At 43.5% G+C, this 72,089-nt stretch overlaps 1 pseudogene; it reads right to left on the minus strand.

Moving 5' to 3' along the window:
- Positions 1–21,404: 21,404 nt before the first annotated feature.
- Positions 21,405–48,832, minus strand: LOC147726913 (interferon-related developmental regulator 2 pseudogene; annotated as a pseudogene).
- Positions 48,833–72,089: the final 23,257 nt, after the last annotated feature.

Here is a 72,089-nt window from a genome sequence, read left to right on the forward strand (position 1 = left end):
AGCACTTGACCTCTACTGCAACCTTTAGGCCTAGCTAACAGGAGGTGAAAAAGGTTCATCCGAAACCTAGTTAGTAAGAACCTCTCATGTATTGATAAAAACCCCATAAGATAAAGTTCCGTTGTCTCGGTTGTTTTGAGCATTAAAAACATACAAACACTTGGTTTCAACAACTCCTGCTCATCCCTGTCCAATTTCCTTAAAGTTAAGAAGGCTACCCTAATTAATTCCACATCCTTCTTACCAATGGATTTGGGTTTAAAAAATAAATCAGCACGCCCAACCCATTCCAGGCTACTTTTAATGTAATTGAGCCAAGGGATTCGGGATGCGTTATTGAGGGACATACACTCTCTTAAAGAGTTCACTCCTCGATCAGCCAACACTTCATCCAAAACACAAGAGAGCGCAGAGCCAGGACATCACTTAGATAGGGGACCCCCAATTCCTCATGGGCCACTAGATTAGATATTCCGTGCCGGACATACAACAGATGCTTCAAAAAGTAATTCTCAGCCACCTAGAGAGAATCCCCAGCAATGTATCCCCAAATTTCACTTCCATAGCTAGCAATGGCCACGCTTTTGGCTTGATAAACTTTCAACATGGCTCCAATTGTTTTTTTCCCTACTTTAGAGGCGAAATTAAAAATTGTTGCATTCAACCGGGCAAGGTCCCCCTTTTTCTCAAGATTAATGGTCCCCATTTTAGTTGATCATCAAAGAGAACCCCTAGATAGGAAAAAAACATTGGTGCAGGAGATTTTCGCAGGGCCAACACAGAATTGAAAACTTTGCCCCACTTGCATTATATACAATTTAAAATTATTTATTGCTAGGTCCCGATCCATCATAAATTTAGAGAATGCCTTTAATAAGGATTGCAAACCTAATGCAGTCCTAGATAAAAGGACGGCATCGTCCGCATGAAGCAACACAGGGATGCCACGCGCCCTACACACAAGTAATCTACCCCTGTGGCTCTTAATGCAGTATCATTAATATAGAAATTAAACAGAAATGGGGCCAAGATGCAAGCTTGCCGTACTCCCCTCTTTGTCTCCAGGTCCCAAGTGACCCATAAATCCTGAGAACACCTGACATTAGCCCTAGTTGACCTATGCAAATCCTCTAAAAAATTAACAATACTGTCATCCACCCCCATTGCCCTCATGGACTGCCACAATTTAATCCTGTTTACATAGTCAAATGCTAAGGACAAATTCAAGAAGGCAAGGTAGACAGTGCCGGGGTGGGCAACTGTATATTTGCTCAATAACATAGATAAATTAAGAAACTGGACAACGGTTGAATGTCCCGACCAAACTCCAAACTGGACATCCAACAGGATCTTATGCTCCTCCATCCAGGTGGATAATCTCTGCAAAAGAATGCGTCCTACAACGTTAACCACTGAGTCAAGGAGGGAGATTGGCCTGTAGCAGTGAGTGCTATTCCTGTCGCCCTTCTTAAAGACAGGGACTATGGTGGAAGTGGCTCAGGACTGAAAACAACTGTTTTTTACAGCTACGTTAAACAAGCAACAAGTACCGGAGTCCAGAAGGAAGGGTCGGATTTAAACAGGTTAGGAGGAATACCACCTGGACGCGACGCTTTATTAGTGGATAGCCCTGCAATGCCAGCCGTAAACTCACCTTTTTTAAAAATCATTGCAGGGATATTTATATCAAGACCTTCTTGGCGAGTGTGCTCCATAGGGCTGACAAACATTGATTTAAAATGGAGCACCAATTCCTCCTCAGTGATATGCGAATCTAAAGCCCCCTCACTGCCTGACCAAATAGGGGGTGATTCACGATACTCCAGAATCTAGAACTGTTCCTGAGAATACTTGAATCAATCAACTCCTTCCTAGCCTCCTCCTTCAGAGCACCCTTACGACTAACCAAGGCTGATTTATATTCTTTACTGCATACATATACCTCAAATTGATTTCTTGGTTTCCCTGCCAGAGCTTCCCTCAACTTTTTCGCCGCCCGAGAGCAGTGAGAGCTAAACCATCTCGGTCCGGAAATAGCTGTTTTACCAGCCGGGGCACCTAATATTTCACCAACTTTTACACGCTATGGATTCATACGCGCCAATAACTTCACTGGGGAAGAACCTGCAGAGGTGCATAGTGCTAGCTCAGGAGCACAAGATACATTTACTTCACTATAAAATGTATCTGGGGAAATCTGGGACCATTTAAGACTTCGGTTGCCATCAGTTGGTCTAAGTAAACCCCTGCTTACTACCTTGCAAATTTGTGCTGATAAAGGGACCTGCATATATACACAAAGTGGATTATGGTCACTATATTCGCTTGCAACAATATTTAAACCATGAAATAAGGCCTGTAAGAAAGAAGAAATTAAAATAAAATCTATAAACGACCCCCTACCACTCCCTTTAAAAGTTGGCACAGAAAATACAATATGTGGGGCAGTTAAGGACATCAGAGCCATCATATCCAGTTCATTTAATAGGTGATTCAGCGAGTCCCCCTGGGCAAGATGTTCAAAATGAAACCCCTTCATACGGGGATAGCCCAACTCAGATATACAGGGTAACATTGGATTTCCAAATGGATGGATGTTAAAATCACCAAAAACCATAAGGTTATGTAGAATAGAACCAAAAGACTGTCTAATAAATGTGCCCAGTGTGGTGATGTTACAGGCACCATTTGGGCGGGCCACAGAGTTATAGAAATTAATAAGTCCCCATCTGGTGTCTCCCTTTTTGGCTATCAATGCCAGTATACCTGAGTTTGTGGTAGGCACAGCCTGAATCTGACAATTCACATCCAGAGATGTATATGTAACTAGACCTCCCTTTGGTCTTCCACTCGCCGAAGGAGTAGCTAGTACAAGGAAAGCCTTATAACCTTCAAAAACAGATCACAGTCCACCGACCATGTTTCTTGGAAACTATTTACAGGGAATTGCTTCACAAATTGCACCCATAATGGATCTCGAAGCTTATTGGCCACCCTGCAATGTTCCAAGATATAACATTATTCATTATAACATTATTCAGCTACCTCTAATGGGAACTGATTTTGTGCAACAGACTCATTATCAGAGAGCATAGGGATCCTCAGTTAATCGCACTCCTCCAACTCTGTTAAGGCAGAAAATCTGTTGTTTAGTTCCAGTGAAGGGCAGGCACCATGCTGACCATCTAATGCAAATGATGAATAAACCATGGGAATAGGCTGTTACCTAGGTGCTGGTCTGTTTGACCACCCATCTGGAGATGCTGGCAAAAGGACATTGGGATGCATTTCCCTTGGAGGAACGGGTTTATAAAAAAAACCAATGGAAAGGCCCTAATGAAAGATCCAGAGTTAAAAGGAGCATGAAAAGTGTCCCTGGATAACATCCTGCCTGCAGAATGGGGGTTATCAAAGTTTACAATGACACAGTCACCCATGCCCGTTTTACGCGAACTCCCAATCCATCTCACCCTACGGGCCATAAGAATGTTTTTAGCCACGGGGGCACACAGAACGGTGTTATGTGTAAACCAATGGGTTAGTTTATTTTTCAGCTGCCCAAAGTCCTCAATAACCCCTTGGGGAGAGAAGGAACACTCCCCAAAACCACTACATAAGAAGCAGATTCAGGTAGAAGGTCTATTACTGGAAGACTTGTTAGCTGTATCTAAGCATGGGCGAATTTTGCGAATCTCGCGTTCGCGAATTTTGCGGATTTGCGAACTCGCAATCCGCAAAATCCGCGAATTCTCGCGAATTTGCGGATTTTTTTTTTTTGTGTGTTTGCGCGGGTTTCTGCCAGTTCGCGAGGGTTTTGTACAATGTCGCAAATTGCGAACTTACCTGTCGGGTCGCAAGTTTCGCGAACTTGTTGTTTCTACGTGTCCAGCCTGTTTGGGACACTCTTCTTCATCACTGCCACTCTCTGTCACCACTGCCACTCTCTGACTACTCATGCCACCCTCTGGCCCACCCATGCCACCCTCTGTTTCATCACAGCACCCTCTGGTTGTCCAGTCGGTGTACATTATTGTGGCAACGCAAGCACACCTTCCCTGCCTCAAGTGACCTGAATTAATTTGGGGCTGATTAATGTGTCACAGAATATTTTTTTAGCTGGCACCTGCTTCCTTAGTGCTTCCTGATTAGTGAACTTTTGCACTTGCTAAGTGCTTTCATTGTTGCAAAATTAGTTACAACACCTGCCCTGCCCCAACTGACAATAATGAATTAGGGTCTGATTAATGGATTTGAACTGCCAGCCTGGCTCCTGCTTGTCTCCCTTAGCTGTAATTCAGGACCTTTGTGGCATATGTGTAACTATTCTGAGGTTCAGAGCAGGGTCACATAATAGTTGCAACTGGCAACTGAACTCTGGAGGGGCCCCTCAGCAAGCACTACAGGAAATGGCTACTAATGATGAGCCTGAACTTTTGAACCTGGTAAGTAGTTACTTTCAGTTTGCTAAAATCGTATTTCTGCAATTTTGCACTTATTCGCGGGGCGCGAACTCACGCGAACTCACGCGAACAGTGCGAGCAGTGCGAGCAAAATCCGCTGCTCGCGGATTTGCGGATTTTGCGGGAGATTCGCGAATCTCGCGGATTGCGAATTTCCCGAAAATCCGCAAAATCCGCGAGCGAAACGGATTTTCCGCCCATGCCTAGCTGTATCTCACTTTTCTCCAACCTCCCTATAATAGCCCGCAGCACAAACAGCCTCAATTCCCGCAATGAAAGAATCCAGAAAGTGCGAGCCCTCCTATGCCCCCTTGAATGAGTCTTGATTGACCGTTCTTGCCCAATGAAGGTCTCTTTAATTATAATTATAGATGTAGGGGGTCCAGGGTGATGGATTGATTCAGTGGAGGGAAGTGCAGATGACAAGTGGGGAAATAGAGCAGCGATGGATCAGAAGGGCACACAATGCCGAAACACAGCCTGCCTCTGCCTGGGGTCACTCTCACCGCAGCCAGCCATTTTGAAAGCAGCCGCTTGCCTCACTAAAACCCCTTTCCCACTTGAGTGCCTTCAATGGCCCATTCTTCTCCAGGCTCATTGCTGCAGGTCTGTAGATGTACCAAAGGTCGGAGTCAGGACTGTTTGGGACTGCCGGAGCAGCCTCGGGTCAGAGTGCAGTTGCTGTTGCTGAGGGTTTTCAGGGATCCAGGAGGTTTGGTGCAGTACCCCTTCACCTCACCTCACCTCACCTCACCTTATGACTCCCGGCTCTTTCTGCACTTGGCTTCTGACTCATGGCACCCCCTCGTTCTTGTCCTCCGCTTGCTTCATCATTTTCTTTCTCCGTTGCTATCACACCACAGCTGCAGGAAGGTCCTGGAAACAGCGGGAAGCAGCAGAAGGCGTCACTGGAGCTTCACCCTCGGGCAGGGTAACATGGGTAAAACAGGTTGAAAAAAGCAAAGGCGAGCAGTCTTTTACCACCACCTCCTCCTAACGCTGTGTGAAGGCAAAGACAGCTGGTTCATTCAGTCATACAGTCTGGCATTACCACCACTGGCCATATCCTCTTCCCGCAGCCGCCTCCTCCGCCTCCTCCACTTCCCTGCGCAAGCTCAGAGCATACTATCACTTTACCACTCCACTTCTGGAACTCTGAAGGCTAGCAGAGGATTGAAGGCCAGCAGCTGATTCTCAGTCAAGGAGAGGCCATGAGAGTCCCAGGGAGACTTTCAAACCACCATCGACAACCTGTGGACAGTCTGCGCTGCTGTGGCCCCAGATGCGCTTCTGGTCACCACGACCTGGTCACCGAGGTCCCAACACTGGCTGCAGCACCTGACCGAAATGGTTTGGATATAAATCAATTCATGATGATGGTCCTGTGGTATAGTGAAACAATTTGAACCACTTTGCACCTAATGCACATCCACTTTTCAAGAATTTACTATTATCATAGAATAAATTGTGTTTCGTAGCTATAATATTGCACCAGCACTTTAAAAGTGATCAAGTTAACAGGACAGCCCTTAGATTATCAGGAAAAAAGGCAGTACTTACCTAGATCCAAAATGAACTGTAATAGATTGCATGTACATCAATTTGACAATGTGAGCAATGGAGAATGTATTTTAATTCTATTGATGCAAGCATTGTATATTATTGTTTTCTTACTTTTATGGCCTTATAAGCAGAAATAAAAGTATTTAAATTGAGTGAATGACGCATCTCAATTGGACAGCTGACAGGAGCAGAAAGAGCTCCACCCTCAATATCAGCCACTCCCATAACTAGTTGCCATGCTGCCACCTTTCTGAAACCCCCACCACCTTTTGATACCACCAAAAAGCAACATGATGGACTGCTTGGATAAACACATTTGATGATTTCATTGATGCACTTGAATAGACTGGTAACAAAAAGATCATCAAGTATATCAAAAATCTTGCTGGTGATGGTGTTGTTAATGTGGATATCAGTGCGTTTATCAATAAAAATCACCCATCCCAAACTCCACATCAACCTCGAACCTCAAGTATGTAGTCAGGCATGCCCTGTAACCTTGGCCCGGTATTACCGATTGAGGGGTCAAATTTTGGTGGCTGCATGGCTGGGAGGCAAATATGCAGGTAGGAAACTCTTGGTCAAACCCACATAAAGGCACAGCAGCATTAAAATGGTCAGGGGAGATTGCCTCAAATAAAGCACACATGGAAAGACGGGGTATGTGCACTTCTGAAAACACCATAAAGTCAGATGTCACTGTAGTTAGGAACACATAGCCAATCAGGATCTAGCACATATAGTGATCAAATGCTCCCCATGCTAGATGTAGGAAGGTAGGATCTGCTTCTTAAGGTTACCCCCCACTTTTTGCTTGATGTTGCACTGTTTTTGACTAGTCTGTCTGGGATTGTGCTAATCAGGACCCCAGTCTATCTGCTTTCTCCTTTAAATTGATATACATGTTCCTTGGATACACTCCAGATTGGATACTGGGGTACCCTTACAGGTCCCTAGTCAACGGTACCCATGTACCCAGGGCATAGGTACCCCAGAGGCATCCCATGGGCTGAAGCATGTATTTTGCCACCCATGTGAGGCCATGCAAAATGGAACGACAGGTCTGCTACTGCAACCTGTGTAAGCTGGTGCTTTCACCACATACTTTAGATATAGGTTCCCTATATCTATTGGTCACTACACTTAAAACGTATGTCATCCCTATAGCAGGCCTTATCAATCCTGAAGGCAGGGTGCTGGGTTTTAGGTGATAGCGTGCTCCTGCATGAGCAGAGCCTCTCTGCAGCCTTCGGAGACCATTCTCCCAGGTTGTCTCTGACTCAGCCGGACATATAGGTAGAGGTGCATTATAACCTTGCGGTAAATGCTATCTACTAATGGCTGCATAAGATCATATTGTGTTTGGTATCAAACACCTTGGAACCATACCCCCACACCGGTAACCAGTGTTTGAGGTATGATTCCACCCTTCTGAAGAGAGGTTTGTGGGGTCACTGGTCTATCCCCTGCCATCCTTCTCGACACGTACAGCACAAAAAGGATGTTGCCAACCGGAGACACATTTCTGCCCACCTGCTGCTGAGCAAGCTCTAGCAGAGGAAGGCAGCACAATAGGCATCCTGTCACAGGGGAAGTGTGACCACCTCCCAAACAGGATTTAGTGTATTGGGGCTGGGTGGGCGCACTGTGAGTGTGCCTGGAAATCTGTACCTGGAGCACATTTGGTGTCCCTGTGCATAGTCCAGTTCAAACCAGTCCTGCGAGCCATTGGCTCCTGCTCTTGCATGAAACTGGACAAAGGACATGGAAGTAACCTCCCCTCTGTCCTGCCTCTCCCCTAGGAGGGCCCCCTGAATCTGTCCAACCCTCTCCAGTGGTTACAAAAGGGCTTACCTGGCTGTAAGACAATAGATTTTACATGGACAAGACCTTCGACCGTCTGGACACTCTGGACTTTGCTGGACCTAGACTGGGCTCGACTTTGTCCCCCTTTCTATCCGAAGCTTTGTCTGTGTCCTTGCTCCATACAGACTCTGTGCAGGACCTGTGATTCGATTCCTGAGGCGGAATCTTTTTTATCTTTTTTTCAGCATAGCGCTTGGCTTTTTAAACCTGCATGTCACAATTTTTGTGTTCTCTCCTCGCACATCCACTGTCTTAGCTGATTAGGTGCTGACCGGGGAGGGACTCGGCAACTTGGAAGGCCGCCATCTTAGGGGTAACTTGAGCTTGCGGGCCAGTTGTTTTCGCCCTCAGAGCATAAAAAGACTGCATAGCACGCACGCCCCCAATCTAGCGATTCCTGAGGCGGAAACCGGGAATCATTTTAAGTTACTTTCCAGCATAGCGCTTGGCTTTTTAAACCTGCTTGTCACGATTTTTGTGTTCTGTCCTCGCATATCCACTCACCGTCTCAGCCGATTGCGTGCTGACTGGGGATGGACACAGCAACTTGGAAGGCCGCCATCTTGGGGGTAACTTGAGCTTGCGGGCCAGTTGTTTTCGCCCTTCAGTACAAATGACTACACTAGCTCGTCGGCACAGAGGGCGCGCCAAAGGCAAGCCTGTCTGTGCCCCTCTGCGCCCGAACGAGCCCAGAGGCAGGAAATGCTGCCCTAACCAAGACCACTACTCCGACCTCAAATCGCCTGAGGTATTCAGGTAAAGCCTTACGTGATATTAGAACGATAGGATTAACTAACCACTCTCCCAATAAATGTTGTTTATCTAAGTTTCCTATGGTCTTGGAAGGCCCAGTAGATTGTAGAACCTGCGTCTTTCAGAGTAATCTGGGCACTGCTTGCTTACCTGACCTACAAATCAAACTGGACCATGACACTACCAGCCCTAAGTATATTTTATGCAATGTACAATCTTTAGCTAATCATCCCATTGAAATATGGGATCTGATCTCTTCCCACTCCCCAGAGATCTGCTTTATTACAGAAACCTGGCTAACACCCACAAACCATCCATCGAATAATTTGGTCATCCTGGAGGGATTTAAAATTATCCATCTAGATAGAGTAGGAAAAAACAGTGGTCGCATTGCGCAGGCCTTGGCACAAATTATCGTTGGAAGCCTTCAATGAGGTTTTCCATCCTCGCCCACGAGAGTGTGGTTCCGACGACCCTGACATCTCTGAAATGTTGGAAGGTTTCAACTCCGATCTAGAGACAGCCCTGGACCTCGCAATTCCCCAAACAGAAGTCAGTTCAATCCAGCGGCGGCAATCCCTCCCCTGGTACACAGTTGAGTTAAAAACTGACAAATCAAAGTGTTAGACTCTGGAGAGAGGATGGAGATGTAGCAAAGACTTACTCGATAGACAAGCCTATAAACTAGCTCTATCCTGCTACCATCAGAATATAAAATTGGCCAGGCGTACTTACATCATGAACCAAATTGACCAGTCTAGTCATTCTTCCAAAGCCCTTTTCAAGATAGTTAAATACTTTGTTTCACCCCAAGCCTGTAGACAAATCCCGGCCCAATCACAAGAACTCTGTGATGCATTATATAGTCATTTTCAGGAAAAAATCACGTTGATTTATGCGAATTTCCCACTTATCAAATCTCAGAAGTCCACTCTTCTAATCAGAAAGATGAACCTGAAACTCCTTCAGTCAATACTCTGGACCAGGTTGAAATAACCACACTCGGCGAAATTTCTAACTCATTATCGTCGGCTAAATCTGGTTCGCCTGGCGACCTATGTCCTCCCAAAACTATGGCACTTCTGTCGCCCAGTTGTGCCACGAAAATTCTCACATTTTTTAATAGCTCGATTCAATCTGGCAACTATCCCTACCACTTGGAAAGAGACGTATGTATGACCTATCCTGAAGAAACCCACAGCTGACCCACAGGTGCTTAGCACTTACCAACCAATATCTCTCCTACCCCTGCTGGCTAAGCAATTGGAAACCATTATAAACAGGCAGCTAAGCGCATATCTCAAGTCCAAGAAAATCTTAGACTCCTCTCAGTCTGGATTTCGGCCAGGTTTCAGTACTGAGACTGCCATTTTGGCAGTAACTGACTCTGTGAGGCAGGTAATGGATGCCGGGGGATTAGTGGTTCTGATCCTCCTAGATCTCTCTGCGGCATTTGATACCATCTCACATTCCTTGCTAGTGGAGAGATTACATTTACGTGGCATCCGAGGCACAGCCCTAAAATGGCTGAAAAACATATTGTACGAGAAATGGCAAAGGATAATGTTAGGACCATATCTTTCCCAGAAATCCTGTTTGGACAGGGGCGTCCCTCAGGGTTCTTGCCTAAGTCCTACATTATTCAATATTTAAATGGGCCCCCTTGTAAAAATTGTTGAGCCGTTTGGTTCTAGATAATCTCCTACGCTGACGATACGCAGCTAATGTTTCCAATCGGTTCCAATCCGGAAGGTGAGAAAAATACGATTTGCAGCCGGCATGCTCGCAATATCAAACTGGATGACAGAGAACTGCCTCCAGCTCAACCGCTGTAAAACCGAGATTAAGCTTATGGGTAAATATTCAACCATCTGGACACATGAGTGGTGGCCTGGTCAGCTGGGAATGGCCCCCATTCCAACCCAATCCATGAAAAATCTTGGATTAAAATTGGACCTAACACTAACCATGAAGGATCATGTTGCGACCACTATTAGTTCCTGCTATTAAAGCCTATGCTTTTTACGTAAGATACTTCCCTATTTGCCTATCAAATATAGGAGAACCTTGGTCCAGGCCATGGTGATGAGTTGCCTAGACTACGGGAATGTGTTGTTGGCGGAAGTGGGAGAGACATTAGTTGCCAAACTGCAGGTGATCAAAACACAGCAGCAAGGATGATTTTAAACCGTCCTCCAGGCTCCTTCTCAGCCCCCTTGCTGAGAGAGCTTCACTGGTTACCGATCAAGAAGCCATCCTTTTTTAAGATCCGCTGTATCACTTTTAATAAAGTGAATGGTAAGGGTCCCCTTTACCTTCAGAAGAAATTTACGAAGCAGGTTTTGGGCTGCAACCTTAGATCTAACTCTCTGGCTCTTTTAAATGTTCCCCGAATCCGTCTAAGCTGCACAGGGGGAGAGCCTTTTCGAACCTTGACCCGCGATACTGGAATCAGCTCCCCACTGCCCTGCGTAAATGTACTTTGTACATTGCTTTTAGGAAACAACTAAAAACTTTTCTGTTCTAACACACTCATTTAATGCTACAGGCCCCACCCTCACTTCACTAGGTAAGCGCTGAGATGCTCCCCAGTGAGTAGTGCGCTATAGAAAAACAACTAACATAGCATAACACTAAGGACAACTGAAAAATCTCCCTTGGAGGGAAGGTGTCACTCCCCTGCATTTGCAGGCACCTCAACACAACTGACCAGTTTGCTGGTCCAGAGCTCCTGCGGACTCTAAGGATCTCAGTAACACAGGAGGTGGGTTATGAAGGTCACTGAGGGTGACCTGCCCTCTCAGCAAGTTTGAGGCCAGTATCCCTTGTGGGGACTGCATAACCTGAAAACCTGTGCACTGCGTCCATTTGCAGTTGCATATGCTTGTTGGCAATTTCCAAGCTAGTGCATTGGACTCCATGTAGTCCTGACCCTGAGCAGTATTTGCACCAAAGAACTCTAGCCTCCTCACACCGAGTGCTTCGTGTGGCTGGCACTTTCCAATCTTACTCAAGGTCCACTTGCAGCTCATGGTCATTCGGCCGGTGGGTCCTCCTGATGGTCATCTTGATTTCTGTTGGGCTTTCCTGGTTGCTCCAGATGTGCCCTGACTTGCCATTGCATGATGAGTCCCCTTGAACTTGCTGGTCCACACCGTAAGCAGCTTCACCTTCCTTTGTGGGTTGCTTTTGACAAGTCTTGTTGGGGCTCCAGCCGGACATCGACCCCTCAGCACTCGACATCCTTTGTAGGACAGCTCACATTGTCTCCTGGTTGTCGTCGACATCCCCTGGTCCTTGTGGCTGCAGAGTCAAGCATCCCTTCTTCGCACTTGAAGCACCCAACATCAGTGGGAATTTGTCTGCCGAGCCCCTGGTAACCCTGAAGTGACCCAGCCTCTGTCTCATCTGCTTTCCGGTTCCTTCCTTCCAGAATCCAGGCTTGGATTCCTCTGGACCCTTTTCACCTTCAATGCAGCAGTACTTCTTCATAGCCCTCCATTGAGAACAACAGCGGTTTCCAACACCATTCCAGACGTATGCACCCTGCTCCTCTGGGATAGGTAACACAGGTACTACGGTGTCCACGGGTGGGGTGGCTCTCTAACTTCTTAAGTTCCAAAGGGTTTGCTCGAAGTCCACCTAGAAGGGTCCTTAAACTTTAAAATTACAACCACGACTTCCCCATAGAATTGTACGGAGCCCGTTTTCTTGTTAGCACACTGCATCCATCCTCCGTGGGGTCCCTGTCTACTCACCTTGGGTGGTTCCTTGGGGTCCCAGCAATTCTACGTGCTCCAAAACTTGTCTTGACTCCAGTCGTGATTGTTATACCATTATTTTAGTATGGTACAGTCTCCCCCGGGGCCCAGGGTGTATTGTGCTACTTACAACTGTTCTATTGATCTGGTATTGTGTGCTTTGTGTTCTATCCTTGTGTAGAGGATAGCAGCAAGTGTTATATTTAGACTACATATTTTTATATAACTACTGTGTGGTTCTCCTTTCATTTGATTAATTCAGGTAGTGATATTCTGGTAAAACAAGCTGCTTTACATTCCTTCAAAATTAAGCCTGAAGGCTGCTCTCCACAGATACCACTCGGATAGCTTTCTAAAGGTTATCTTTGACCTCACACATCATAAGGGTTGTTTGGACTGGTGCAAAGTGTCCACTTTAATTAGTGGACATCATATACCAGGCCATCTTCTCACACTAGACACCTGGACACTTTCACCACTGGCCACACTGTGTCAATGCAAAGTCAAGACCCACCTGTAATAACCATATGACCATTATTTTTTACTCTAAGGAGGCAACCAACATTCCTCACAATATATTGTATGCAATAAACTTGTATTGCTTGTTGTGAATTTGTATATAAGACAAACACAAACCCAATATAAATTGAGAGAGTCTTCAGACCCTGTGCCTGTGACTGTTCTCCCTGCTGAACTATTCAATTAAGCAAACTGTTCCTGTTTCGCCAAACACCTCCTTGTTTTGTTTTTACTAAGGAATTTGAACCTGAGAAACAATGTGAAAGAGTCATAAAGTAAATGCAGTAAACTGATGCAGAACTCACATACTGTCAGATTAAAGAAATGCTGAATCTCAAGCTCAATCCAGTACCTAACACTGATTACAAAAGATATATATTCAGTCAAGAAAACCAAAAAGCTGGAAAAACCATTGATGAGTTGTGGAGAGACTCGATACACTCATCAAATACTGTAAGTCTAAGTAATGTAATGTGGAGAAAGTTATGCGACTTAGAGTTATTGATAGATGCTTGGCAGATTCATTCAGATGATGAATGCTGAGAGAAACTCAGTATAGAGCAAGTGCTGATGGCTGTCAGAGCTGAAGAGTGTGCTGAAAGACAAGTGGCTGACATTGACGCTAGAGGTGCCAGAATGAATCAGTCATGAGTATAAAAAATAAGACAAAGCAAAAGACTGAAAGACACAAAGTAATGTCTACATGAAAAAGAGGTAATGTTTTGGATGTAGATTTTCATTTTCACACGAAGGGAAATGTCCCACCATTGGACAGATATGTAAAGGTTGTGGAAAAGAGAACCATTTTGTGATGGTTTGTAAAGCTATGAAAAAGCAAGTGCTTCATGGCAAAAAGAAAAAATGTCCACCAGAAAATTACTGAATCAGCGTTCAATGCACACCCACAAGGCCAAACTCAATTGAGGTAAATCAACACTGAACAAAGTCGACTAAATCATAGTTAAACAGTTTTTCCACCTCAATACCAAGTGAATGTGAGGAATTTGGTTTTGCCATGTCGATCTCTACCTCAGAGAAACTGGGGGCATGTTGGAATGGCTGCATGTTAGGAAAAATGTCAGTAAAAGAAAAGTCGACATGCCAAAACACCAAAGTCACACAAACATTGTCCAAAGATCACATTGAAAAAAAATGTTTGCTTGATACCTTACGTCATCAACAGTGTTTCATCAATAAACATAATCCCTGAGGAGAAATACAATGAATTGTCTCCATAGCCCGATTTACGCCATTGAAAGCCAAAGTGTACACATAGGCTGCATCAACACCCATAAAAACTCAAAGTCCTTTTGTAGCGACAATGAAACACAAGAAAACAAAGGTGCAAGCAGCCATCCTCATGCCTCAAGCTACAGTGTCAAGTGCCTTTCTGCTCAGTTTCTGTACCACTGCTGATATGGGATGGAGTTATGTGAATTACAACATAAATTCTCACCACAAAATAGTTAGTCAATTCCCTTTGTTGTTTCATGGTTTAGGAAAGTTGAAAACTATGAAAGTATAGTTGCATATTAATGAAGCTGTCCATCCTGTTGCTCAGAGACATATACAAATTGCTTTTCATTTACAAGAAACTGTTGAAAAAGAACTTGAATCATTACTTAAGCATGACATTATTGAGCGTTCAACTGGTCCAATGGCATGGGTTTCTCCCATAGTGGTAATGCCAAAAAGGATAGTGAAGGAGCTGTACTCATATGTATTGAGGTGCGTCAAGGTAAATGAATGAGGAGGACATCCAGGTCCAAACATTGTTGACATGCTAATACAATTAAATGGTGCAAAGGTTTTCTCTCAACTTGATTTACATGAAGTTTATCATCAATTGGGTGTTTGCAATGCCCATGGATTTTGACACTGCCGCAGATTTACAACATAGCGTGAATCTGAGGCAGCGCAAAAAACATATGCCTCCCAGAGAAGGCGGAACGAGGAGAATGTTTACATTTCTCCTCATTTTTTCCTCTTTCCACATGAGCTGCATTCTGCAGCACATACAGAACTTGGAAAATGCCTCCAGTGATAGTTTTTGTGCAGGAAGGTAACCCTTCCTGCACAAAAACAATCAAGGCACCAGCACAGACACCCTTGCACCATGGTGCACAGGTTCTTGCATCGATGCATGGCTACAATTTTCACGACCGCGCTGGCTGCAATGACAGGAATGCACTGTATCTTATAAATACAGTGTATTTCTGTACTTTCAAATTGTCGTAGTGAAGCACAGCAAAATGACTTCAGGCGTTGCTTTACGTTAATTCTTTGTAAATATGCCCTAAAGTTTTGGTGTGTCATCGGCTGCAAACTTTTCCAAGACCTCAATTGATGTGTCATAGAGCCTGTTGTGAATGTATTCAATTATAGCGATGACATATTGATTTTAGGTGCTACACAGAAGAAGCATGATACAACTCTCACATAAATCTGTTGTTTACTTACTGATGCAGGTTTGACTTTGAATGCAGACAAGTGTGAGTTCCACAAGACAAAGTTAAAGTTCTTTGGCCATATCTTTCCGGATGGGGTATGACACCTGACCCTACAAAAGTAGTACACGACCTGTCAAATGCTGATCCCCCACAAGATGCTTTTCAGATATGCTCCTTTCTTTGTATGGCCAGCTGATGTTCAAGATACATTCAAGACTTTGCTACTATGAATGTTAAAGGCTCCCTTACGAGACTTAACAAAGAGAAATGTTTAAATTAATCTTCACAGATTGAAATACAACTTATGAACAGAGAATATTCCAGTAAGTTGAATTCCTCTTGCCCTCATGTAAAATAATTTCTTCTGAACTGAACCTTGTTGCCACTTGCCTCTCTAACTGTGTATGCTTTATAATATGTCCTAAGAATTTGGTTTTCCTATATTGCAAAATGTATGCGGGCTATAATTATCTGAAACTTGCTAAATTGTGTTAATTCATTTCTATAAGGAACCACCTTGTATATCTGTTCCAAACATATATGCCCATAATATGTTTTTCGGTCACTCTAATGTATGCTTATGGTTATGCTTATATTTCTTTGTGCCCTTGTACCTATTTGAGCGTTATTTGTTTTGTGTCCCAATTCGTCCTGACCTAAACATCTTAGTTTGCATATATTTTTGGTCCTTTCCTTTCAATTATACTTTCCCACACCATGTGCTCTATCGGGTGTCACAATTTCTCAACTTTCTCTCTCTAATCAACTCTTACTACAAACTCTTTCTCTCTTCTCTTTATCTGTATCTGAATTCCCTTTTGACTCCTTTCTCTCCGATCACTACCCTAGGACATGTTGACCTTTGGAATCTTCCTTTCTCCATGTGTACCTTTGGAATCTTCCTTTCTCATCATTCTCATTTCTCACAATAAGCCTTGAGAAAGCCCTGGTCTGCTGGCCCCTGGGCAAAACACGTGTTGGCTGTTTCCTGTTTTGCACATGTCTTCAAATAAAGAAGACAAAACTACCTCAAATGAGTATTTAACTGTTTTTATAGACACGGCGTCCAAAATAAAATTGGAGATGTATTCACTCTATGAATCTATATGAAACGAAAAGAGCACAAACCAATCACACATGTTAATACTTACCTTTGAAAAGGTGGTCTCTGGGTGAAATCACCATTTTGGTTTGTGCCACAGCCAAAATTGGTTCCCGACAAATTGTGTGTGAGCCCTGGTAACACCCACCAGCTACAATGAAAGCCATTGAAACATCTGGTGAAATGGCCTACTTCAATCTAAAGTTTCATCCACAGGTTGCTGTTGATGTTAGCCCAGTCGGTTTAGATACTATTCTTGCACAGCTCAGCAGACATCCAAACGCTTGAATATATATTGTGGCACATGCCAGCAGACATTTGTCCCATAAAGAATGTGCTTACTCACAACCTGAGAAATAAAGTTTAGCCATGTTATGGGCTTGTGAACATTTTCATATGTGTCTATAAGGAAAGCTTTTTATGCTGGTAACTGAGCATCAAGCTCAACTGACTATATTTTGCAATCCAAAAGCCAAGATGCCTCCTCTCATTGATCGGTGGGAACTACGATTACAAGAGTAAAATTATACCATTGTGCATCATCCAGGGAAGGATCAAAACCCGGCTGACTAATTTTCTAGAGTACCAATACAAGACCAGGGTACTCCATCCTTCATTGTAAAATCATATGCGCCAGCTGCTGTATCATTAGCCCAGTTTGTCACTGCCACGAGATATGATAGTGACATGCTGAAGTTGAAAGATATAATTACACATCAGTCATGGAATGGACACACTCAACCTCTCACCAGTGATGGTGAATAACAAAAATAGAAAAACCTAAAAGATGAACTGTAAATAACTCTGAATGAGTTATACTGCGAGGATCAAGAATCCTATTCCGAATATACAACAGGAAATAATTGAAGTGGCTCATGAAGGACATTGTTGTATTGTTGCCACCGAAAGAGCTCTCCGAGACCGAGTTTGGTTTCTATATTTAGATGAGAGGGTTGAAAAGGAACTCCAGACCTGTCATCTACGTAACTGTCTTTCTACAAATATTGCTCAACATACTCTTGACATGTCAGAACTCCATAAGCATGAGTAGGAGAGAAAAGCCATCAATTTGTTTGGTTATCCGACAATTCACATCATCTGATGGTAATTTTGGATATGAGTCCTCATATTTTCCATTATTAGAAGGTCTCTCATCCACAAATCACAAGTGAGTCATTGAGAACCTAGACGGCATATTTGCGACATGGGGTGTTCAGCCATTTTGAAGTCTGATAATGGCCCGCCGTTTAACAGTTGAGTATTCAAGGATTTCCTGGAACATCTGAATATGAAACATCAGAAGAGTACACCTGTGTTGGCACAGGCCAACTGACTCATTGAGCATTTTATGAGAATGCTAAAGAAAGCAATACAGTGTGCAAATTTTGAGAGGCTCAGTTTGTATTGAACTCCACACTACAAGCCTATCGTTCAATGCATCACTTGACCACAGGCAAAAGTCATTTGACTTTGATGTTCAGGAGAGCAAAGACAACCAAATTACCTCAAAGGGCCAACAAAAGAGAAATAAATGAGAATACAGCTTGTACGAAGGACTTGGTTAAGCATTGAGTTTAAGACAGAAGACCTAGTGATTGACCGACAACTGCTAAAGAGGAAATCTGATGCTCTATATTATGCTGAATCTTTCCACCTAGTGTCCACCAAGGGACACAAGGGGACTGCCCGTATCCTGAAAAGTCTGTTACCAGAGACTCTACTCCTTTTGTTCACTTGATTCATTGATCTTCTGATGAAGATGGGGAAGGAAAGATTGCACTTGACAACATCTTCCAAAATCTCTGACACTGGAGATGACAGCTCCCAGCTTCCAGTAACCAGATACGGTCAAATAATTAAAGCGCCAAGAAGGTTGATTGAAGATATATATATATATATATATATATATATATATATATATATATATATATATATATATATATATATATATATATATATATATATTCACTGAAAAAACCAAAGGTTATACACTATATATAGTTAGGAATTAGCCTTTAAAAAACCAATGAAATTCACTAAAAAAAACATAGGTTTTAGGCCTTTTATAGTTAGGAATTAACATATAAAAAACCATTGAAATTCCTCCTATATAGTTAGCTGGACATTCTATTGACATAAAACCCAATGAAATTCCATATATAGTTAGTTGCAACAACTATATATCGCGCACCCGCAATCCACTGCTGATGATGTCACATATTACATCATTCATGACATGGTCAGTGACATCACTGATGACATCACTGATGACATCATCCAGTGACTGTGTCTTTCTGTAAAGTTTAAATATGTTTTACATATTGAAGAATGAGTGGATGTATAAGTGTGTTGATGAAGGATTTAGTAGGTGCGTGACTGACTGAGCGAGTGAATGAATGTGTCTTACTGAATGCATGGGTTAATGACTAAACTGTCTGAAAGTGTGCATTAATATGTCTGTTGTTCTGCAAGCTGCTGCATGTGTTGATCAGTAGCTATATGAGTGGCTATATAGCTTATTGATTGGTTGCCCAAGTATTTGTATGGAAGACTGAGTGTGTGTGTAACTGGCTGGGAGGCGAGTGACTATGTGCAGATCAATGTGTACTTGTATCAGTAATTGTATAAGAGAGAAAGTATGTGTTAGTATATGTTTGGAAAAGTAAGGTGTTCTGTGTTTAACTGTATAGATGAGGAAATCGAAGTGTGATTGATTCTTTACAGGACTGACTAGGTGTGTGAGTAACTCCATGGATGAGTGGCAGTGTGTGAGTGTCTGCATAGGTGTATGAGTGCATATGACAGTGTTGTAAAAATGAGTTACTGTATGTACGAGTGATTGTATGGGTGAATGAGTGAATGTGTGCGTAGACGTAGGAATCAGTGAGTGCATATGTAGTAACTGGTATTGGTGTGTCATGATGTCATCAGTGATGTCATTTGAGATGTCATCAGTTATATCATCAGTGATGTCATTTGAGATGTCATCAGTGATGTCATCAGTGATGTCACTGACCATGTCATGAATGATGTAATATGTGACATCATCAGCAGTGGATTGCGGGTGCGCAATATATAGTTATTGCAACTAACTATATATGGAATTTCATTGGGTTTTATGTCAATAAAATGTCCAGCTAACTATATAGGAGGAATTTCAATGGTTTTTTATATGTTAATTCCTAACTATATAAGGCCTAAAACCTATGTTTTTTTTAGTGAATTTCATTGGTTTTTTAAAGGCTAATTCCTAACTATATATAGTGTATAACCTTTGGTTTTTTCAGTGAATTTCATTGGTTTTTTAAATGCTAATATATATATATATATATATATATATATAGGAGGAATTTCAATGGTTTTTTATATGTTAATTCCTAACTATATAAGGCCTAAAACCTATGGTTTACTGCTCTGATACTAAAATAATCTGTTCATTAGGTTTCCAAACCTTGTACCACCCAGGTACAGGCATTAATTACCCACAGTGCCTCTATGAACTATATACCTCATCTAAAGACATTGGGGCAGATTTACAAGCCCCATGCGCCACTTTTGCGCCATTTCCCCCTGTTATAAATGACGCAAAAGTGGCGCAAGGGGTTTGTAAATCTGCCCCATTATGTTTAGGAGGGCGTTAAAACGTCATACACCTCGGGCAGAGATAATGTATTCACAAGAGTTCTAAGTTACTGAATAGTGTACGTATCAGACTTCATAGCTTTGTACATAGATAGTTTTTCTAAGCGCTATACATTTGAGGCATCAAAAATGCATTCCTATGGCTTCTAGGCGCTCCATAGTTCGGATATAGACACTGGTTGCAGCCCTGCTCTCGTTTGACTTCATACCACAACTCAGTTCATTGAAGTCAATGTATTTTCTGTTACATCGATGTATGCATGTCGCATGTAAGTAAGATGCATATATGTATGTCAGAGCATTCACCAGTTACTAGGCGCTATGTACAAACTTCACTCTTCAATTGTCATTCATTCAGCAGGGTTTCTCCTACTTTGGAAGCGGCCCGTGGGCATATTGTAGCTCAATTCTTTATTAAAAATTAAATACAAAAAAACATAAGGACGCGTAGTCAAATCCCCTCGAAGGAACATAATGCACTGATGACGCATAAACGTAATAATAGCTTCTTGGCGCTATCCAATTTATAAACATGCATGGTGCGCTGAGATTGCTTTTAAGCCACATACATATCAGAACAGGCATACTTCATGAAGGTCGTGGGGACTGCACACTTGGGGGCACACCTCATGTTGGCGCTAGGTTTCTCGGCACCACACATGTCGCGTGTGACCATAAAGTTTATTAAAGTTGGTGAGGTGAGAGTTTTCACTTCCTTCCCCAGCCCGACTGTAATTCTAGATTTCAGGACTCCTATCTGGGGCTAGCCACCTCGTCTGGAGCCTTATCAATGACTGTCGCCTTCCCCCCTCCCCCAACACATGGGAAGTGAGAGCCATGGGGCTGAGGAGGGTGGCTGGCAGAGGAGGGGGTGCAGAGAAGCCTTTAAGAGGATAAAGCAGAGCTCTCCGGGCCACCAGTCCACCGCAGGGGGCAGCAGGAGCCAGAGGGGAGGTGGCAGCTCTGAACAGCCCAGAGCCTTCAAGGAGCAGGAAGGGGAGGGGGAGAGGCAGGAGGAAGGCGCTGAGGGAGGGGGGAGCCGTGCTCGGCTGCTTGGGAGAGGAGCAGGGCATAGGGGGAGACAGAAGGCAGGGGGTGGTCTAAACCAGGGAACGTGTCAGAGGGGCTGTAGATAGACATTGTGGGAGGTGAGGCGGGATCTCTGAAGCGGAAGGGCTCAAAGGTAAATAGAACCATGCCTCATTAAGGAAAAATCGTAGGACTATTCTTTTTTTTTTTTTTTGACTAAAATACGTGTCCAGCTGCCTTAACAAGTCCAAAGCACGCTTTCCCCATGATCATAGGCAATGGCACTGCTCAGTCAGGTGAATGATGCTTTTTAAATAGATGTATAAAACACTCCCAGGTTAGAGGACCCCCCTCTGATGAATGCTGAGGGACAGCACACTTTGGGGTCTGACGCTTCACTGTAAAAGCTGTATCCCCCTCTTCTTGGCTGTAGTTTTGGCATCTTCTTTCAGTCATCACAGTGGTTGGCAAGTGTAGTTTGTATCTGGGACTTCTGCAAGACTAGCCGCATGTGTTGCCAGATGTGGGATAGTGTGGGCCACGGTTCAGCAAGGTCACATGATGTCAGCACGCTTGTCACGCACTTTGCTCCTAGATTTAGTCCGGGCTTTGAAAGCAGCAGAGTTGTACATATGCTTTTCCACTCGTGTGATCTTGCTGGCTTTGATAGCAGCTGCATCCAACACAAGAGGAGGACCCAGTTCCAAGATGTCTCGGAGGAGTTCATTATTCTGGAGATGATGTCGCACTCCCGAGCCCAGGACTTCTTTGAAGGCGTTGTATGTTCTCCTCCTAACCCAGCTATCTATGTACATACACTCCAGGCAAAACTTGATGGTCTCCTCGTGGCACTCTCGGTTCTCTATGAAGTGCAATACGTCTCTGAAAATAGAGCGTTGCTTGCGGCGGTCCAGTTTAGCCCGATACTTGTTGCTGTCCGTCGCCAGGGCTTTCAGCTTTGTACAAAGCAGGTCAGTGTCTTCATAGAAGAAATCCTCCTCCAGTTCTCTGGCCAGTTCAAACAGCAGCGCGATGGTCTCACCAACTACAATGCGCAGGTTGACATGTTCACTGGACAGTACGCTGGGCAGCTTGGATAAGTGGTTTAGAAGGATCTTTTCCACTTGTGAATTGGGGCAGATTGTCAGCAGCAGGGACCATGAATGCAGGGCACTGCAGTGCAGTTGCTGTGTCTGAGGGTTGTGCTGCACAGTGTTGGGTGAAGTAGCATTCAAGTATGAAGAGCTGAAGATTCCCTCTAGGCAAGTGAGGCATGTACCTAAATCCTCAACATCAGCTGCAACCAAGTAACAGCACATTGCTAGGGCAGAGGCACAGCTTTGCCGGGCGATTAGGCTGGCTGAGGCATCAGTGAGGATATTGATTAGAAGTGGCTTAAGACTCCGGAAAATTTCCTCCCCTTCAGGCCCAGAACCCATTTGAAGGCACAGCAGTGTAAGCACATTAGCAGCCAAAGACTGCTCCTCCCCTTTCCCTTTCTTCATACATCGCTCCAGAGCATCTGTGAGAGTGAGACACCATCTTCTTTCGGCACCCTCTGAGCTCTACCCGCTCCCGCCCGCAGTTGCAAAGATCCCTGGAACCTGCAGTCCCGCCTCCGCAAACGCCCCTTTCACGAGGGCGCTGCGGGACTATTCTCTCCGTCCCGCCCGCCCACTTCTACCGCTGCCCGCACCCCGCACCCCGCACCCTGCACCCAATCCCCGCACCAACCTACCTACGCTGCTGCTCGGCCAAAGCGTCTCCTCTTCTCCCGGGGCTCCCTCCGCACACGGGAGCCCCGTACCAGCCCACACTTCTCCCTCGGCACGGGAGACCGGTCCGGACATCGAAGGCTTCCCCCAGGCAGGGGGAAGCAGCTCCTCAGGCCTGCATCACCCGGTCTCCCCCTCGGCACGGGAGACCGGTCCGGACATCGAAGGCTTCCCCCAGGCAGGGGGACGTGGAAACCACGTCTTCCCGGCCCCGCCCACAACCAGGCGGCGGCCATCTTCAGGCGGCTCGGGCCGCGGCGGTGATCTCGGGGGGCAAAACGAGGAGTGGGCACCCTCGAAATCGAAAAAATAAACACAAAAATGAAAGAGAGAAGCCCCCCAAACCCCCCCAAGCCCCGCCCCCCAAAAAAAAAATCGCGAAAAATCGCGGGGTGCGCGCACGCGTTCGCGCTTATAGATATATAATTGATTTCTCTTCTAATTTTCTCAGGAACCACTGGAGGGATTTACACAATTTTACCAAAAGCGTGATCTGCATACCCGACACTACCATTTTGACAAGTTTGGTGTAATTCCCTTCAGCGGTTCAAGCTGTAGCTGAGTCTAAAGGTCCTATGGAAATTAACATGGGGAAAACACGTTTTGGGACCCCCCCTTTTTTCTCAGCCCCCACTTGACGAACCCCCCCCAAACTTTCAGGGAAGGAGCGGAGCGGAGCGAGTCATCTTCTTTGAGAAATTTGCGAAGATTCATCAACCAGGGCCAAAGTTATTCCCAATAGAATGTTGGGGATTTCCTATGGGAAACCGTCCTAACTATATATACCTACTGGCGACCGCCAGTAGGTAATATATATATATATACATATATATATATATATATATATATATATATATATATATATATATATATATATATATATATATATATATATATATATATATATATATATATATATGTATGTATGTATGTATGTATGTATATATATATATATATATATATATATATATTCGAAACAAATGCCCCAAGCATTTGAAGAGCAACTTGACCTCTCTCCTGCCATCCAGCATCACAATGCAGCTCGCCAGAATTCTCCCTGTGTTTAAGAATTGCCAACGCGTTTCAAGGCACCGAGGCCCCTTCTTCCTGGGCGGCTCACAAACAACATTGAAACCTGCAATTATTTCAATCCGGTTTTTATTTGCATCACGTGTCCCAACAGTAGACACTCCCAAAGCGTCATACTGCAATACCCTCTGGGACATGTATGCACCAATTGCAGGCAGGAATATTTTTTTCTCAGTTCAATGCACGTTTAAAGATTAGAGCATAATAATGTCCTTAAGTAGGATGGGAGTCTTTTCATGGCGAGTTTCATTCGCATATGGAGAAAAGGTGCTTTGCGGAGTTTGATCAGTTCAGCTCCCAGCCTCTCCCTATTTACGGAGATGGTGCCTCTTCCACGGCAGGGACCAGCCGTGTAAACAATATATATATATATATATATATATATATATATATATATATATATTACCTACTGGCGGTCGCCAGTAGGTAGTTATAGTTAGGATTTTTTTCAATGTTAAATCTCAAAATTCTATTTGGAATAACTTTGGCACCGGTTGACGAATCTGCCTGAAAATTTCCTGAAAATGGCCTCGTCGAGCTCCGGTCCTTCCTTGAAAGTTTGGGGGGGATACGTCAAGCGGGGGCCGAGATAAAAGGGGGGTCCCAAAACGCGTTTTCCCCATGTTAATTTCCATAGGGCGGTCGATTTCACTTTTAACCCGAACGGCTGAATGGATTTCCACCAAATTTGGCAAAATTGTAGGGATTGGTAGCCTGATGTGCCTTTGCTATGTCTCAAGATATTTGCTGCAGTGGATTTTGAGTAATTTAGGTTACAAAAAATATATATATCTATAGCAGCGCACCGGTGCGCGCACCAGGGAGCGCTCCGGGCGCGTGACGCGAGGTGCGCATGGAAAGCTGATTGGCTCTCGGGTGTCTGTAAACATTCGAAACAGTCCAGAGCGGCCGCCATCTTGTGTCTCGGTAAAATCGAGACATAAGAGGTGGCTAAAACAAAGGGGGAACTGACCATAAGGCGTCAGGGATAGACCCCTTTGACCCCCTAGGTTTGATGTGGGGGCTATAAAAGGGCCCCGCGGGGCATTTAAAATATTTTTTTTTTTTCGTTTTGCGCGGGGGAAGCGCCCGGTACGCGCACCAGGTAGCGCACCGGGGAGCGTAAAATGAGGGAAAAAGATGACAGAGTTTTTAAAAAATGAAGTTTTGATTTAGAAATTGGAGGTAGTTCTAAAAAGAACTTTTTTTTTTCTTCTTTTTGTTGTTTTATATTTTTTTTGTGTTTTTTGAACTTTTTGAACTTTTTTTGGCTTTTCAAAACAGTTTTATATTTTTTTTGTATTTTTTTAGGGGGAGAAACAAAAAAAGGGAATTGAAACTGGCTCAACTGGAGCAAAAAAACAAAAAACCCCAAAATTACTTCTTTTTGGGGCACTTGTGATTATCACCTGCAAGGACGATGAGCTTAACGCTTTTTTCGCCATAGGCGATAAGCTTGCCACATGCAGAACAAGTGATTTTAAAATCAGCAAATCTTGGCTGAATGCAAGGCATCACCTCGGATGTTTCTGGTTCTGATGAGGTGGGTTGGTTTCTTTGGGAGGGGGTCCTTGATGACTGGGGGAGGTTACTGGCCAGTTCCCTGAACTCTGCACGAGAGTAGTTGTTTGGGTGCTTTCTGGTCATGTGCCGAATCATGGTATAGTTACCAAAAGAATATTTTTTGTTTGGGTTGCCCCGTGAAAGTTCATCATTGCAGATGAGGCAAGTCACCTTGGGCGCATTCACCTTTTTTTTCCCCTCTGGGATTGAAAAAAACTGCCATACAATGTGTGGTTTGGGTTTGTAAGGTGTATTTTCTTCTGGCAGCCATCTTCTTCTCCCCTCCTCCTCTTCCTCTTCCTCCTCCTCCTGTTCTTGACCACCAATATAATTTGGAGCTGGTCCTCTTGGTGGTTGTGGTGGTGGTGGTGGGGCAGATGCACCAGCTGATGCTACTACTGAAGCCATTATTTGGAGCAAAAAAGTAGAGAGAGCAACAAACAGGTCTTCCTCAGTCAAAGGACAAAGTCAGAATAAGGAAAAAAGGTGGGTTCTTTCATCATTTAGAAAAAAAAACTGTCCTGAACCAATGAGAAGTGTTATTTTCAGGTCACAAGACCAGGGGCTTCATCATTATGAAACTAAAACTGTTATGAACCAATGAAAAGTGTTATTTTCTGCTCACATGACCCGACGCGCTTACGCTACGCGCCCGGGGCGCGCCCGGGGGTGCGCAGCGTAAGCGCGTCGGAAGTTTACGTTGTGCGATCGTATTCGCTCGAGTACTTCCGGGTGCGCTTACGCCGTGCGTATCACGCGGTCGCGGCTACGCGATACGTCACGATCATGTTTTCGTTTGCGATATTGGCGCTCACGGGACGCTCCCCGGAGCGCGCAAGGGGGCGCTTTTCAGAAATACGCTTTTCGGGGCGCGCTCCCCCAAAAATAAAAAAATAAAAAATGGGATAATTGTAGGGACAGGTAGCCCTATTCTGAAGTGGTTTGTAAAAAAATTAACTTTATAAAAATATGTATTGTGCTACATTGGGCTTAATATATGTTAGAGCCAAAATGTAGCCCAAATGTAGCCCAAAGTAGCCCAATGTAGCCCAAAGATGGCCACCAGAGACCAAAAATTGTAAATGTAGCCCAAATTTCAACTAGATGTAGCCCAACTGTAGCCCAATGACAGAATGTACCAGAGTGTTAAAAAGAACTAACAGTCTTATTTATAAAGTGAAACTTATAGTTAGGAATTAGCATTAACAAAACCTATGAAATTCACTGAAAAAACCATAGGTTTCACACCAGTTATAGTTAGGAATTAGCATTTAAAAAACCTATGAAATTCACTGAAAAAACCATAGGTTTCACACCGGTTATAGTTAGGAATTAGCATTTAAAAAACCTATTAAATTCACTGAAAAAACCATAGGTTTCACACCAGTTATAGTTAGCTGGAAATTTTACTGATATAAAACCATTGAAATTCCCACGTTATAGTTAGTCGGACTCACTATAACTTGCGCGTGCAATGCACTGCTGATGACATCACATATTACATCACTCATGACATGGTGAGTGACATCACTCATGACATCACTGATGACACCATCCTTGTGACACAGTGACAGACCTCCTCTCAGTGTAAAGTAACCCTTGAGACACATATTCAAAAATAGAAACTGAAATTTTTAAAAAATGGACATACCTATATCAGTTACAACAAGCAATTCTGTACTTCCACTATCTATATACACATCCACTCATTCACCAACAGTTCTATATAGTCACTCATACATATACTCACTCATCATATGAAGAGATACACCTATACATCCTGTTACACACCGACATTCATCCAAAAGTTACTCACACACATATTCACACGTGCAAATAAACTATTGAACAACCATTTATTTGAATATAGAGTTATACACACACTTCCACCTTACTTCTATTGAAAATTACACATATTTATTCTCTTAAACAATCACTTATAGAAACACATACTTATTTAAACAGGAACTCTTACAATCTCTTACTCTCACATATACTCACTTATATACATCAATATTCATATATACTAGATTAAAACATATGTAGTTACTGATAGACACTAGTGAGACAGTCATTCACTCACTAACAAACACATATAGACACTCATCCACCCATACAGTCCTGTACATATGCTGTCTTCAAAACACATACAAACAAAGAGTCAGTCACTCATGCATCTATGTGCTAAGTAATACCCCCACCAAACCATATAGACACTCAAACTGATACTAATAAAAATATCAAATAACCCATATACATACGCATGTAGCTACTTATCAACACATGTAGCCACTTATACACAAAGTGAAACACTAATATATGTATTTAAATATTTAAACATAACTCACTAATATTTATTTTTCAGAAAGACACATATTCACTGGATGGTGTCATCAGTCATGTCATGAGTAATGTCACTCACCATGTCATGAGTGATGTAATATGTGATGTCATCAGCAGTGCATTGCACGCGCAAGTTATAGTGAGTCCGACTAACTATAACGTGGGAATTTCAATGGTTTTATATCAGTAAAATTTCCAGCTAACTATAACTGGTGTGAAACCTATGGTTTTTTCAGTGAATATATATATATATATATATATATATATATATATATATATATATATATATATCCTGTCATTCACTTCAGCACAGAGAGGAACTTTCTCCCTTTCGTCACGAAGATCACCAGAGACACAGCGGGTTAAGGCAGGTAACTTTATTCATTCAAGAACAGTGGCATTACCGGTTTCGGCGTATCGCCTTCATCTGATGCCTAGTCCGTCAGTAATGAAAGCACCCACACAGGATTCTTTTAAAACTCCTCCTCCATGTGGTGACTTGGCTCACCTGCACCGGATTGTCTCTGCTTGGGTTTATTTTAGGGACTACCAGTCCCATGATTCACTGTGCTTGCAATCCGAATGTAGTGGTGGAGCTTCATTTCTTTAAAAACAGTAATTTGTAGCTGCCAATTGCCCAAACTCTCTGCCTTCGCCTCCGAGGTAAAGCAGCCGTAAGCACAGATCCGGTAACGGCATCTTTCCGTACCTTCCGTGCTCGATGTTGTTTGCTGCCTTCACTGCCTCAGGAATGTCGATGGCGGGCCGTGACTTCATCCGACTCCTCGGTACCCCATCAGTTCTTTCAAAGGCAATATATATATATATATATATATATATATATATATATATATATATATATATATATATATATATATATATATGTTCACTGAAAAAAACATAGGTTTCACACACGTTATAGTTAGGAATTAGCATTTTAAAAACCTTTGAAATTCACTGAAAAAACCATAGGTTTCACACCAGTTATAGTTAGCTGGTCATTTTACTCATACAAAACCTTTGAAATTCCCCTGTTGTAGTTAGTTCAGCTAACTATAACTCGCGCGCCCACAATGCACTGCTGATGACGTCACATGTTACATCACTCATGACATGGTCAGTGACATCATTTGGTCCCCGGGGGGGTAATTTGAAAAAAAACATACCGGGTTTTTAAAAAAAAGAAAATTGGGCCTTGGGGGGTCCTTGTGGGACCCCCTGGGCAGGCCTAGGGGGTCAGAGTGTTTCTACCCTGCCCCCCTTTTGTGTTCTACACATTTGTTTTTCTGCTTTCTTGTGCCTCGGTCTACTGAGCACACAATGGCTGCCAAAACTTCCTGGTTTGGAGTGTTGACAGCCAATGAGCATGCAGCTTACTCGGAAAGGTACGTGCACGGTACGCGTACCGTATGCGTACGTACGTGGACCCATACGGGGATTGCGAGGTGCGCGCACGGTACGCGCACCCCGCGATTTTCAGAAAAAAAATAAAATAAATTTGGGCCTTGGGGATCCTTGTGGGACAGCAAGCCTAGGGGGTCAGGGTGCTTCTATCCTGCCCCCTTTTTGAGTTCTACATGTTTGTTTTTCTGCTTTCTTGTGCCTTAGTCTACCGAGGCACAAGATGGCTGCCAACAATTTCTGTTTTGGAGTGTGACATACATTGGCAGCCAATCAGCATGCAGCTCTTGCACGTACACGTACGTGCGCACACGGTACGCTGACCTGTGCGCGTACGGTGCGCGCTTATAGATATATATATATTTTTTCTTTTGACTTTCTGAGGAACTACTGGAGGAATTTACACCATTTAAGCAAAAGGGTGATCTGCGAACCAAACTCTACCTCTCTGCCAAATTTGGTGTAATTCCGTTCAGCAGTTCGGGCTGTAGCCATGTCTAATCGTCCTATGGAAAAAACATTGGAAAAATATGTTTTGGGACCCCCTTTTTTCTCAGCCCCCACTTGACGAATCCCCTCAAAACTTTCAGGGAAGGAGCGGAGTGGAGCGGGCCGTCTTCTTTGAGAAATTAGCGAAGATTCATCAACCGGGGCCAAAGTTATTCCCAATAGAATATTGCAGATTTCCTATGGAAACTAGGTACTAACTATAACACTAGCTACTGGCAACTGCCAGTAGGTTATATATATATATATATATATATATATATATATATATATATATATATATATATATATATATATATATATATATATATATATATATATATATATATATATATATATATATATATATATATATTACCTACTGGCGGTCGCCAGTAGGTATATATAGTTAGGATTTTTTCTCTATGGGATTTTTGAAAATTCTATGTCTAATAACTTTAACGTTTGTGGACGGATTTGGCTGACATTTTCAAGAAAATGGAACATTTTGTTTCTGAGCAGCCCCTGACAATTTGGGGGGGTTTCATCAAGGGGGGGCCGAGAAAAAAGGGGGGTCCCAAAACGCGTTTTTCCCATGTTAATTTCCATAGGGCGGTTGGCCTCACTTTTAGCTCGAACGGCTGAATGGATTTGCACGAAACTTGGCAAAATTGTAGGGACTGTTAGCCCGATGTGCCTTTGCTAGGTCTCAATATATGTGCTCCAATGGATTTTGAGTAATTTAGGTTCAAAAAAAGATATATATCTTGGCGGAGCCTAACCACACATCTGATCTGATTGGCTGTCAGCACTTCATCCAAGAAGTGTTGGCAGCCATCTTGGGACCAATATACATGATAGCACCTCATTAAAAAGCATTGTAGTTAATAGAGGGTTTTAGGACTTTAGTTACATTATACATCATTTGTTGATGGTACCATACTCGTTTTAGGAATTGTGGTGGGTTGTAAGGTGATTTTACCATGTGAAAAAACCTTCTGCTGTGATATCATGAATATTGTTTGAAAGAAAACTAATATCTCATGATTTTCCCACAGTGGTTTGGAAGGGGATCTATAAGCTAAACTGAAAGCATATTTTCTGTAAATTCACATTATCTTTCTCAGTCATGTGAAAATGAAGTCTGACATTCTCAGTAAAACATGTACATCCAACAAGGACAGAGACTGTCAGTTGATTCCTTTGTGTTCTACTGCAGCCTCCTAGAGTGTTCTAAAGAACAACTAGAGCGCTAACAGTCCTACTTATTACAAAGGTATGGCACACCTGAAGCCATCTTGATTGGAATAAAGTGGTAACTCTTAAAACATTTAATTTGAAAAGAAACAACATGAGGGGGTATATTTGGCCATAGAAAGTATGATTAGTGCTGCAGAATGAAAAATTAGGGCACATTTTGAGTGACTTCTCAAATCCTTTTCTATTTCATTAAAACATTCTGACATGCAGTCTCCCAAAATGGCCACCAGAGACAAAAGAGCCCAAATGTAGCCCAAATATCACCCAGATGTAGCCCAAGTATAGCCCAATGACAGAATGTCCCAGAGTGTTCTAAAGAACAACTAGAGCGCTAACAGTCCTACTTATTACAAAAGTATGGCACACCAGAAGCCATCTTGATTGGAATGAAGTGGTAAGTCTGAAAACACTCAATTTAAAAAGGAACAAAATGAGGGGGTATATTATGCAATAGAAGGTATTATTAGTGCTGCAGAAAGAAAAATTAGGGCACATTTTGAGTGATTTTTCAAATCCTCTTCTATTTCATTAAAAAAGTCTGACATGCAGTCTCCCAAAATGGCCACCAGAGACAAAAGAGCCCAAATGTAGCCCAAATATCACCCAGATGGTGCCCAAGTATAGCCCAATGACAGAATGTCCCAGAGTGTTCTAAAGAACAACTAGAGCGCTAACAGTCCTACTTATTACAAAGGTATGGCACACCTGAAGCCATCTTGATTGGAATAAAGTGGTAACTCTTAAAACATTTAATTTAAAAAGGAACAAAATGAGGGGGTATATTTTGCCATATGAATTATGATTAGTGCTGCAGAAAGAAAAATTAGGGCACATTTTGAGTGACTTCTCAAACCCTCTTCAATTTCATTAAAAAATTCTGACATACAGTCTCCCAAGATGGCCACCAGAGACAAAAGAGCCTAAATGTAGCCCAAATATCACCCAGATGTACCCCAAGTATAGCCCAATGACAGAATGTCCCAGAGTGTTCTAAAGAACAACTAGAGCGCTAACAGTCTTACTTATGACAAAAGTATGGCACACCAGAAGCCATCTTGATTGGAATGAAGTGGTAAGTCTGAAAACACTCAATTTAAAAAGGAACAACATGAGGGGGTTCATTTTGCCATAGAAAGTATGATTAGTGCTTCAGAAAGAAAAATTAGGGATCATTGTGAGTGACTTCTCAAATCCTCTTCTATTTCATTAAAAAAATTCTGACATGCAGACTGAAACATGCACTTTGAATACCAGCAGCAGACGTCCCTGGTGAGCAGTAGCTTTACTACAGTGATCTAATGTGCAACTAGAGTGTTAACATTCAGAATTTATGGCAAATGTGTGACACATCTGAATGCCTTCTTGATGGAACCAAAGTAAACAAGCATTGAAAATGCAATAGATCTCGCCCTCGTTTAAGTTAAAGCCATTCTGTTTGTAATGAGGTGGCTTTTTAGCTTTGCTTTTATTAGTGTTTTTTCAACTTTCATGTAAATAACATGCATCTGTATGCATATAAGTATATGTATGCATGCATTTATGTTTGTATTTATATAGATATACAGATGATATATGTTTATATATGTATGTATATATATATATATTCACTGAAAAAACCATAGGCTATAGACCATATATAGTTAGGAATTAGCATTTACAAAACCTTGAAAATTCACTGAAAAAACCGTAGGTTATAGACCATATATAGTTAGGAATTAGCATTTACAAAACCTTGAAAATTCACTGAAAAAACCATAGGTTATAGACCATATATAGTTAGGAATTCGCATTTACAAAACCTTATTTTACTCACACAAAACCATTGAAATTCCATATATAGTTAGTTGCACTAACTATATATCGCGCACCCGCAATCCACTGCTGATGATGTCACATATTACATCATTCATGACATGGTCAGTGACATCACTGATGACATCACTGATGACATCTCAAATGACATCACTGATGACATCTCAAATGATATCACTGATGACATCACTGATGACATCTCATTTGACATTACTGATCACATCACTGATGATATCATTCATGTGATAATACGATGAACCTCTTCAGACTCTAATATAACCTTAGATACAATCAGTGTAAACAGACACTCACAGACTGTCACTCATCCATGTAGTTACTCACACACCTAGTCAGTCATGCAAAGAATCAATCACACCTCCATTTCCTCAACTATACAGTTATACAAACTTTACTTATTCAAACATATACTAACACATATTTACTCTCTTATACAATCCCTGATACAAGTTCACAATGATCCATACAGCCACTCACACATTCACTGGCTCTTATGCACAGTTATTTATATATGTCAACTCTCACATGTACTGTGTTTTACATATGTACTTACTTTGACATGTAGCACTGAGATATCCATTCACTCACCAATACACTCATGCACACAGTCAACCGCCCATACAGCTGTTTCCACATGCACTTTTGAAACCATACATCTAGTGAATCAACTGCTCACACATCTATGCACAGAGTCATACACCTCCCAGCCACCCACACACACACTCAGTCTCCCATACAAATACTTGGGCAACCAATCAATAACCCATATAGTTACTCATAAAGCTACTTATCAACACATGCAACAGTTTACAGAACAACAGACATAATGATGCACAAATTAAGACAGTTTAGTCACTAACCCATGCACTCAGTGAGACACATTTAATCACTCACTCATACAGTCAGTCATGCACCTACTAAATCCTTCATCCAGACACTTATACATCCACTCATTCTTCAATATGTAAGACATATTTTAACTTTACAGAAACATACAGTCACTGGATGTTGTCATCAGTGATGTCATCAGTGATGTCATTTGAGATGTCATCAGTGATGTCATCAGTGATGTCACTGACCATGTCATGAATGATGTAATATGGTACATCATCAGCAGTGCAACTAACTATATATGGAATTTCAATGGTTTTGTGTGAGTAAAATAAGGTTTTGTAAATGCGAATTCCTAACTATATATGGTCTATAACCTATGGTTTTTTCAGTGAATATATATATATGTATATATATATATTTATATATATATATATATATATATATATATATATATATATATATATATATATATATATATATATATATAGATATATATATATATATATTCTTTATTTAAAAGAGAGGGAGATGAAGTGGCTTGCAATGCTTTACGATGGAACACTTTTGTCATCTAACAGGCTCCAGAGTGCAGTGACATAGGTGTTAGACCGCAATGCTATGAAAGCTTGTTTTTGAATTTTGGGTTCGCAGTTACACACAGCAGAATAAAGAGTTATAATACTAAGCTCCGTGTATGGCATAGTCGTTGGCGGGTACCCAGGCTTCAAAGGACGCTACATATACCAGTGATAGTCATTCAGATCTTTTTGTGCCATTGTTAACAAGGATAAATTGTGGCCACAGACTTTGGTGTGCCACCCACAGAGTATCCTGGAGCATTCATTTATCCACTTGAGTGGATCACCTATCTGTTTGTTGAACCACAGATTGCTGTTCAAATTAGATTTCCCACAAGTATTGCTTCTTGAAAAATCTACACACTGCATTCCCAGTACGTCTGCTCCTGGAAGATTCATTCATTTCACCCCATCATTGCTGTGTTCAGTCTTCACCTCATTTTTTTCCTGGTGATGACCTGAGAATTATGATTGGATCAATACAATGTTGACCTATGCTGGGTGTCATTAAAATAATTTTGCAGCCTCCATAAACAAGATGGAAGATGTCCCTCTACTGTTTTTGTGACTTCTATAAACTGACACCAGCCTTTGTAACATATGCTTTCACTCTGTGCATATGCATGATGTGATCACCCTATGCAGTGAGCACTTTGTCAGCTACAAACGGAAACCAGACAGCATGGGATTGCACGCCAGGAAAAAGTTGATCTCAGATGGGAGATCTGACTTTCAATAGAGGATTGAATAATCAAGAATATTGGGCAACATATGGCAACAATATACACAGATTTTTACTTATGCTGGTATTTTATGAAGATTTACTGGTACGGAAGTAAAACCGGTGTGAAGGTGAAACCTGACCTTCAGAAAGAGGAATACAGGAATACAGGAGGGAAATGAACGTTTTGATCTCGGATGGGAGATCTGGAATTAGATAGAGGAATAAATGATCAAGGATATTGGGGATCATACGGCAACAACTTACAAGTATTTTGAGTTATGGGGGCATTTTATGAAGATTTACCGGGACGGAAGTAAAACTGGAGTGAAGGTGAAATCTGGCCTATGGAAAGAGGAAGACAGCCCTGAAGATATCGTGGGGAACTCCCTACATGAGGAACACGTGTTGGCTAGGCAAATGAAAGAAAATAAAGAATAAGGAAAAGAAGACTAGTGTATGACATTATATTTTAATTGTATCCTTATCAAATGTGTGCTCAGGGTTTTGGTTATTATGTTTCGTGAGATCTGCATTTAAGGAGGTAGGGTGATTCCTCCTTCCCTTGGAGCACCAACAATATAGAATATTGGACTAACTCATGATAGGTCAGCGCTAGGAATGGACCAGGTAGATAATCACCCTATTGGGTAGAGCAGCACTTTGTAAGCACCTTGTATTGATAGCTGATATGTAATTGTGTTGGATTGATAATACAGATTTAGGGCCCGATGTAGGTAATAGTGAGATACCAAATTCTAAATACCGAAATTACTGGTTCGGTATTGAGAAATCGGTTTTTCAGATGTAGGCAAGAATTCGGTAAAAAATACTGAATCCTTGATATTTGTTATTACCGAATCGGTAATTGAGATTCGGTAATAACGAACACCTACCCATTCATTCCTATGAGGAATGTGAAGACATTCGGTATTGCAGATTCGGTATTACCAAATGGGTAATACCGGGAGGTATTTCAAGGGTGCCAGGGTGTCCAAAGGACACCCTGTTGCACCCCTGAAATGTGCATGTGTGCACATGTGGCACTCATGCATGCCCTAAGGGCATGGATGTGTGCCACATGGCACTTCAAAAAAAACAAGAAAGTGCTTTTTTATAGGAATTCGGTAATTACCACCAACTTGAAGTTGGTGGTAAGCACTCTTTTATGTGCTTTCTACATTGCTTTTAAGGAATCCTCTGTCCCAGGAGAAACCACATACACTAGTCCAGTGGCACATGCAGCGCGTAAAACCTCATCCAACTTCCAGCTCAGGAAGCAGCTGCCAGGAATGGGCCGCTGTGTTCAGCAAATCAAAAACATTGTTGCTTATGTCACACTGGTTAGCAAACAGCATCTGGGGTAGTGACAGTGGAAAGGCGCTGTCACGTTCAAGCCACAGGTGTGGCCGTCCCTCTGAGTATGCAACCAATAGTGGGCAAACATATATTGTACAGCCCTGTAATAGGCTTCGAGATCTGGAGCATTCAACCCTTCATGTAGTAGGGTGGAGTAAGCATGTCCGAGCTCAGTCTAGTTGGAGCAAAAGGGCCAGTAAGTAGCCAAACACCACACAGGGCAATAGGATTGGGCTGTTTGGAAAAAAAATAGAAAGTGGGCAACACCACCATCTTCATGATGGTTATACTCCCATTGAGTGACGGCTGCACCCTTATCCAACAATCGACTGCTTCTGATAGCTTCTGCACCACTTTTCTATAATTATCCAGTAATACCACTGATGGATCCGTGTAAACCTTCATTCCCAGTTAAAATACAGAGTCTGTTGTGCATTGTATTTAGTGCTGTAGCTGCATTGGCATCGTGGCCACAGTAGGCAAAGATATCAAAGACTTCTCCAAATCAATACGCGAGTCAGAATGCCAGCCAAAGAGTATGAATTCTCAAAGAACCGGGAATAGGTTATGCTCAGGATTGCGCACGTAAAGCAGAGTGGCGGTTTGCATATGCAGAGATTTTCAAATTGTAGTGCGGAAAATAAAGCTCCCTGTGTGCAGAATATTGGTGGAGAGTGCTGGCAGCCCCGTCTTGTACCCCTCATGCTATCTATGGCATCCATGACTATACCGTTGACCAGGATACGAACTGTCTGCAGCATGTAAAGCACCCAGACAAGCTGTAGAAAGACATCCCCCATTATGATACACTTCACTACCGCCAGTATAAGCCTAGAGTATACTGAATCAAATGATTTTTCAGCATCCAAAAATGACGCCTTGGCACACACATCAGAGTCCATATGGTAGATTGCGCTAAGAGGTTGTAGGTCACAGACCATCTGGGAATAAATGCAACTTGCTGTGGGCCAACCGCGCCAAATAATTGGTTAGAATTTTTGCAAAACTTTTCATGTCTGCATTCAACAGTGACAGCGGTCTGTAGGATGAGCAAAAGTCTGCCGGTTTATCTGGTTTCAACAGTGTGACCAGGAGATCCTCACACATAGTGGGTGGCTCGCAACCCTTCTTCACCATCTCTTCGTAAAGGGTGACCAAATGCAGGACAAGTTTGTGTTGTTAGACATTATAGAAAGCCACCGTCATCCCATCAGTGACAGGTGCTTTCTCACTCTGCACATTCTTCAGTGCTGCTACTATCTCTGTGGGACACAATGGGCCCATGAGGTACTCCCTATTTGACACTGTTAGCTTCATGGTGATATGTGCAAGATAGTCCCTCATGGCCTGATCTTTGTGTGCGAGTCGCAATGTATATGGGTCCTTGTAATAATGGCAAAACCACCGTACACAAAGGAAACCCCTTCTCATCCAATACTGCTAAGATCATATGATCATCACGCCTATGCCTCAGGAGCACTGCCAATAATCAACAAAAAAGAAGTGCACGTGCTGCTACCTAGATAATTGCCCTAGATTTTGCAAAACATCTGAAATCAAACCAATGTTTTTTTGATCAAAAAGTATCGTTTTTTTATTTTTGATTGAGTCAATTATTCATTTTAGACCTAAAATGAAAAATTGACTCAAGGAAAAATAAAAAAACGATACTTTTTGATCAAAAAAACATTGGTTTGATTTCCGATGTTTTGCAAAAACTAGGGTAATTAACTAGGTAGCAGCACGTGCACTTCTTTTTTGTTAATTATTAGCTTGTGGAAAGCTGTGCTGTTGGGAACCCAAACCCAGTGGTGGTGTTTTCAGGAACACTGCCAGCATTGCACTCAGATACTCTCACTTGCCACACGCCCTCGCAGGAGCTTATTTTTCTTAATGATTAACTTTGCTTTGGGCCACTTCATGGTATTCCTCCAGCTTGACCTTATCCCCAACCAGTAAACTCTGCTCAGCTATCTCCCTTTGCCCTCACTCTAATCTCCGCCTCCAGCCATGACAGCCGACTGTGCAGCAACCGAGGTACTCCAGCATGTTTTGATATAGTGACCCCTACCGAATATAAACTTTAAAGGATTCCTCGACCATTGAGAATTTCACAACAGAACCAATAGTTGATCAAAAATAATTGTCTATGGCCTGCCTCAACTACTCCCTAAACTCTACATCTAGAAGAGAGTATGATGGGAACCACCAAAAACATGTGGGGGGCCAACGGCTGTGCGGCTACAGCTCCACCAAAACAAGTGAATAGTCCAAATAAGTACATGGTTGGTATTCACATTTCTGAACCTACGGCATCAGGCTCTGAGACATTAACCAGAAATCAATGCATATGTGGCTGTTGTGCACTGTGGAGTAGCAGCACTGCAATTGAAGTCTAAATCCCATGTGTGAGGCAAATCTCCCTGCTGAATGACCCAGGTGCTCAGCATGTGATAAAACGGTGGGTCATCAAAATTAGGACCATACACCCCTACCAACAGTCCTGCCAAATCATCCTTATAACAGCGCACCGCAACATATCTGCCACCTGTCCAGACACACATCCTGTATTTTTACATCAGAGGCCTTCCAAATCCAAATCAGCATGCCCCTGGCATGAGTGGTAAAGCCATGCACCAGAATCCCTTCATGCGACGCTGTTTTAGTAAGCCGCTTCCAGGTGGCAGGTGGTTTTCCTGCAGTAAGGCTATGTCTATTGAATGCCACTGAAGTGTGCTACCACCATGCATATCTTCCGAAAATCATTCAGTTCCCTGACATTCTCTGTGAGGAACTTTAGCAGCCAAGGGCCCCCAGCATCCATCACGTCACATTGTGTACCATCCTACATCATCGTGCAATACAAATATCCAGGTAAAACCATCTAATAATGCACTCTCGGCCTGAAACCAGTGCCATTGCGTATTGAACAGGTGTACTAAATAAACCCCACTGACACTATGACCCCCAAAAACATGCACAGCAATATATTTACCTTGCCAATCCCACCCATTACCCAATCAACAAAACCAGGTGATGCACACATGGGGAAAGATGTTACCCAGCGAGTCTCCCCCCACCATGTTTAGTCGCAGGTGTCTGTTCATCAAACATTTCGTGGGCTTCAATAAGTAAATACCAGCTGTATATGACTGTGCTGGGATGGTGCAGTGAGCTAAAAAACGGTGATGGATCAAGCCCTTATCTGTTGACTGGGTAGGAGTGTTCTGCTTAATTCAGATACTCTGTCCATCACTACCCCCTTTTCTGAATCGTTTTACCCACCATAAGCATGGAAGGGTATGCTCAGACATGAGTCCCTTGCTGACTGCACCATCAGGATTCAAGCAAGCCGGGCCGAAGACGGCTGTATTGCCAGAAACCGGTCCCCGGAAGCTTGTTTCCTTTCCAGTTAAAGAATTGGCTTGGTAGTTTGGTCTGCCCTGTTCCCATGATGCACTGGGCCAGGGACAGACTAATTTGCATGTAGCCAGGTTCTGAGCTGGGATGGTGCAATGAGCTAAAAAACGGTGATGGATCAAGCCCTGATCTGTTGACTGGGTAGGAGTGTTCTGCTTAATTCAGATACTCTGTCCATCACCATCCCCTTTTCCGAATCGTTTTGTCCACCATAAGCGTGGAAGGGTATGCTCAGACATGAGTCCCTTGCTCACTGCACCATCAGGATTCAAGCAAGCCGGGCCGAAGACGGCTGTAATGCCAGAAACCGGTCCCCGGAAGCTTGTTACCTTTCCAGTGAAGGAATTGGCTTGGTAGTTTGGTCTGCCCTGTTCCCATGATGCACTGGGCCAGGGACAGACTAATTTGCATGTAGCCAGGTTCTGAGCTGGGATGGTGCAGTGAGCTAAAAAACGGTGATGGATCAAGCCCTGATCTGTTGACTGGGTAGGGGTGTTCTGCTTAATTCAGATACTCTGTCCATCATCACCCCCTTTTCTGAATCGTTTTGTCCACCATAAGCGTGGAAGGGTATGCTCAGACATGAGTCCCTTGCTCACTGCACCATCAGGATTCAAGCAAGCTGGGCCAAAGACGGCTGTAATGCCAGAAACCGGTCCCTGGAAGCTTGTTTCCTTTCCAGTTAAAGAATTGGCTTGGTAGTTTGGTCTGCCCTGTTCCCATGATGCACTGGGCCAGGGACAGACTAATTTGCATTTAGCCAGGATATGAGCTGGGATGGTGCAGGGAGCTAAAAAACGGTGATGGATCAAGCCCTGATCTGTTGACTGGGTAGGAGTGTTCTACTTAATTCAGATACTCTGTCCATCACCACCCCCTTTTCTGAATCGTTTAGTCCACCATAAGCGTGGAAGGGCATGCTCAGACATGAGTCCCTTGCTCACTGCACCATCAGGATTCAAGCAAGCCGGGCCGAAGACGGCTGTAATGCCAGAAACCGGTCCCCGGAAGCTTGTTTTCTTTCCAGTTAAAGAATTGGCTTGGTAGTTTGGTCTGCCCTGTTCCCATGATGCACTGGGCCAGGGACAGACTTATTTCCATGTAGCCAGGTTCTGAGCTGGGATGGTGCAGTGAGCTAAAAAACGGTGATGGATCAAGCCCTGATCTGTTGACTGGGTAGGAGTGTTCTGCTTAATTCAGATACTCTGTCCATCACCACCCCCTTTTCTGAATCGTTTTGTCCACCATAAGCGTGGAAGGGTATGCTCAGAAATGAGTCCCTTGCTCACTGCACCATCCGGATTCAAGCAAGCCGGGCCGAAGACGGCTGTAATGCCAGAAACCGGTCCCCGGAAGCTTGTTTCCTTTCCAGTTAAAGAATTGGCTTGGTAGTTTGGTCTGCCCTGTTCCCATGATGCACTGGGCCAGGGACAGACTAATTTGCATGTAGCCAGGTTCTGAGCTGGGATGGTGCAGTGAGCTAAAAAACAGTGATGGATCAAGCCCTGATCTGTTGACTGGGTAGGAGTGTTCTGCTTAATTCAGATACTCTGTCCATCACCGCCCCCTTTTCTGAATCGTTTTGTCCACCATAAGCGTGGAAGGGTATGCTCAGACATGAGTCCCTTGCTCACTGCACCATCAGGATTCAAGCAAGCCGGGCCGAAGACGGCTGTAATGCCAGAAACCGGTCCCCGGAAGCTTGTTACCTTTCCAGTGAAGGAATTGGCTTGGTAGTTTGGTCTGCCCTGTTCCCATGATGCACTGGGCCAGGGACAGACTAATTTGCATGTAGCCAGGTTCTGAGCTGGGATGGTGCAGTGAGCTAAAAAACGGTGATGGATCAAGCCCTGATCTGTTGACTGGGTAGGGGTGTTCTGCTAAATTCAGATACTCTGTCCATCATCACCCCCTTTTCTGAATCGTTTTGTCCACTATAAGCGTGGAAGGGTATGCTCAGACATGAGTCCCTTGCTCACTGCACCATCAGGATTCAAGCAAGCCGGGCCGAAGACGGCTGTAATGCCAGAAACCGGTCCCCGGAAGCTTGTTTCCTGTCCAGTTAAAGAATTGGCTTGGTAGTTTGGTCTGCCCTGTTCCCATGATGCACTGGGCCAGGGACAGACTAATTTGCATGTAGCCACGTTCTGAGCTGGGATGGTGCAGTGAGCTAAAACACGGTTATGGATCAAGCCCTGATCTGTTGACTGGGTAGGAGTGTTCTGCTTAATTCAGATACTCTGTCCATCACCACCCCCTTTTCTGAATCGTTTTGTCCACCATAAGCGTGGAAGGGTAGGCTCAGACATGAGTCCCTTGCTCACTGCACCATCAGGATTCAAGCAAGCCGGGCTGAAGACGGCTGTAATGCCAGAAACCGGTCCCCGGAAGCTTGTTTCCTTTCCAGTTAAAGAATTGGCTTGGTAGTTTGGTCTGCCCTGTTCCCATGATGCACTGGGCCAGGGACAGACTAATTTGCATGTAGCCAGGATATGAGCTGGGATGGTGCAGGGAGCTAAAAAACGGTGATGGATCAAGCCCTGATCTGTTGACTGGGTAGGAGTGTTCTACTTAATTCAGATACTCTGTCCATCACCACCCCCTTTTCTGAATCGTTTAGTCCACCATAAGCGTGGAAGGGCATGCTCAGACATGAGTCCCTTGCTCACTGCACCATCAGGATTCAAGCAAGCCGGGCCGAAGACGGCTGTAATGCCAGAAACCGGTCCCCGAAAGCTTGTTTTCTTTCCAGTTAAAGAATTGGCTTGGTAGTTTGGTCTGCCCTGTTCCCATGATGCACTGGGCCAGGGACAGACTTATTTGCATGTAGCCAGGTTCTGAGCTGGGATGGTGCAGTGAGCTAAAAAACGGTGATGGATCAAGCCCTGATCTGTTGACTGGGTAGGAGTGTTCTGCTTAATTCAGATACTCTGTCCATCACCACCCCCTTTTCTGAATCGTTTTGTCCACCATAAGCGTGGAAGGGTATGCTCAGAAATGAGTCCCTTGCTCACTGCACCATCAGGATTCAAGCAAGCCGGGCCGAAGACGGCTGTAATGCCAGAAACCGGTCCCCGGAAGCTTGTTTCCTTTCCAGTTAAAGAATTGGCTTGGTAGTTTGGTCTGCCCTGTTCCCATGATGCACTGGGCCAGGGACAGACTTATTTGCATGTAGCCAGGTTCTGAGCTGGGATGGTGCAGTGAGCTAAAAAACGGTGATGGATCAAGCCCTGATCTGTTGACTGGGTAGGAGTGTTCTGCTTAATTCAGATACTCTGTCCATCACCACCCCCTTTTCTGAATCGTTTTGTCCACCATAAGCGTGGAAGGGTATGCTCAGAAATGAGTCCCTTGCTCACTGCACCATCAGGATTCAAGCAAGCCGGGCCGAAGACGGCTGTAATGCCAGAAACCGGTCCCCGGAAGCTTGTTTCCTTTCCAGTTAAAGAATTGGCTTGGTAGTTTGGTCTGCCCTGTTCCCATGATGCACTGGGCCAGGGACAGACTAATTTGCATGTAGCCAGGTTCTGAGCTGGGATGGTGCAGTGAGCTAAAAAACGGTGATGGATCAAGCCCTGATCTGTTGACTGGGTAGGAGTGTTCTGCTTAATTCAGATACTCTGTCCATCACCGCCCCCTTTTCTGAATCGTTTTGTCCACCATAAGCGTGGAAGGGTATGCTCAGACATGAGTCCCTTGCTCACTGCACCATCAGGATTCATGCAAGCCGGGCCGAAGACGGCTGTAATGCCAGAAACCGGTCCCCGGAAGCTTGTTTCCTTTCCAGTTAAAGGATTGGCTTGGTAGTTTGGTCTGCCCTGTTCCCATGATGCACTGGGCCAGGGACAGACTAATTTGCATATAGCCAGGGTCTGAGCTGGGATGGTGCAGTGAGCTAAAAAACGGTGATGGATCAAGCCCTGATCTGTTGACTGGGTAGGAGTGTTCTGCTTTATTCAGATACTCTGTCCATCACCACCCCCTTTTCTGAATCGTATATGACTGTGGGCTTCAGCCACATTAACCGCCTCTCTCACACAACCTCAGTCAAATGCCACCACCTCACATGTCACAAATTAGGAGCATATCCACCTCATGCGGGCTGCAGGAGCTACTTATCAGTTCCAGTGATTGCTCACCTCCCAGAAACAGTACACTGCCAGATCGTGGAGGCTTCATACCGATATTGTGTGCGACTACTTTGTCCAATAGTAGTGGCCAAGTAACCCCTGCGGCTGCCAAATCAGAATGAGAAGTCATCCATCTAGGAGGTGCAGAGACAGGGGGTGCTCATAGTTTGAGGAGTGTCCCCAGTAACGCAGACATGGGAGGGACAGTCAGGACAAATCCACATGAGGACACCAGAAATCCATTACATCTAGAGCCTGGGGACACGGCATATAGGAGCAAAGTCATGTATTCACAGCACTCCACAGTCCTTAATCTTGCCCTATATCAGATAGCTTAGATGGACTTAGTCAAGGTGATTTTGAGATAATCTCCTGGAATATAGCAGGCTTGCCTGCTAAAGTTAAAAATGATAATTGGCTAGCCTATATCAAGAAATTTCACGTTATCTGTTTACAGGAAACGTGGGAGGTGGAAAGTAGCGCGTTTCATTTAGAAGGCTATAAAATGTATTTTGTACCAGCACGTAAGGCTGCATCCGGGAGAGCAAGGGGAGGACTGAGTACATATGTGAAACTCAAGTTACAGGGCAGATGGACTAATGTGGGTTGGATCTCAGACTTTAAGCATGGGATCAGATTTCATAATAAGGGCAACCAGCTAAATGTTATACATTTTTATAATGCTATTTTAACGGGTCAGAGCATCATAAGAATGGATGAGTTGGAAAATAGGTTGGAAGGCATACATGAGCAACGGGCATTGATGCCCCAGTTGGTGTTACTTGGCAATTTCAACTGCCATTTGTGCCCAAATTTGAAAGTAAATGGGGGGGGGGGCTGGTCATTGTGCACCCTGGAAGAAGGCCCGCATATGGAACATACAAAGGAGGGAAGGGTGGTAGGCAAGTTACTAAGTACACATGCCATCACACATACTATGTACCTGTCCGAAGTTGGGAAGGATAAAAGGGTTCATCCCACTTTTCAAGGCAGAGGAAGTGATTCCATCATTGACTTTATATTTGGGCACCAATCCTGACCAGAGTCATTAATGCAGAAGTAAATGTACGTATGCCACCATCCTGGTCCACAGCCACAATTGTTCCCATTTTTAAAAAGGAAAACAAGGACAGACCACAGTTACCGGACTATTTCCTTAATTGATGTGTCAGCGAAAGTATTAGGAAGGGCTATCCTCAGCCGGTTAATGGCTGGGCTGAGGACCATTATATAATCACTGACACTCAATATGGCTTTAGGCAAGGAAAGTCAACCACCGATCAAAGTCCCAATCTATATTTATTGGTCGCTAAGTACACCATTGCCAGCCATGAAACTGTGTACTTGGCTTTCATGGGTTTGACGACAGCTTTTGACCGTGTTAATCGCAGGAAGTTGTGGGCAATTATGGGTGGTTTTGGCCTTGACCCTGGATTGATTATTATTCTAAGAGTCCTATATCAGAACACTACTGCTACTGTCAGATACAACCAGGAGGGAGACACCACCGACCCTTTTCCGTGCTCGAGTGGGGTGAGACAGGGCTGTACCCTGGCCCCCTTCTTGTTCACTCTGTATCTAAATGGCCTGGACCAGGTACTCGGTGCCCTAAGGGTTGATAAAAAACGGATTGGCTCAAGAGGGATCCCCATCCTGCTTTACGCGGATGACGCGGTTCTCCTCGCGCGTACCCCAAAAGGGCTTCAGGGCTTGATAGACGGTTTTGTCTCCTTTATGGAGAACCCATACCTGTCCCACAACCTATCCAAGTCGTACATCATGGAAGTGGGGAAAAAACCAAGCAGGAAATATGATTATTTGATTGGCTCTCATCTCTTGGAAAAGGTGCATTCATTCTCATATCTGGGGATTTTATTTGATACACGCCTCACTTTTAAAGCTTGATTAGAAGAAAAGTGCTGCACATTAGTTAGTTGCTCTGGGTTGATCATTAATTTTGCACGAAGGCTGGGTTATTGGTCCCCGGAGCAAATTCTGAGACTATATAGTTCTATATGCTGTGCTAAAATCCTCTATCGAAGTGAGGTATGGGGTTTTATTGACACACATCACTTACAAACCAAAGAAAATAAGTATCTTCAACGATTACTTAAAGTGCCCGAGAGTACACCGTCCCACATTATTCATGAAGAACTTGGGGTCAGTTATGTCAGAGACAGGTTGTAAGGTAAACCCCTAACCTGTTGGATCAAAATTTGGGCAAACCCAGAGGCCTCACTTAGTAAGCATATTATAAAAGATTGCCTTCCCCGTGACCAGGGGCTGAATTTCCCATGGCTTAAGTATGTTAAGGGGACTCTAACAGGCATGGGATGTGCAGACATTTTTAATAACCCCACCAAAATGTTAATCAAGGACAAGGCCTTGGTGAAGGATCGATTTCAGGAGCATGTTACATCCCTTAGGAAAGATAGGGAGCTGGTCAAGCCATCAGTCAGAGCACATCTTCTGACTAAATCATGTCTGGGTATTGAACCTTATTTATGTTATTTTCACAATGCCCATGACAGATTTATTATGACACGTTTTAGGCTCAATCTTTTACACCATATACTAGCTGACCCGGCTGGATACACTTCGTCTATAGAGCTGAAGAGCCCGTGCGGCTGCGACCATCGGTCTTCGCAGGATACCCTTCACTTTGTTTTATTATATCCCTTTTTATTCATGCCGAAGGAGCGTGTTTTAAAGAAGTATTCTAAATAATGGCAGATTCAAACATGCAAAGGTGGCCCTGTTGTTTTTTAAATTATTCACTGATGCATTAACCCTGTTCTGTACTGTGAATTTTCTAAGGGCAGCCCTCAGGGTTAGAAACACAAGAGGTATCAGGTGAATAAATGTGGCTTGTAGTGCCAGACTGTTAAAGGCCCTAATAATGAACTGGATGAGGGGAGGGCAATTTTAATCATGGTGGAATTGATCACGCATGAATTCTCTGTTATTGATTTTATATGATTTTTAACCCACCATGATACATTCTAATTATGTCAACCTTTTAATGACCCTAAAGATGAATTTCATATGAGAGATGGTCTTCATCTGTGGATGGATTGTACATGTATCTTTTTATCTGTATGCTTAGTTTTTTATACTATGATGTATTTTTTCTGCACTTTTATGGCATTCTTTTATGCTGAATAAAGTATTTTGATTTGATTTGATTTGATTTGAATGAGATGTCATCCATCTAGGAGGTGCAGAGACTCGAAGCCAGGGTAGAGAGCCTCCACTTGTAGTGCAGGGGGAGTTAGTTCTGCTCCTCCAAGTCTTGGGACACTGCAACTTACCCATCTTCCGATCTGGGTGAGCGTTGCCATGCCCCCACTGTCGAGTGCCACTTGAGGAACTGTTGGAGCTGTTTGTGGTCACTCAAAATTGTCACCTTCCCATCCATCATTTCCCACAGAGGGGCTGGGTAGAGCTTGCTGTACTTCATTTTCAGCTCCTGCAGTTTGCACTTGACTGGGATAACCTGCCCCCCGCCTCCTGGACCTTGTATGAAGTCTGGGTAGAGCAACACTTCTGTGCTCTAATCAGACCCTCCCGCATTTTGCGACTTCGCGATTCACAAAAAAATCACAAAATCAGCTGGCTAGCGCCAAGGCCGCCATGTTTACAAATTTGGTCGCAAAATAAGGGACTCCCAGCAAGCATGAAAAATTATGGCTTTTTATTGGCTGTACGCAAACATGTCACTAAGTGTCTCCATACAGCTGAGCCCTAAAATAGTTGCTTCCTCTAGCCACACTGCGACAAGCGGAGCCAACACAACCGGACTCTGGTAGTGCGTGTGGGAAGCCTGCTCATCAATTAGCAGGTAGGTGATGTGTTAGGCACGTCGTTTAAGTGGCCTTTGAAATCTCAGGCCCCTCTCATCCTCTGCTCCCTTTCTGAGGGGCATGAAAACACGGCCGCCCAGAAATATCAACAGCCAGATTAAACGGATTTCTTATCTTTTTTCCACTGCAAGTTTAAAACAAGGTCGTCTTTTGAAGGCCTGCGTGAAACAGAAGACTGGTTGTTCCCTACAACTACAACCACCAAAAAGTTTCCTTTCTCCGGCAGCGCATTTTGGTTATGTGGCTGGACTGGAGAGGGCGGGGGCTACTGGCAGTGTAATGATGCATGCCTGTGAAGTTCGTAGCGAGTCAAGCTTCTGAGTTTTTTAAATGTATTTATTTTATTTTATGCGTTTTTAGCAGCGAGATTAGAAACTCTCTGGATAAGAGTAACCGGGAGTGCCTTTCACAGACGCGCATAGATGAAGTAAGGGGAACACAATTTCCTATAGTATACAACAATAGTAAAAGAAATGGCAACGTTAGATTTCCCGAACCTTGATTGAAAAGGTTCCATGTTAGTAGTTTTTGGTGCCTCGTAAAGCAGATAGATAATCGGCAATAGCCGCTGTATTTTTATTGTGCAAAAGTTAAAGCGTTCATCACCATATCATGTCTGAGTATTTCCGTTTGCTGAGCTGTCTTTCGAGGAAATAGGAGAACGAGCAGAGCAGGCTAATTATGTACACTGTCAGTATGTACTGTATTGTTGTTTTTAAGATTTTCGATACCGGCATTTGTGAGAAACTTTATTATTTTCATATACTAAAAGCAGGGCTTTAAGTGGAATGAACAAAGTTCTCTTGTGTGGTATTTTAATGAGTCGTGGCCCATGTAATTAAGGGTGTGGCTTGACTACATAAGAAACATTCCTGCCATTTCCGTGGTGTGCCACCCTACCTGTATGTTTCTCCTCTCTCTGCTTTCTGTGCTGCTCCTCTGTGCAGCCCCCACCAAGAGTTTCTCTGCATCCTTCTGCGACACACATTCTGCCCTAAAAGGCTCTACCGCCGGCCTCTGCCCCTCCAGCTTCATTCTCATATCTCTGTGCCTCAAACCTCTTAGAATCACTGTCCAACCCTGCATCTCTGCACCCTGTCCCTCCACCCTTCAGACCCCAAACCCATACGTCTCCCTCCCTACTAGCTTCTGTTTCTAGTCAGATCCCCCCCAGTATATTACGGCATCGATACACATTTGCATAGAGTCAGGCAAGCAGGGCACATGCTAATCTATCTATGTGCATCCTCTGATGGCAAAGAAAACTGTTATGATTACTATCTCTTTAATAGAACCTTACCAGCTCTACCTTCTTGACATCATTATCAGAATGCTATGTTTTCTCCTGTAGAGCCAGTTGCTGTAATCTCCTGTTGATGGTTGTATCATTAAAGCTCCTTCTACATCTTAACCTGCTTCAGAGCTTTTATCACTGGCGACAAGGGTCAAGGCTTGATTGGGGACAAGCACCCACAACCATCAACTCCCCTACCTTTGGAATTTTGTTTTGGACTTGGATTTTTCAAATTTTCGTTTTTCTGCCTATTGGATTACATTGGACACAGTATATTTATTTTGGACTTGGTTTCTATCTTCTGGATCATCTTACAACAAACTTACTTTATTGCCTTTCATCGATTGGATTGCATTTTTTCGTTTTCTAAGACCTTATACACTGAATTGGCTGACTGCCCAACTCATCGTTTTTTTTTTTGAATTGCAATTGAAACCACGCTACATTGGGAAGCTTTGCCGTACCGTTTGTCCTGATTGCAGATTTCGGCTTCAACAGAGAACATACTTAATTTCGAAAAACAGGTACTTTCACAGGTAATGCCTTATTCTCCTGGCTTACCGTTACCCCTTGTTGCTGTTTGAATTACATCGCATGTGCCATCACGTGTCTCAGCTTCACGTGTCACTGCGCGAGTGCCCTCAGCTTTCTCGTTCCCTTTCTCGCTCTGGCAGCCTGAGGTGAGCGTGTGCGTTTGCGCGAGTGCAGCCTGAGGTGAGCGTGTGCCATTGCGCGAGTGCCGCCTGTCTTCTCCTCGCTTCCACAGCCTAACCTGTACTCTGACTTCCTGACGTCTGACGTCTGACGTCCTACGTGTGACATCACCATGCACCGGCCATTTTGTATTTCCCTAGCAACCACGCCGATGCGCACGGCAGCGCATATTATTTACCTTCACTACGGATTTCACTACGCCGATGCGCACGGCTGCGCATTTTAATCATTTTATCTTCGGATTACCACGCTGATGCGCACAGCAGCGCCATACACCAAAACAAAACTTCATTTTTTCCACGCTGATGCGCACAGCAGCGCAACACATCAAAACAATACTTTGTTTTACCTCTTTTCATAGTTGATGTGCACAACAGCACATTCTTTTCTTATTAATAGTTATCTTTGATGTGCACAGCTGTGCTATTCAGCAATGTTTGGTTTGGACTACCTATTATTCTGCACATAGGTATTGTATTCACCTTTCATAACTTGGATATTTTTATCACAGTTCATTATCCTTTCCTCTTCTAGTCATTATACATTTTCACTGTTATTGTACAAAGACTTCCTGTATTTTGGTTTAATATTTTTTTTTTATAATGGCTACTACTTCTAGCATGTCACAGCCACCTCCTTTCCTTTCAGAGGAAGGTGAACCCATTCTTCCTTGGAAGAGATGGAGGAACTTGTTTGATTCTTATTTAGTGGCTATTGGGGGAGAGAAATTTTTGGCAGTCAGAAAACAAGCTATTTTGTTACACAATTTAGGAGTTGAAGGTAGACATACGTATGACAGTATGGACAGTATACCTGTGGGTGGAGCTGATGGTGAACCTGCTGATGTTTTTGAAATGTCTATGACTATGTTAGAACAGTATTTTGGTCCAAGGATTAATGTTGTCTTGGAAGACATAGATTTTTTACTCGTGTTCAAGGCTCTCGTGAACGTGTTGGAACATATGTTGCTGCCTTGAAGACTCTTTCACGCACTTGTGATTTTGGTGACTTATCTGAATCTCTTGTTAGAGATCAACTTGTTCAATGCACGAACAGTTCTAGGGTTCAGGAGAAATTATTATCAAAAAATCCTTCTTTGAAAGAGGCAGTAGCTATTGTAGAGGGTATGGAAAACACCTCTACATGGGTCAAAGAAATAAGAAAGAATAAAGATGAGAGTCAAACTGTTAGCGATAATACAAAGAAAACTCCTGACGCAGTACATATGTTAGGAGAAGATGAATTCAGTGAATGTCATGAAGAAGTGGCTAAAGTCAGTATTGGGACTAAAAGTAAACCGCCTCAAAGGAACTCATTTTCCCAAAAAAGTTCCTTTAAAAATCGCCCTTCTTCCTCTAAAGACATCATTGTTCCTAAAGATTCTCGTCAACGTCCTTTCACCAACCAAAAACTGCGTTGTTTTAGATGTGGAAGTTTCTTTCATACTTCCAATTTTCCTCAATGCTTTGCTAAAGATAGTGTTTGTAACAACTGTGGTATCAAAGGGCATTATGCACGTGTGTGTAGGTCTACTAAAAAGAGGGAAACCAATGAACCTGTTTCTGACATTGTACGTACAGTTATGATTTCTAGTGTTAGTAATGGAATGGTTGACACAGAACAAATTTTCATGCCATTTTGTGATATAGGAATTGACAAGTTTGTTTTCAAACTTATGGCAGACTCTGGATCCCCTTTTACCTTAATTGGAAACAAAATATGGGATGAAGTGGTGGGTTTAGAAAATGTTCAATTGTTACCTTCTGACATCTCTCCTTTGAGTTATAACAAATCTAAAATAGAGATACTGGGATACACTGTAGCTAACATTTCTTTCAAAGGTAAAAGTATTTCGGGCAAGGTTTATGTTGCCATAAGAGGTGACAACCTTCTTGGATGGCGACATCAGCATGATTTGGGGATTATTCTTAGTCCAGGAGCTGAAGATCCAAAAAACCAAGTCATGTTAAAGGAAGATTTTCTTGCTGCTTTTCTACCTGTTGCTTTTCCTTCTCAAATAGATTCTGTGTGTGGGTCTGAAAACTATTTTGATGATTATCCAAAGGTTTTCTCGGACACCCTGGGATGTCTGAAAGGTTTTGAACACAGAATCATTCTCAAGAAATCTGCCAAACCGTGTGTGCACAAGGTGAGAAAGGTAGCTAATATGATGCTTGAGCCGCTTAAACTTGAAATTGAAAGATTGTTGAATTTGGGGGTGATTGAGGAGATCGAATCATCTGAATGGTTAAGTCCAGTGGTGCTAGCACCCAAGGATGGTGGGAAGTCAATTAGGATGTGTGTGGATTTGCGCGGACTAAATGAATGGATCTGGGTAGATCGACAGCCATTGCCCAACATAACTGAGAGCATCAGCATTTTGAAAGGTGCAAGGGTATTTAGTGTACTCGATCTCTCTTCGGCTTACCATCAAATTGTATTACATAAAGACTGCAGACATTTAACATCTTTTGTCACACCATTAGGTGCTTATCAATTTCTACGAATGCTATTTGGTTTAGCTTCGGCTGCTGCGTGTTTCCAAAGAGTAATGAAGATGGTTCTAGGTTGCCTTTCAAATGTCATGTTCTTTCAGGACGACATTTTGATATATGGAGTGGATGAGTGCGAACATGACAAGGTATTAAGATCTGTTTTGAACAAGTTAAATGAGAGTGGACTTACTGTAAAGAAGGAAAAATGTTGTGTTGGTTTAAAATCTGTCATATATTTGGGACATGTTATTTCTGGAAGTGGAATCCAGCCCAAATTGGAGTTAGCTGAGAGCATTGTGAGGGCACCGACTCCTGTGGATAAAGATCAGGTCAAGCCATTTTTAGGCATGGCGGAATTTTATTCCAAGTTTGTCAAGGGTTTTGCCAGTCTGGTCGAGCCCATTAGGGCCCTCTTAAAGAAGGGTGTACATTTTTCCTGGTCTGTTGATTGTGAAAAAGCTTTTGTATTGGTTAAAAAAGAGATTGTAAGATGCCTACTCTGGGTCATTTCTACTCAAAACTCAAAACCATTCTCACTACTGATGCCAGCCTTAAGGGTTTAGGTGCTGTGCTTTCACAGGTTGTGAATGGTGAAGAGGTTGTTGTTGCCTTCGCCTCTAGGGCCTTGAGAGAAGCTGAAATTAATTATTCTTGTATTGAGAGGGAAGCGTTGGCGGTATTTTGGTCAGTACTTCACTTTAAATTTTACTTGTGGGGGATTCCGTTTGTTGTAAAATCTGACCATCGTCCCCTGGTTCAAATTTTTTCATGTCATCAAAGTGATCATATGACGCCTAGGTTGAAAAGATGGAGTGAGGGGTTGCAGGAATTCAATTTTAAGGTACAGTATATTCCTGGATTGAACAATAAACCTGCTGATTGTCTTTCTCGTCTTCCTATTGAAAGGGATTGTGTCGCAGAAGGTGTTTGTATAAATTGGGTTTTGGAGTCCAGCATTTCCAAGGAGGAATGGTCGCAGATTGTTGATGATGATGTCACTTTTCAATTGCTTAAAAATGTTATCAGAGATGGTTGACCGCACTATGATGCTCTTGAGAGTGTGTTGAAGCCTTTTTGGATGGTAAAGGATGATTTAACCTTCATTCAAGATAATTTGATGAGAGGTGACAGAGTTGTGCCTCCAGGTGATTTGAGGGAGAGAGTTATTAACCTAGCTCATGAAGGGCACTTGGGTAGAAATCTCACGAAAGCTCGCATTAGAGAGAGGTATTGGTGGCCCGGTATGGATCGCATGGTAGAGTCTGTTGTCAAAGATTGTCATTTGTGTGCTGTCAATGACAAATCATGCATTACTAATCAATCTCCTTTGTCACCTGTTGAGGTTCCTGTTGCTGTGTGGACTAAATTGGGCCTGGACATTGCAGGCCCGTTTGAGCTTATGCCCTCACATGAAAGATTTGTTGTACTATTAGTTGACTATACTTCTAAATGGGTTGTTTCCAAATGCATGAGTGTTGTTAATTCTAGAACTGTGATTGAGTTTTTGAAGGAGGTATTTGTGTCAGAGGGTGTTCCAAAATTCCTGCTCACTGACAATGGAGTGCAATTCACCTCCAGAGAGGTGGATGACTTCCTAAAAAACCTGGGGATTATTCATCAGAAAACAGCTCTTTACTCTCCGCAAGCAAATGGTCTCACGGAGAGGATGAATAGAGTTGTAAAAAGTTGTGCGCAGAGGGCCCTGGAATCCAAAGTCTCTTTTAGCAGTGTCTTGAGGAAGACGTGGTGGGCACACCGCACGACTCCCAACGCTGTCATGCAGAGATCTCCTTTTGAGGCTTTGAGGGGTAGATTAGCTTGTTCTAAACTCAATCCTACTTGGCTTCCTGAGAAAAGTCGTGATGACAGTGTTGAGAGAGAAGTGAGAAGGAGGGAAGTGAGGACAAACTATCAGCAGAAATACAAACGACGTTATGATGCTAAGATGGTTGTCAAACTTAGGAAATGGAATGTGGGTGACAGTGTTCTGGTGAAAAAACCCAAGTGTGCTCACAAAGGTGTTTCAAACTTCACCGGTCCCTTCACCATTGTTTCCATCAGAAAAAACGTTGTCACTTTGGACAATGGTTGCACTTGGAATATGTCTAGATTAGCCAGGTGCGATGGTGTTAGGAATTATTTCAATACCAGTTCCAGTTCCTCCTGTAATCCCAGTACTACTCCTTCTCCTTGTTTTCAGAGTGTTGTTCCTAGGAGGTCTATACACCTTCCTCGGAAGTTCAATGATTATGTAATGTCTTAAGCCTTAGCTTTCCCTTGTCCTTTATTTTATGAAATGTTTTGCATTTACTTTTCTGTTCTTTCTTTTGTATTGGTAAGGGGATGTGTTATGGTTACTATCTCTTTAATAGAACCTTACCAGCTCTACCTTCTTGACATCATTATCAGAATGTTATGTTTTTTCCTGTAGAGTCAGTTGCTGTAATCTCCTGTTGATGGTTGTATCATTAAAGCTCCTTCTACATCTTAACCTGCTTCAGAGCTTTTATTAAAAACAAGTTTAGGTTTCTTATTTTCCAGGGAGCCGGTAAGAGCAGCTACCAGCCCAAACAGGATTAGGGGAGCCAATGGAACTCTGCAGATTGGTTTATGTTGGCTGCTGAAAACACGTGAAGTCTTTGGGTAAAACTGTGATCAAAATCAAGGGAACAAAGCTGAATTTACCAATTCTCTGATAATTATACTGGGTCCTATTTTCTTCATCCCTGATGTAAACAATACTCTGTCTGGGTATTAGAAGTATGACAGCCACTGAAAACCCACGTTTATACCTGGCGTTGACTCCGTTTGCAGTACTTCTGGACCATCAAACCCAAAACAAGACAAACCTACTTGAGGCTTCCGCCCACTATGGTCCGGTAGGTCAGGCCGCCAGTTTCTAACATATGCTCTCGGGTACGGTCATTTGTAGTATTGGATTAGTTACCTCCATACACAAAATGAGGGGGATCTGTTTGACTAATTATACAACAATTGATTCAGGAGGGGGCCCAGCCATGTACCTTGCAGTGGGGCCCCCTCTGGTTTCATTATGCCAGTGCTGCGTAGAGCAATATTTAACATGCTTACATTAGCCATGGCAATGCACTTCCACCCACTACGATCCTGTTCCCTAGGGCACCTGGTGAAGAGGTATCATGCCTCATGGGTCCAGGATGCAGTGGTGCCCGGCAGGGGTGCGTACCTACCTGGGTCCTAGAACATCCCATGGGATAAATAGGACCCCCTCTCATGAGGTTAGGATTGGAGCTGTGCTTCTAATGAGCTGCAGGCGCTCTAAACATGCCTATTTCAAAGTGAAGTAACATGCTAAAACAGTTTGCATCGATTTAGGCTGAAAATGAATGAATATGAGGAAAATAAAGTGCCGCAAAAATGCTGCTAAATTTCCATATTTGAGCCGGTAAATTTCCACTTTTGTGGCGGTAAATTTTCTAATCCATGCCACAATATCCTGGGGGGTCTGCCTAATAGCGAGGTTCTCTAAGTTACTGAGCTTTGTGCTGTGCTGCATCCTGTCCCCTGTAATTCAAAAGCCTCACAATGATCGAACGCGGTTTCGCCCTGGCATGGGCCATGGTGCAAGGATTTAATGGGCACTCTCAGCCCCAAAAATGTCCAAGAAAGTTTCACCCCACAGTAAATCAGTGAGAAGTTGCTCCACAAATATTTCCCTATTGCCAATATAAGTAGACTCTGCCAGCCCCACAATTTAGAGGAGGTTGTGTCGCGACCTGCACTCATGATACTCTCCCTTAGCCTGCAACATGAGGAGTACCTTATTGATCTTCTTCTGAGTCTCTGAGGCTGTCACCTGCTCATCCTCCACTTCTGAGAAAGGCCTCTCGGCCATGTCAAGTCGTTCAGTATATTTATCGAGACTCTCCGAGATGCGATCCACACGAAATCACAGTACGTCGATATTGCTGTTGCTTTTTGTGCAATTGTACTGCACAGTGGCCTGGATCTGACCCAGTGCACTGCCCATGTCTGGATTGCTTCTTCGCATACAGTCTCCGGCGCGGCCATGCCATCATCGCAGACTTGGAGGTCTCCCGCCGTTCATATTGCAATTTAGGTTGTGATTTGTCAGTTTTACCCATGGTGCAGGGTCACCCCGCCGAGCCTCTCACTCTGTTTACCCAAATCTTTTGAGTCACAAATGCAGTTGTCTGGATGGCAGTCTGCACAATGGCACACTCACTCCTGCATCAAGGTTCAACTGCCTACCGTTGTTGGCTGTACGTTTGCATCAAGGAGTGTAACAAGGTCAGTGCCCAACAAAACACCTCATATGTGTTTTATGCTGTCATGCAATGTCCCTTGAGGGCTCCCATGTCCTCTGGGACTCCCTGTGCAGTCTCCCACACCACTTGAGCAGGACTCCAGAGTCAGGCAGTAAACATCTCTGTGACAGCCCTGTCACTGTAACGCCACCTCCTGAGCCAGCGTAGCCGGAAGGACATACGACATAGACCCACACCCAACACTTGTCTCTGGGTGCTTCACACTTACTAGTTCGATGGGGCAATAGGCATAATAAACAGCTGGAATGGTCGACCACCACACTCATCCTTCAACAGTTTCTCGCTAGGGCCGGTAACCTCCTCTCTCTCTGACCATGACCCGGCTCTCCCACCAGGCCCGGTGCTAGCGGGTGGGCCAGGTGGGCCAGGCCCACCCAAAGCTGAGCCTGGCCCACCCAAACAGGAGCCTTGGCCCTTGCAGTGAGGTGAGGTCTTGAAGGCAGGCGCGCAATGGCAATGGGCCCAAAGGGCTGTCGGTGTGTGTGTGTGCGCCCCGGCTGAGAAAGCTTACCGGGTGCACACACACACACACACACACACAAACAGTTTTAGAAATTATAGCAGCCGCTCCCGAAACTTCATAGGTCTTTAAAAGACCATTGATATGGTAACAAGGCTTAGTTTATTTTTTCACCCCTTCATCTCCACATGGCGAAAGGTGACAGATTCTTTCTTTGGCAATGGTCACCTTTGCCTACTGTTCTGCTGTGTGGATATTTCTTTTCCTTTGCAGTGCAGGAGAAAATAAGTTTATTTATTCCTATTCACCTTTCCTGACACCTGCAGCTGCTTATCACATCAGGCTATGACACAAAGTTTGTTTTATGGAGTAGGTAAGAGAATGCAGTATTATTAGTTTTTCTTTTTTTAATTTGCACAGGCCCAGCAGGACACATACTTCGTGTGTGCTTCATTTAAACAGTGTTTATCATTATCATGGCTGATGCAGGACAACAAGACAATACAAATGCCCAGATAATGCTGGTAATTATTGATCTTGCTCTAGAGCAATCATTTGTCTGTTAGTAGTTTTTAAATGCAGATGAACTGTATTTTATGTGGAAGCTCAGTGGGTTACTGCCTTTGTCACAGGGATCACTGTGTTACGTGCAGTTCAGAAGTAACAATCCTAACATAGGGCAGTGACCATTGAATTGTCACCAAAGAGCTGCATACAAACATGAATGGTATGGTTAGAATTTCCTCAGTCTTTCATTATTCTAATGTTGCTAAAATGAGTATGTTTGGGCAGATATACATTTTTATCAGTAAAGCTGACCCCCATGGAATACTCTTTCAATCCTAAGGTTGTGTTTCCCCACACCAAACCCTCTTAAAATTTACTGCCCACCAGTATGGATGACATGTGATTACTACACCTTGTAATCCTCATTGACTTATGTGACATTCCCTGTAGACTGGTTTACATACTTGTATGATTGCTTGTCGCTGTACAATGTGTGGGTGGTGTAAAGTACTGTGACACCCTACACTGATATGAGTAGCGCTATACAACAAATGAAATGCATATGAGATAGCGGCTACGTAAAGATGAGGGGCACTGTTGGAGGGTGAAATTGAGGGAATCCGAGGAAGAGGTCATGGGGTGGAGGGGGAGGTAGGGAGAGATGAGCGGCACTGGTGGAGGGTGGTAGTGAGGGAGTCTGAGGAGGAGGTCATGATGGGGAGGGGCTACTGAGAGATGAGGGGCACTGGTGGAGGGTGACAGGGTGACAGTGAGGGAATCCGAGGAGGAGGTCACATGGGGGAGGGGCTATGAGGAGATGAGGGGCACTTGTGGCGTGTGGCAGTGAGGGAATCCGAGGAGGAGGTCAATAGGGGGGGGGCCATAGAGGGATGAGCGGCACTGTTGGAAGGTTGTAGTAAAGGTATTTACAGAGAAATAGTTAATTGGTGTGGTGCCAAAAAAAGACTTTTGCATCAGCTCTAAAGCCGGCCCTGTCATGGCCTTTCTGTTTTTGTTTCTTTAATTAGCAATCGGGTCATATGGGCTACTGTGGAACATACTTTAAAGTGTGTGCTAATTATATTTACTGCTATATTCAATGTTTTAAGTTTGAAGGTGACTTTAATAATGAAAAATGAAAGTGGAGCCCAGTGGTGCCTGATATGGGGCTGGGGCCCAAGGTCAGCTGTGAGATAAGGTGCACTGGAGAGGAGTAGTGGATAATCAAGCCTGTAAGGAAATGAGTGTGTTGCAGAATCCGGGGTCAGGTGGAAGTAGTAATGAAGAGGAGTTCTCCCTGAAGGCGCGCAGAGAGGGAGCCCGAGAAGTGTCACTTGCATGATACTCTCACCTCAGAAACCTCCTCTTCCCATCAAAGGAACATTACATGGAAAAAACACTTTTTGAGAGTGATAATATTTAGAAAGAGATTTGGAAAAGAGTGCATTTTTACTGGACCTTGTAAGACTAAGAAGAGATGAAGAAGGGCCCTGAAGGCAGATTGCCCGGACATATATGCGACAAATCGAGCCCGCAGTGGCCCACCCAATTGCACCTTTGGCCCATCCAAATAAAAATTTCTGGAGCCGGGCCTGTCTCCCACGCAGTGGCAACATGTAACAGAGGGCCTGGAGCCAAAGCCTCTCCCCATCACTTAGTTTCAGAGAAGTGCAACTAGGGGCCCCGTCTCCTCTCATTGGGTTCCCCGATGCCATTCAGAGGAGTGAGCGATGTATCATAGGCCTCAGCCAGGCCTCACTGTCCCCCTGCTCGCCGACTTGTGGGAACTGACTTCACCCACTAGAGCATGCAACAGTCCGTTGCACACACCGCACACCCCTCCCATCAGACATCAGACGGGGCTTTCCAATCTCCAAGGGCTTCTGGCACCCAGGAGTTGCCCCTGGAGTGCCTCTCTCACTCACCGCAGACCGGCACAGATTGAGCTCCCTGGTCCAGCCTCGTGGTCAGCACTAAATGATCTTCGAGGGCCTGCAGCTGTGTTGAAACGGCGTCCTTTCAGTTTCAGCCCAGAGACCTGCAGCTACAGGCTACATTCAGGATTACCGAATTCTCTCGGTGTCTCAGAGCACCAGAATGTATTGAAGATTAATTCACGGCTGAAGGAATTTACCTAAATGGGGGCCATTTTCAGGCCTGGCAAGCTTTCATCACAATGTATTGGATAGTTGTTTACAATACTCATTGCCCAAGTATTCTTGCGGTTATCAGGCAACTTAGACTAGGGGCCTGCTTGCGATTAGCTTATGTAAATAGGTCTTTTTGAAAGGTCAGGGCTCGACAGGCCTTTCATTCAACGGGGCATTCGCCAAGTGGGCTGAAACCCTTATGGGCCAGTTTTGACAGCTCTGGCTGTTTCTGGTGCCTACGTCACATTCCCACCTTCCCAAGGTTAATTTCAGCAAGTGCCAGGATGCTTCAAGAGAGGAGGAAGGGATGGGGAATGAATAGAGAAAGAAATCAGAGAGGAAAAAGAGAAAGAAAAAAAGGAGAGAGAATGTGTGGATGAAAAGAGAGAGACAGTGCGAGAAGATGAAGGGAGCAGGCTGATTTCAGAATTTTTGCCATTGCTGCTTTTGATTCCACAGTCCGAACTTGTAAAATATTCACAATTTAACATGCCATCCATAATGAGGCCCAAAGTCAGAAACTAAAGCTCTTGATTGGCGTAACTATAGTTACCCAACTTCCACTCGTTGCATTCAGCCAGCAATTATATTGTATTGGACATATTGGGTAAACATGAGAACAACATTGGAATTTTGAGAGAACGTAGAAAGGCAATTATAGCTTCTGCTTCAACATTGCAACATTAGATTTTCTGTTTCTCGCTGCTCAATTTATAATGTTCTCTTCGCAGTAGATGGAAAGTTGTAATCACTTTATAGATCTTATGTCGTTAATTTTCCTCTCGCTCGTATAGGTACTTGACTTCATCTCGAGTTTATAACTCCATAAAGGCCAATGAACGAATGGTAGATCCCTCGTTAGCAGGCTGCAATGTCTTACTGCGTAGTCATTGCACAATAATGTTCAGTCAGTAGTGTCGTTATGTTCTTAAAGGGCTTTAAGGCTTTAGGATAATTATTGGGATGAGTGAGACTGCCAGTTTCGAAAAATACAGTTGTTTTGAATTATGCATGGTGTGTTAAAACCATACATTGATTAATAAGGAAGTTCTCTGTAAGATATTCGTGAGGTAACGAATAGAACATCTAATATGATTGCTTTTATAATTATTTCGAGGACTTTGCTGAAAAGCATTGCTGTCAAAAGCATGAACGAGTACAGTTTCTGGAACAAGTTCAACAAATTACCCACATTCAAAGAAAGGTCGAACATAATCTAATTGATTTATGAAACATAACATACTGTGTGGGAGATGAATGTGCCTATGCTTTTATTAATTTGATTAAATGAAACCTGCCAACCTCGTCTAACCTTATCCCTAGCATTTCATGTTATGGAAAATTGTAGAACATGTCCGAAAAAGTAGAATTTATACCAAGTTCAAAGCAATGCATGGCTGGATCAAGATTTTTTCACTCCTAATACATTCAGAAGCCCAATATAGCTAGCTCATCTGAAACCTAGAATCGTTTCAATTTATGTACTTAAATTGAAAATATTCAAACCAATTTACCTAAGTATATGTTTTGCATTTTCAAGACAGTTTGGAATTCAAACAAAAGTTAATAGAGGAATAATTTAACATGACCAAAAGCAAGTTCTCTCAACAAACTTTAAAAGCCTTTACATATTGGTGGCCAGATTTATCAAAGGATTGTGTTGCCCTTGCGTCACGTGCAGGGCGACGAAAGGGCAACACAATCCTTAAGTCTTGCATCACTTGGTAAATCTGGAGTAACATATGGTGGCAAACGTCGCTGCCTTGCATTTAGTCTGTGCTGGGAAGGCTTTCCATGGTTGGAGAGGGGGTGTCTAAACACAATTCCTATATTTGGCAAGACAGGCAAACCTGGGAATTTGTCAAAATGCCATGCTTTCCCCATAAATATCTTTAGTTCTCCCTGTTTTCCTCATTCAATTACAGCACACTTAGAAAGGGGAAGAAACCACCTCTAAGGATTGTATTTGTGCAGGAAGGTGTCCCATCCTGCACAAAAAACAATCCCGCCTGCAACACAGAGACCCTTGCACCACGATGCAAGAGTGCTTCCATTTGCACTAGATTGCACTCAGTGAGCCAGCACAAGGAGAGAGCAGGAATTATTCCCTGACTCTGCTGAAGGAGAGATGGACTCTGCCTTCATCCAAGTGATCTCCAAGGGCTTTTTGGCCTGCATCCTGTTGCTTGAGACTCAGGGATATCAAAGTCTGTACCCCTGCTCCTGTGCCTGGCTCACTGGAAGTGGCCCAGATACTTACAGCACAAATTTCGCCAATTCTCCTGTCTGCGTATGGCAGAACCAGTGCTTCAATGCAGTTGTGAGAGTAAAATCAGCGCACCATTTCAGAACAAGCGGTTTGCCTTCAGGGATCGATGCATCGGACTGTGTATCACCACGGCTGCAGCTTGATAAGATTGAAACATCCCCTCAACTGCATGGCAGAAACCGGCTCATCGCTCAATGCTTCTCGACTCTGGCACCCGTCAACTGAACTGAAGCATCTCACTGTTTGGGACCAGGAAATGCACTTTGTTCACTGGGGCTTTTTTGGGTCCTGTAGCCAGATTGCTCTCCATCACGGTAGACCTGAACTTTGACTTTGCCCTGGTCCAGCACTCCCTAGTATAACCATTTTAGCACTACTTGCTTCTAAGCGCTTTAATGCATCTATTTCTTTAACATTCAATATCTCAACTTCTACACATTGGATTTTTGTTGCTTTGGTCTTTTTTTACTCAGAATCCCTTTTTCTGTTTTTCAAAACTGTTGTGGAGTCTTTTTGTGGTATTTTCTCTGTGCCACTGTATGAGTTATTGCACAAATACTTTACACATTGCCTCATAAGTTAAACCTGCCTTTTCTGTGCCAAGGTACCAGAGTGTGAGCACAGGATACTTTAGATTGTATTGTGACTTACCCTGACTGGTAGTGTGGTCCTTAGCTAGACAAGTTGAATACCCATGCAAACTGGAGTCCCAATTTCTAACATGTGAGCATTACAATATTGCATATTATGGTAATTCCACATTGATTAATGAGGATAACTTATCAAGGTTAAATCTGGAGGGCTTTGTCCCAAAAAAAGGCAAGGTTCATGAGTTCAGATTTGGAAATTAGTGTGGTAGCACCACATTTTACATGCTATAGACCATTCCATAGGGGTCTATGGTGGATCCACTGAGTAATACTAAACCCAGATATTTACGGTACCACAGATATCAGCACTACTAGTGTGGTATTACCACATACGGTAATTCTGATATACTTCAGCCTGATGGTCTTAGAGGGTTAAAGCTGTAGTTTTTCAGTAACTGGAATGGGTGTACTATTAAAGCTAAAATTAACTGGTACTGGATTGGAGGAGCTAACTCTTGTGGGTCCATGAAATGTATGAACATAAAATGTTTCTTCCTGTCCTTCACCCTTGCATGCACTAACTTTGATACTGGGTTGATCATCATGACTGACTGAGCATTACAGTTTACTCACCACTTGGTTAGCTATCTAAGAATGATAAGTTACGTTTTGGCTTTAAGGTTATTCCTGCAAGAGCATTGTTCGTTATACTACATGCTCAAAGATGAAACTGAGATCTGAGAAGTAACTTTTAACAAGTACAAAATCAAAAGTATCCTCTTGCTGTAGCAATGGTAGTGGAGAGAACCATTGTAAAGAAGTCTTTCCAATAGTGTAGGAAAATAGATTACTTATTAGTTGGGGAGGATACCAGTCCTACCCAAGTAACAAGACCCACATTTCTGAAAGTTAAGCTATGGCACAGAACAGACAGACTTAACTTAGGAAAATGTGTTAAACATTTTTCAGTCCCAAAACAATTACAACATTAGAGTACAGCACAATAAAAATTCGACAACCAATTTCTAAAAATCAAGAAAAATGTAATAAGAAAACCTGACAACTATGATTGTAATCCAATGAGGGGAGCTGGATATGTAACTTTTTTTTAAAGGTTTTTGGTCAAAAAGTGTAAATAATGTGTAAATCAGAAGTCACTGTTTGTTGTTGAGGAGGTCTCTCTGAAGCCCTTGATTTTGGCAGAAAAAGCTCAATGCGGGAAAGTTCACATTTTGTGTCCTCTGAAGTCATTTCGGGTGGATACTTTTGCACCATCGCCCAGTCAAAATTTCTAGATTAAAGCTTATGGTCTGGTTTAGATCTTGGAGGATGGGTTACTCCGTCACAACAGTAACGGATGCCCCCAAAATATAAATCCCATGGGATAAATTGGGATTTATATTTCAGCGGAAGGGATATCTGTCACTGTTGTGACAGAGTAACCTATCAACCAAGATCTAAAAGAGTCACTGAGTCTCTTTTTTGGAGATTGAAAACCCCAGTTAGGCAAGACTGGAAGCAGTAGTAGGGCGGGGTCACAAAAGCCAGAACTATTAGTTATGAAGGTCTGCTGAATTCTTCTTTTGGATAGCAAAAGCTCTGGATCAACCTATTTTTTTACCCAGCAAGGCTGCACCTAGGGTGGATAGTCCTGGGCGGTTAGTCCCGGTCCTCCAGAGGTTAAAAATATTCCACCTTTTCATCTTTTTGGAGCAGTTCCTCTGCTCTCTTCTAAGGCTCAGAGGACCCCAAGGACAGCACTTGTGAGCCAGGACTCACTCCAGCAGTAGCCACTGGCTGGGTCCAATCACAGTCTAGATTTGCCTTGTCAGCAGGTCACTGCAGAGAAAAACGTCTTGCAACTTTAGCTGCCACTATAGCCACACAGACGGTAAGCCAACTGACCCTTGGAGTCCACTTCTCAGTCCTGGGTACATGTGGGAGCCCTTCAGGTCTTCACACACATCACAGAAAGTAGGTCCTGTCCTCCTCTAATTTTCCACAGATTCAAATGTGTTCCGAGGAGCTTGGGTGAGGTGCCACTTTTGTACAATTCACTAGCTATTATGAAGGTGGCTCCTGGCCACATCCTAACCAAAAGGCAGAAAGTTCCCAAGGGTAAACCTTCCGCCTTTTGCAGCATATCCCTTTTTCCTTAAACCAAACTATCCCTCAGTGCACCATTCCCAGGAAAAATCAAGATAGTAGAAACTTTCTGCCCCTGGAGGAGGCTGATGGCCCACCAAGGACTGTGCCTAGGGAAATGAGCAGGCTCCTTCTACGAAAAACACACCAAAGTGTTTCTCATAATAGTTCCTTCCCAATTGAATGGTGGCAAGCAGACATGCTGTCCATCTCAGCTGAGTAGTTGGCACAATAGGTGCTTCATTCTACAGGCTCTAGGATCAAATAACCGATCTTCCACAGGTCTCACTTTACACTTAATTGTGAATAGGGCTGTCTTCCTTCTAGCCCCTTTCAAGTTAAAGCAGTCCATGAACCCTTATCAATTGTTTTTCCTGAGGGAGGATTAGCCACATACCTCACACCCAGGCCTTTCTATCAAAAGGCTAAAGTCACTGTTTCTGCTCTGGGAGAGGTTTTCATTACTCACCATGGAGAATGCACAGAAAAGGAGGGCAGCTGCATGCAGGCTAAGTCTACTGGGCCTTCAGGCAGGCAAAGTCTAACTAATTAAAAATACTTTTCATATATATCTATAACAAAATCAAACTGCATCATTGCATTGGAATAAATATCAACCACACTGGTTGAAGGAACTCTGTAGTTTATTCCAAATAAAAGTTGCCAAAAAAGTATTTTATTCATACTTTCGTTTGTCTTCATATAAACAGCTACAGTCCTAAACTGTGAGAATAGCTTTTGGGAGTTAGTTACTTTATTAACTTGCCAACCTTAAATTATTGAAAGTTCCACTTTTAAATCCTATGCAGTCTACCTTGTGACAAGGCCTTCTTAGAGGTGACGTACTTGATATTTAAAAGTATAGTCCTTGTTAGACCTGGCATCTTTGGCGTGATTACCCCTATCTTTTTGCCTCTACCTCCTGTATTTTTGATGCTGTGCTGGATTTCGTTTTTGCTGGTTTAGATGCTTTGGACACTCTGCCACTGCTGATCAGTGCCAGAGTGTAAGTGCTCCCTATGTAAATTGTTATTCTGATTGGACATACATGTTTGGCATATTTGTATCACCATGAAGTCCCTAGTAAAGTGCACTGGGTGTGCTAGGGCTGGTGATGACAAATGCTACTAGTGGGCCTGCAGCACTGATTGTGCCACCCACAGGAGTAGCTCTAAAAATGGTGTCTCAGGCCTGCCACTGCAGCGCCTATGGGCAGTTTAGAACTGCCATGTCCTCCTGGTCAGTGTCCCCACTGAACAGGCCTAACCCTTCCCTTTTCGTGCACATCATTCACCCCTAGGGAAGGCCCAAGGTACCCCCCTGGGCAGGGTGCAGTGTATGTGAAAGGTAGAGCATGTACTAGTGCAGGTGACATGCTCTGGTAGTGAATTACAGCCATTTTCGTTTTTCACTATTGTAAGGCTATCTTGCTCCATAGGTTAACATGAGGGATGCTGGCTACAGTGGTTAACAGCATTTCTTCCCATAGGAACAAGATAGGACATAAGTATCTAGTATCCCTGAACTCAGAATTTAATAATACATCTTTTAGGAAAGGTGGTTTTTAAATCCTGTGTTTGAGAACAGCACTTTTAGAAAGTTACTGTTCTCTTGTCTGACCCTTCTGTGTGCCTGGGTCTCTTTGTGCATTGACTGTCTTGTTTGTGAGTGACAGGGGCTGGGGAATTCTCCCAGAGGCTGGATGAGTCAACACTAGGCTGAATGAATGCAATTGCAACCTGAGTGGTGGGAGGAGTTAGCACCTGGGCTGAATAGGGCTGTGCCTGCCTGCCACAATGCTGGCTCCACCTCCTGCTGGGCGGCTGAGGACCCTGCCCCTCACTCTGAAAGGAAAGATGCAGCCAGCAAAACAAAGTGCTCAGGATCCACCCAGAACTGGTTCAGACCGGGCTCAGGGCCCACGTGCACAGAGAGAACATAGACTTTAGGGGTATAAGTACAGGACCCCTGACAACAGAAAATTAGATCATCCTGGAATCAAGAAAGAACCTCTGCCAAGGAGAAAGCTGACTCTGAAGAAGGAAGACTGTCCTGCTGTTGCTCTGCTGGACTGACCTGCTGTTGCTTTGCTGCCAAGGAGAGGGGAAGGACTTTGCTGTGAGCTGAGTCCCCTGTCTTGAAGGAATCTCCAAGGGCCTGAGAAGAGCTGGCTCCCTGTTTTTGAAGTCCCAGGAACAAAAGGACTTCACCCCCAGTTTCTCTGAACTCTGCTGAGAGAGTTCTGTCCTTCCTAGAGTGCTTGATCCAGTTGTGGGGCCTCTGGAAGTTGAGCCTGAGCTGGGAAGCTTGAAACTAAGCTTGAGAGACTTTTGAATCTGAAAAGTGTCGCATCGCTCGCTTGCGGAGCGCATCCCCAACAGTGCGAGAAGTTTCCCGCCGCTACGAAGGTAGAGATCGCCGCAGCGCCTGACGCCGCTGCCAGAGCCGTCGCATCCTTCGTTTGCGGGACGCACCAGACCGGTGCGGGAGAATCGAACATCGCTGCGAGTGTCGTCGCAGAGCCTGTCGTCGCTGGGTGAGATCACCGCACCGCTTGCTTGCGGACCGCATCACGTCGCTGCGAGCATCGTCGCAGAACCATCGCATCGAGGAGCTGCGAGAGAGAGGATCACCGCTGGACCGCGCATCGTCGCCCCGGAGATCGTCGCAGCCCCTACGAGATCATCGCATCGTGCCTTTGCGAGAACAGACTTCCTACGGAACCTACGCACCGGAATCCACGCAAGCGGCCTTCCTCCCCATACAGACCGGATTCGTCGCAACACGCCCGCTGCTGCAGCGGGGCTGTCGCATCGCCTCCCCAGGGTCTCAGGAGTAACGCATCGCTTGTTTTCCACTGCACCAGCTTCCTGCTTGTGGAACTTCGTTGCATCTAAAAGGTACTGTGAGTAAACGTGACGCAACTGTGAACTTTTCACGCATCTGTGGATTATTTTAACGCAACTTAAAGAACTTTGATTACAACCTGAAAAACTCTTTTGAAACCATATTCTTGAACTGTGTATGCTGGATTTTTGTCCTTTTGGTCTTGTGTAGTTTAGAATAAATAACTTTATTTTCCTAAACTGTTGTGGAATCAGTTTGTGGTGTTTTCACTGTGTTACTGTGAGTGTTGGTACAAATACTTTACGCATTGCCTCTGGTTAGCCTAGACTGCTCAGGCCAAGCTACCTTGAGGGTGAGCAGGGGTTATCTTAGAGGTTTATCTCCTTGCCCTGACTAGAAGCAAGGGTCCCTATTTGGACAGTGGTACCTACCTCTGCCAACTAGAGACCCCCAGTTCTAACAGTCCTGTTGTGTCAAAAGGGCTGTTTTGACCTTCACCTGCCGGTTTCAAAGCTGCATGCTACACATCTATCCTGAAACCATGTTTTCCTTGTCGGTTTAGTAGATGGCAAAATATGTGTTTTAGTTCACATGTGACTTTGCAACCTCCATGCCATTGGTGTATTTACTGCATCATACACTATGGCCTTAATGAAAATTTAAAGATGACTATTGGGTGGTATTCTATTTTACCATGTTTAGGGGTCAGATCAACTAGAGTGGGTATTTGTCAGCAGTGTTCCACTGTGCAGATTAAAAGAAAACAAGAAAACAGCAATACAAGTAAGCAAACAATGGAGGTAAGGGTTTTTCTCACAGACTGGACCATCACTTTTCTAGGTAGTTACAATCAATTAGATATAATTTTCAGTGCCCTTACAGTGTTGTCATATACTGAACCTGCTAGAGTCTACTGCCCTTAGTTTCTCCAAAACACAGCATTTTTGCTAGTTTACGCAAAACTTACAATACAAAAATATTCTTACATGATTGGTAAAAGACTGATTAAAGGACAATGAGTAAACACTACTCCATAAAAACATCCATTAAATGGTACTGTAAGAACTAACATTGGAGTCAATTAAATAGCAACACAAATTAAATCTGCTGCAATTTTTGGAAACTTGAATAGAAAGAGAGAACACAAAATGCAGATGCTCCTAGCTAATAATAAAGGAAAGTTATGATTTAATTCAAGACAATCAAGTAAGTATCATGCCTCTGAACTTGATGTTTACTAAATGGGAACCAGGTTTAAGAGTAAAAGACTACAGTACCCTAGTCTGAGATATTATCTCCAGATCACTTTCACAGCATGAACTTATGGAATTGTTGCTAAAATATTCAAAAACATGATGTAAAAATTAAGCAGTTGGTAGGAATTAAGGCTCTTATTTAGAGCTCGGTAGGCGAGACAGTCCATCCCAAACTTGACGAATGTTCTGCTCTCCACATTATTAGTGCATTATAGACTAAAATCTCCAATCCATGGTACGACGGAAGTCTCAATGAGGATAGACGAGACATGCGAATGGCAGAACGCACCTGGAGATCAGCTCCCTCTGCACTGCACCTAAAAACTCTGAAGAAAAAGAGAAACGCCTATTTCAGGAAAATAAAACGCTCAAAACTAGACTTCTTCAGCCTCCAGCTCGACCAAGCAAAAAACCGTCCGAGAAAACTGCTTGAGCTAATCAGAACACAATCCAAGGAACAACCACAACCACTCAGCACTGTGCGCGAAGCTCCCTCCTGTGAAGACTTCTCCGCTTTCTTTATCCAAAAAAACGACAACATAAAGAGCAATCTCCTCATTGACGCAAACCTCTACTCCAAACCCCACTGCATAGCACCCACTGAGCCACAAAACGATGCTACATGGTCAATCTTTGGCACCTACTCTGAAGAAGAAATTGGCAAACTGCTCAGCACCTTGAAGCCATCCAATCACCTCACAGACTCCCTTCCTGCTAACGCTGTAAAAGACTATACCACTTTGCTTCTCCCACTCTGGAGTAAAATTATCAACAGCTCACTTCAACAAGGAACCATACCTGACTCCCTCAAAGTTGGACAAGTCACACCTTTACTAAAGAAACCTACAGCCAACCCCTCTGATCTGAACAATTACCGTCCCATTACTAATATCCCCACTCTCGCCAAACTGCTGGAAAAATGCGCACAACTACAATTGACTAAACACATTGAACAGTTTGATCTCCTCAACCGTCATCAATCAGGCTTCCGAGAAGGACACAGTACAGAAACTGCTATGACTCACATAATTGACGACGCACTTCAAATGCTAGACCAAAACGACACCTGCCTCCTCATCCTTCTTGATCTCTCTTCAGCATTCGACACCGTTAAACATGAGAACTACTAAACACAAGAATGGGTTTATCTGGAACTGTTCTCAAGTGGTTCACTTCCTTTCTACACAACAGCTCGCAGAAATTCAAGAGCAACAACCTGATGTCCTCGCCAATACCTGTAACGCTGTGCATCCCCCAAGGATCCTCCCTATCCCCAACTCTGTTCAACCTAGTTATGGAACCTCTCACCACCTTGCTACAGGCATCCAATGTACACTTTCACAGGTACGCCGATGACACCCAACTTTATCTCAAACTACAATCCCCCAAAGACATTTTGCTCCTGAACTCAACGATCAGAAGCACCCAATCCTGGCTGGCCGATAATCATCTCAAACTCAATGCTCTGAAAACAGAGTTCCTTCTGATCTCACATCCAGCGAAGATCTCCACCACTCAAATTTGGCTTAAACACCTAACCGCACTCAATGTCCAACTCACCATCGTGGACTCAGCAAAATCTTTAGGCATAACCCTCGACACCAATCTCAAAATGCAGCAACATATCAGCAAGGCAACTAAGGGAGCGAACTTCCAAATCAATGCCCTGAGGAAACTTAAACCTTTCCTCCCAGCCAAAGACTTCCAAACCGCAGTACAAGCACTAGTCATCCCTCGAATAGAATATGGCAGCGTCGCCCTCTGCGGACTCCCCCTAACTACTACCGCACCCCTAAGAGCTTCTCTAAACGCTGCAGCGAGACTCATCACTGGGTCAAAAAAGCACTCTCATATTTCTCCGGACTTGAAATCCCTGAACTGGCTGCCTTTTGAAGCCAGAATACATCTGAAAATCGCCTGCATGACACACAAGGCGGTACACCTGAACTCTCACTCAGAAGCTGACAATCTCTGGCGGCGCTAGAAACACTAGAGGCACAAACAATCTTCTGCTGAAACCTCGTAGATTCCGGAAGGAAAAAACCTATAAACGCTCCTTCTCAGGAATGGCACCCAGGATCTGGAACTCACTCCCTCCCGAAACCAGGCTCATCTCTTCCACTACACTCTTTAAGAAAGAAGTAAAAGCTATCCTCATGGCAAAGTACACCTGAACTATTATTTAGGACTCTTTAAAGACTCTGCACCGATCTGTACTACTTGTTTGACCCCGTTGCTTATTTGTATTACTTGTATTATTGATTTACATGACTGGCTTTGCCCCCACTTATTTGTACTGTTTGCTCTTCTGACTTACCTGTTTGACTATGCTCCCTCATGTACCCCTTCTGTGTAAAGCGCTCTGATATCTGCAAAGATCTTGTCCGCGCTATATAAAACTTTCAAAATAAAATAAATAAAATAAATAAATAAATAAATAAATAAATAGACTAGGACACTTGCAATACTACGGATAAGATATCCGTCATATTTTCAAAATCTTCCAAATTATACATAAGGCAATACATCTTTTCACAATCAATCTGAAGAGACGGAGTGGAATAGCACTTAATATCATTAAAAAACAAGGACTTTACTATCTGATAGGAAAGTCTTAATTTTATGGCAGAGCTTGAGACTCCAAATATGTTAGCTCAAAGCATGCTGTCTACCATCTTAGACACATGCCACACCTGTTTAGAATGAAGGTCTTGCCTGCAAGTTTAGGCATTATTTATTGGCCCTTATAAATAATGATACCACAAGGTATGTTAGATATTGGGTGTGATAAATAACACATATTATGAGTTATTGGTGAATAATGTTTGGTGTTTATTAACCAAAATCTGCATGGTACGGTAAATAACATAACTTGTTTTCTCTGTTAAAATGCAGCAGGTTTGACCTGCCACAATTTAACGAAGATGAAGATATTTAACCCATCCGATAATTATCAGATGTGTAAAATAGCTATTAACTCGTATTTCTGACCAATGCATAAACAGAGGTTTACATAAGGGCTGGAATATAACAAGGCACTCATAATCAGGCCCATTGTCACCTTTAAAGTAAAGGTGCTTAACCAATCATCTGTTCTGTGACTGACCTCCAAATGACCTGGGTACCAAAGAATGCCTAGAAGTGATTGCTTCTCTGGAGAAAGGGGCTTATAAAACCCTAATAGCTACTGTTGCACTTTGTAGTATCTGTAGGACCTGGCTATATAAAGTGGGTGCT

Source organism: Lissotriton vulgaris, chromosome 3_1, assembly GCF_964263255.1.
Source record: "Lissotriton vulgaris chromosome 3_1, aLisVul1.2, whole genome shotgun sequence".
Lineage (NCBI taxonomy): Eukaryota > Metazoa > Chordata > Amphibia > Caudata > Salamandridae > Lissotriton > Lissotriton vulgaris.